The sequence below is a fragment of the Triticum urartu genome, chromosome 7A, assembly GCF_056163025.1.
Source record: "Triticum urartu cultivar PI428250 chromosome 7A, HENAU_Tu73, whole genome shotgun sequence".
Taxonomy (NCBI): Eukaryota; Viridiplantae; Streptophyta; class Magnoliopsida; order Poales; family Poaceae; genus Triticum; species Triticum urartu.
This window is the reverse complement of record NC_141879.1, coordinates 86,772,750-86,844,838: the sequence shown is the minus strand read 5'-3', so window position 1 is coordinate 86,844,838 and position 72,089 is coordinate 86,772,750. Positions and strand designations below refer to the sequence as shown.

General features: G+C 43.6%; 1 protein-coding gene and 1 pseudogene across 2 annotated transcripts; both read left to right on the top strand.

Annotated features, from left to right (window-relative positions):
* The first annotated feature begins 49,020 nt into the window (after positions 1-49,020).
* LOC125532384 (MADS-box transcription factor 23-like) lies at positions 49,021-60,992 on the top strand. The gene is made up of 7 exons (XM_087534795.1): positions 49,021-49,202; positions 49,308-49,389; positions 59,643-59,704; positions 59,968-60,067; positions 60,157-60,198; positions 60,330-60,413; positions 60,852-60,992. Exons 1-7 carry the CDS (start codon positions 49,021-49,023, stop codon positions 60,990-60,992), a joined length of 693 nt encoding a protein of 230 aa, XP_087390921.1.
* A 3,626-nt stretch (positions 60,993-64,618) lies between these two features.
* Positions 64,619-66,437, top strand: LOC147958093 (uncharacterized; annotated as a pseudogene). The gene is made up of 2 exons (XR_015611190.1): positions 64,619-65,241; positions 65,329-66,437. The product of XR_015611190.1 is annotated as an uncharacterized LOC147958093 (transcript).
* Positions 66,438-72,089: the final 5,652 nt, after the last annotated feature.

Sequence of the window (72,089 nt, the reverse complement as noted above, 5' to 3'; positions counted from 1 at the left end):
TGTCTTGCCGTGGGTATCTGTGGTGACAATGGGATACCACGTGATTCACTTGATGTATGTTTTGGTGATCAACTTGCGGGTTCCGCCCATGAACCTATGCATAGGGGTTGGTACACTTTTTCATCGTGATTATCCGGTAGAAACTTTGGGGCACTCTTTGAGGTCCTTTGTGTTGGTTGAATAGATGAATCTGAGATTGTGTGATGCATATCGTATAATCATACCCACGGATACTTGAGGTGACATTGGAGTATCTAGGTGACATTAGGGTTTTGGTTGATTTGTGTCTTAAGGTGTTATTCTAGAACGAACTCTAGGGCTGTTTGTGAAACTTATAGGAATAGCCCAACGGATTGATTGGAAAGAATAACTTTTAGGTGGTTTCGTACCCTACCATAATCTCTTCGTTCGTTCTCCGCTATTAGTGACTTTCGAGTGACTCTTTGTTGCATGTTGAGGGATAGTTATGTGATCCAATTATGTTAGTATTGTTGAGAGGACTTGCACTAGTGAAAGTATGAACCCTAGGCCTTGTTTCCTAGCATTGCAATACCATTTACGCTCACTTTTATCATTAGTTACCTTGCTGTTTTTATATTTTCATATTACAAATACCTTTATCTACTATCCATATACCACTTGTATCACCATCTCTTCGCCGAACTAGTGCACCTATACAATTTACCATTGTATTGGGTGTGTTGGGGACACAAGAGACTCTTTGTTATTTGGTTGCAGGGTTGCTTGAGAGAGACCATCTTCATCCTACGCCTCCTACGGATTAATAAACCTTAGGTCATCCACTTGAGGGAAATTTGCTACTGTCCTACAAACCTCTTCACTTGGAGGCCCAACAACGTCTACAAGAAGAAGGTCGTGTAGTAGACATCAAGCTCTTTTCTGGCGCAGTTGCCGGGGAGGTGAGTGCTTGAAGGTATATCTTTAGATCTTTCAATCGAGTCTTTTAGTTTCTTGTTTTTATCACTAGTTTAGTTTATAAAAGAAAACTGTAAAAAATGGAATTGAGTTTGTCTCATACGCTTCATCTTTTTAATATCTATCGTGAGAATAAGGATTCCGATAACTGTGCTCAAGTGCTAGAAGAAGAATGCATTAAAATGTTTGGCACTAAATATTTGAATTATGAGCATGATTGTAATGTTGTTAGTATGAATTCCTTGAATATCCATGATGCTAATGATATGCAAAGCCACAAGCTTGGGGAAACTATGTTTGATGAAGATGATATTTTTTGTCCCCCAAGTTTTAATGAGCAAATTTATTATGATGAAAGCATGCCTCCTATCTATGATGATTATTGTGATGACATGTATGCTTTAAATAATAATGATAACCATGAAACTTGTCATCTTGGTCTTAATTTTCAATCACCTGATAGTTATTTTGTTGAGTTTGCTCCCACTACTATTCATGAGAACAATTTTGCTTATGTGGAGAGTAGTATATTTTGCATGCTTGTACATCATGAAAAGAATGCTTTAGGTGCTGGTTATATTGTTGAATTCATTCATGATGCTACTAAAAATTATTATGAGGGAGGAACATATGCTTGTAGGAATTGTAATAATATCAAGTTTCCTCTCTATGTGCTTAAAGTTTTGAAGTTATGCTTATTTTACCTTCCTATGCAAGTTGATTCTTGTTCCCACAAGTTGTTTGCTCACAAAATCCCTATGCATAGGAAGTATGTTAGACTTAAATGTGCTAGTCATATTCTTCATGATGCTCTCTTTATGTTTCAATTCTTATCTTTTATGTGAGCATCATTGAAATCATCATGCCTAGCTAGGGGCGTTAAACGATAGCGCTTGTTGGGAGGCAACCCAAATTTATTTTAGTTCCTTACTTTTTTCTCCTGTTTAGTAATAAATAATTTATCTAGCCTCTTTTATGATTGAGTTTTTATGTTGTAATTAGTGTTTGTGCCAAGTAGAACCATTGCAAAGACTTGGGGAAATTTTTGTTGATCATGCTGTCAAAAACAGAAACTTTAGCGCTCACAAGAACTGCTGCCATTTTTATTTGGAGAGTGATATTTAGTTAATTATTTTTGCAGATGATTAATAGATAAATTCCTCAGGTCCAGCAATTTATTTGAGAATTCTATGAGTTCCATAAGTGTAAGTTTGATCCAGATTACTACAGACTGTTCTGTTTTTGACAGATTCTGTTTTTCATGTGTTGTTTACTTATTTTGATGAATCTATGGCTAGTAAAAGAGTTTATAAACCATAGAGAAGTTGGAATAAAGTAGGTTTAACACAAATATAAATAAAGAATGAGTTCATTACAGTACCTTGAAGTGGTGATTTATTTTCTTATACTAACGGAGCTCACGAGTTTTCTACTTTAAGTTTTGTGTTGTGAAGTTTTCAAGTTTTGGGTAAAGATAAGATGGACTATGGAATAAGGAGTGTCAAGAGCCTAATCTTAGGGATTCCCAAGGCACCCCAAGGTAATATTCAAGGACAACCAAAATCCTAAGCTTGGGGATGCCCCGGGAGGCATCCCCTCTTTCGTCTTCATTCATCGGTAACTTTACTTGGAGCTATATTTTTATTCGCCACATGATATGTGTTTTGCTTGGAGCGTCAATTTATTTTGTTAGGATTTTCTTGCTGTTATTTAGAACAATGTTTTGCATCTTTTATTTCAATAAAAGTGGCATTGATAGTCTTTACTATGCCTATGTTCCAAGTATACATGTTGTTGTTTGAAAACAGAAAGTTTTCCGCTGTTGCAATAATTCCCTAGAAAATTAAGCATGTGATAAAATGTTGAAACCTTTTGCATATTAAGCTCTTATAAATTTACTACAGTGGGAATTTTCTTTCATAATTTTTGGAGCTAGGGAAGTATGGGTGTTGCAGCATTCTTTATAGACTATCCTGTTTAGGCAGATTGCTGTTATGTTTGCATATGTTTGCTTCTTTAATAATTCTATTTGAGAATAGGACTATTAAATATGAAGATCATTTAGTATGCAATGTTGAATAATAATTTTAGTGATTTGCTATAGTAGAGTATGATAAGGTTTTTGCAATGGTTTATACTAACTTATCTCACGAGTCCTTGTTGAGTTTTGTGTGGATGAAGCTTTTGAAATTTAGGGAGACCTTGATATGAGAGGAATTAAGGAGACACAAAAGCTCAAGCTTGGGGATGCCCAAGGCACCCCATGATAATATTTCAAGAAGTCTCAAGCGTCTAAGCTTGGGGATGCCCCGGTTGGCATCCCACCTTTCTTCATCCACAACTATCGGTTAGTTTCGGTTGATCCTAAGTTTTTGCTTCTTCACATGATGTTTTCCATTCTTAGAATGTCATTTTATTTTGCTTTGCTTGCTGTTTGAATAAAATACTAAGATCTGAAATTATTAAATGTTAGAGAGTCTTCACATAGTTGCATAATTATTCGACTACTCATTGATCTTCACTTACATCTTTCGGAGTAGTTTTTTGTTTGCTCTAGTACTTCACTTATATCTTTTAGAGCACGGTGGCAAGAAATAGATGAACTCTCATGCTTCACTTAGATTATTTTGAGAGTCTTAAATAGCATGGTAATTTTCTTAAAATCCTAATATGCTAGGTATACAAGATTAGTAAAAACTTTCATATAGAGTATTGAATACTAAGAGAAGTTTGATGCTTGATGATTGTTTTGAGATATGGAGGTAATAATATCAAAGTCGTGCTAGTTGAGTAGTTGTGAATTTGAGAAATGCTTGTGTTGAAGTTTGCAAGTCCCGTAGCATGCACGTATGGTAAATGTTGTGTAACAAATTTGAAACATGAGGTGTTATTTGATTGTCCTCCTTATGAGTGGCGGTCGGGGACGAGCGATGGTCTTTTCCTACCAATCTATCCCCCTAGGAGCATGCGCGTAGTGCCGAGGTTTTTGATGACTTGTAGATTTTTGCAATAAGTATGTGAGTTCTTTATGACTAATGTTGAGTCCATGGATTATAAGCACTCTCACCCTTCCATCCTTTCTAGCCTCTTCGGTACCATGCATTGCCCTTTATCACATTGAGAGTTGGTGCAAACTTCGCTGGTGCATCCAAACCCCGTGATATGATACGCTCTGTCACACATAAACCTCCTTATATCTTCCTCAAAACAGCCACCATACCTACCTATTATGGCATTTCCATAGTCATTTCGAGATATATTGCCATGCAACTTTCCACCATTCCGTTTAATATGGCACGCATCATCATTGTCATATTGCTTTGCACGATCATGTAGTTGACATCGTATTTGTGGCAAAGCCACCGTTCATAATTCTTTCATACATGTCACTCATGAATCATTGCACATCTCGGTACACCGCCGGAGGTATTCATATAGAGTCATACTTTGTTCTAGTATCGAGTTGTAATCATTGAGTTGTAAATAAATAGAAGTGTGATGATCATCATTATTAGAGCATTGTCCCAAGTGAGGAATAAAAAAAGATAAAGGCCATAAAAAGAGAAGGCCCAAAAAAAGAGAAAGGCCATAAAAAAGAAAGGCCAAATAAAAAATGAGAGAAAAAGAGAGAAGGGACAATGCTACTATCCTTTGCCACACTTGTGCTTCAAAGTAGCACCATAATCTTCATGAAAGAGAGTCTCTTGTTTTGTCACTTTCATGTACTAGTGGGAGTTTTTCATTATAGAACTTGGCTTGTATATTCCAACAATGGGCCTCCTCAAGTGCCCTAGGTCTTCGTGAGCAAGCAAGTTGGATGCACACCTACTAGTTTCTTTTGTTGAGCTTTCATACATTTATAGGTCTAGTGCATCCGTTGCATGGCAATACCTACTCCTTGCATTAACATCAATCGATGGGCATCTCCATAGCCCATTGATTAGCCTCATTGATGTGAGACTTTATCCTTTTTGTCTTCTCCACATAATCCCCTCATTATATTCTATTCCACCCATAGTGCTATGTCCATGGCTCACGCTCATATATTGCGTGAAAGTTTATAGGTTTGAGATTACTAAAGTATGAAACAATTGCTTGGCTTGTCATCGGGGTTGTGCATGATGAGAGCATTCTTGTGTGACGAAAATGGAGCATGACTAAACTATATGATTTTGTAGGGATGAACTTTCTTTGGCCATGTTATTTTGAGAAGACATAATTGCTTAGTTAGTATGCTTGAAGTATTATCATTTTTATGTCAATATGAACTTTTGTCTTGGATCTTTCGGATCTGAATATTCATGCCACAATTAAGAAGAATTACATTGAAATTATGCCAAGTAGCACTCCGCATCAAAAATTCTGTTTTTACCATTTACCTACTCGAGGACGAGCAGGAATTAAGCTTGGGGATGCTGATACGTCTCCAACGTATCTATAATTTTTGATTGCTCCATGCTATATTACCTACTGTTTTGAATATTTATGGGCTTTATTATACACTTTTATATCATTTTTGGGACTAACCTATTAACCCAGAGCCCAGTGCCAGTTTTTGTTTTTACCCTGTTTTAGGGTTTCGAAGAAAAGAAAAATTAAACGGAGTCCAATTGACCTGAAACTTCACGGAACTCATTTTTGGAAGGAAAGAAGCCCAGAAGACTTGGAGTGCACGTCGGGGGCTCTACGAGGAGGTCACGAGGCAGGGGGCGCCCCCCCCCTGGGCGCACCCTCCACCCTTGTGGGCCCCTCGTGGCCCCCCTGACGTACTTCTTCCACCTATATATCTCCATATACCCTAAAAACATTCGTGGACACAATAGATCGGAGTTCCGCCGCCAGAAGCCTCCGTAGCCACCGAAAACCAATCTAGACCCGTTCCGGCACCCTGCTGGAGGGGGCAATCCTTCTCCGGTGGCCATCTTCATCATCCCGGTGCTCTCCATGATAAGGAGGGAGTAGTTCTCCCTCGGGGCTGAGGGTATGTACCAGTAGCTATGTGTTTGATCTCTCTCTCTCTCTCTCGTGTTCTTGAGGTGATACGATCTTGATGTATCGTGAGCTTTGCTATTATAGTTGGATCCTATGATGTTTTCACCCCCCCTCTACTCTCTTGTAATGAATTGAGTTTCCCCTTTGAAGTTATCTTATCGGATTGAGTCTTTAAAGATTTGAGAACACTTGATGTATGTCTTGCTGTGGGTATCTTTGGTGACAATGGGATACCACGTGATTCACTTGATGTATGTTTTGGTGATCAACTTGCGGGGTTCCACCCATGAACCTATGCATAGGGGTTGGCACACGTTTTCGTCGTGATTCTCTGGTAGAAACTTTGGGGCACTCTTTGAGGTCCTTTTTGTTGGTTGAATAGATGAATCTGAGATTGTGTGATGCATATCGTATAATCATACCCACGGATACTTGAGGTGACATTGGAGTATCTAGGTGACATTAGGGTTTTGGTTGATTTGTGTTTTAAGGTGTTATTCTAGTACGAACTCTAGGGCTGTTTGTGACACTTATAGGAATAGCCCAACGGATTGGTTGGAAAGAATAACTTTGAGGTGGTTTCGTACCCTACCATAGTCTCTTCGTTCGTTCTCCGCTATTAGTGACTTTCGAGTGACTCTTTGTTGCATGTTGAGGGATATTTATGTGATCCAATTATGTTATTATTGTTGAGAGTACTTGCACTAGTGAAACTATGAACCCTAGGCCTTGTTTCCTAGCATTGCAATACCGTTTACCCTCACTTTTATCATTAGTTACCTTGCTATTTTTATATTTTCAGATTACAAATACCTTTATCTACTATCCATATACCACTTGTATCACCATCTCTTCGCCGAACTAGTGCACCTATACAATTTACCATTGTATTGGGTGTGTTGGGGACACAAGAGACTCTTTGTTATTTGGTTGCAGGGTTGCTTGAGAGAGACCATCTTCATCCTACGCCTCCTACGGATTGATAAACCTTAGGTCATGCACTTGAGGGAAATTTGCTACTGTCCTACAAACCTCTGCAGTTGGAGGCCCAACAACGTCTACAAGAAGAAGGTTGTGTAGTAGACATCATTCGTCAGTGCGGATCTTCCGCGCCCTAACTTGGCGGAGGAAGATAGCTATGGCGGCGGCGGAGTGAAGATTTTCGCGGCCGGCGCTAGTACGGCGACGACGAGGTCGAGGCAGTGAAGCTCTTCCTCACCGGCGACGATGAAGTAGCGGGGGCGCAAGGGTTTGAGAAGCTCGAGCTCGAGAGAGGTCGAGCGGAGTAAAAGAAGTGAGGAAGGGGAGAGGGGTATTTATAGCCATGGTGAAAACCGTTTGGCCGAAGAATTTGGATGAACGTGCCCCTGACCCTTCTCATTCGCATGACATGTGTCACCCACATACTGAGAAGTGGAGATCTTGTTAGATCGTGGGTGAGTGGATAAGTATGTCGTGGGATGCGGAACGGTTTGAGCGGCAACGCCAAAAAATTGGATAAGATAAGTTAAAAGTTTCGTTCGTAATTTCTTCAGCTGACAAGGACACAGTGAAGATTTTGAACGAGTTTCAAATAGAACGCACATGAAGAATTTGTGAACATATTGGGTTGAGTATAGCATAGAGGGGGAAGGGTCCGATCACATTCACTTAGCAGAAAAACCAACTTGAAGAAGTAGCCATAAGTGAATTCTGTAGAGGACATAAACTCATGGTTCTTCAATGAAGAAAAACAACGAAAACAGTGAAGACAATGCAAAGTTGAAGAATTTGAACAACTGAGGAATTTCAACTTTTGGTGGTGGCGTGACCCACCGTATAAGAATGATGATTTCAGACACCGCGTACAATTATCATAGGGTTCTGAGAATCAAATTCTTCATTAATTTCTTCACACTTAGAGTGTTATTCTTCATTGATTGAAGAAAAACGTTTCTTCATGCGTTGCACATCTAAGTCATCAATTTTTGCATAAGTGTTAGGATGAGTGTCCTTTTCAAAGAACATTCGAAGATTCTAGGATATTTAGCTCACACCGCAACTTGCTAAATCTCTTCTCATCCATGGGCTTTGTGAAGATATCGGCTAGCTGTTCTTCAGTCTTCACATGCTCAATAGAAATGTCGCCCTTCAACACATGATCACGAAGAAAATGATGACGAATCTGAATGTGCTTAGTCTTCGAGTGCTGAACTGGGTTGTGAGTAATCTTGATGGCACTCTCATTGTCACAAAAGAGAGGCACATTATTCATGTTGATGCCGTAGTCCTTGAGAGTTTGCTTCATCCATAGCAAATGAGCACAGCAAGAACCAGCGGCAATATACTCAGCTTCAACAGTAGATAGTGATACGCAGTTCTGTTTCTTCGAGGACCAACAGACCAAAGATCGTCCGAGGAAATGACATGTACCAGATGTTAACTTGCGGTCCACACGATCACCAGCATAGTCAGAGTCAGAATATCCAATGAGATCAAAAGCCGAGCCCTTGGGGTACCATAATCCAAGTGTTGGTGTGTGAGCTAGATATCGAAGAATATGCTTCACAGCCTTATGGTGTGATTCCTTCGGTGTAGCTTGAAATCGGGCACACATGCCAACACTAAGCATTATATCTGGCCTAGATGCACATAAGTACAATAAAGAACCAATCATGGAGCGGTATACCTTATGATCGAAGTCAACAACATTTTCATCAGTGCATAGATGGCCATTTGTGGGCATAGGAATTTCGACGCCTTTGCAATCTTGCATGCCGAATTTCCTCAGTACATCCTTGAGGTATTTCTCCTGAGATATGAATATGCCATTGCGTTGTTGACGAATTTGAAGACCCAAGAAGAATTTTAACTCTCCCATCATAGACATTTGATATTCTTCACTCATCATGTAGGCAAATTCATCACTATAATGTTGGTCAGTACAGCCAAAGATAATATCATCAACATATACTTGGCACACAAACAATTCACCATCATAAGATTTAGTGAAAAGAGTAGGGTCGAGTGAACCGGGTTTGAAGCCTTTCTTCATGAAGAATTCCTTCAAGGTATCATACCATGCCCGTGGGGCCTGCTTGAGGCCATAGAGGGCCTTGTTGAGTCTGAAGACTTTGTCAGGATTCTTTGGATCTTCAAAACCTGGGGGTTGAGCAACATATACTTCTTCCTCAAGCTTACCATTAAGGAATGCACTTTTCACATCCATTTGATACAAAGTGATATCATGATGGTTAGCATAAGCAAGTAATATGTGAATAGCCTCAAGTCTAGCAACAGGTGCAAAAGTTTCATCGAAATCAATTCCTTCAACCTGTGTGTAGCCTTGAGCTATGAGCCGTGCCTTATTCCTCACCACAAGGCCATTTTCATCTTTCTTGTTGCGGTAGATCCACTTTGTGCCAATGATATTGTGCTTGCGAGGATCTGAACGTTTGACCAGTTCCCAGACATTGTTGAGCTCGAACTGATGTAATTCTTCTTGCATGGTCTGAATCCACTCAGGCTCCACAAATGCTTCATCTACCTTAGTGGGCTCTGTGATAGAGACAAAAGCATAGTGCCCACAAAAGTTAGATAAATGTGAAGCTTTTGAGTGTGTGAGAGGACCTGGCGCTTTGATGTCATTGATGATCTTTTCAACTTCCACTTCTTTTGCAATGCGAGGATGAGCTGGTTGTCATTGAGGAATTTGATCACCATTCTCTTCAGCACCATTTTCTTCAGTATTTTCTTCAGGTGCATTAGCTCGACGTTCTTCATGTTCTAGAATGAATTCTTCAGCAGATTCTTTAGTAGGAATGACATCCTCAGTAGCCTTGGACTTGATAGTTTCCTCAGGTGCTGGTTCATCTATCACAGTAGGTAGGTGCTCTCTTTGCAAGCCATTAGTTTCATCGAACCGCACATCTACAGTTTCAACAACCTTGTGAACAACGTTGTTGAAGACTCTGTAGGTGTGCAAGTCCTTTCTGTAACCGAGCATAAAACCTTCATGTGCTTTTGGTGCAAATTTTGAGTTGTGATGAGGATCTCTAATCCAACATTTAGTACCGAAGACTTTGAAATAACTTACATTGGGTTTCTTATCAGTGAGGAGTTCATAGGCAGACTTCTTGAAGAATTTGTGAAGATATACTCTATTGATGATGTGGCACAGAGTATCAATTGCCTCAATCCAGAAACGACGAGGCGTTTTGTATTCATCAAGCATAGTGCAAGCCATCTCAGGAAGAGTCCTGTTCTTGCACTCCACGATGCCGTTCAGCTAAGGAGTATAAGGAGCAGATAACTCATGAGTAATACCAAGTTCATCAAGATAGTCATCTAGACCAGAATTCTTGAACTCGGTTCCATTGTCACTTCTGATGTGCTTGATCTTCACACCAAAGTTGGTTGAAGCCCTCGAGGAAAATCGTTTGAAGACTTCCTGCACTTCATGTTTGTAAGTAACAATGTGTACCCATGTGTATCGAGAGTAATCATCAACAATAACAAAGCCATATAGAGATGCATCATTTGTAACAGCAAAATAATGATTAGGACCGAAGAGATCCATGTGAAGCAATTCAAATGGAAGAGTGGTGGTCATGATAGTCTTTGCCAGATGCTTAGCCTTTGTCATCTATATTCCCAGCTTCACAGGCTCCGCATAGGTGATCCTTGAGGAATTTGACTTTCTCGATGCCAATGACATGCTTCTTCTTTGCAAGCGTGTGCAAATTCCTCATGCCTGCATGACCAAGTCATCGATGCCAGAGCCAGCCTTCTGAAGCTTTTGCAAGTAGGCACACTGCTGGTTGTGGTCCTGTAGAGAAATCAACAATATACAGGTCTCCTCTCCTAAAGCCTTCGAAGACTTTGGAATTGTTAGCTTCCATAACCACAACACAATGGTACTTGCCGAAGACAACAACCATATCAAGATTGCAAAGCATTGAGACAGACATGAGGTTGTATCCTAAGGACTCGACAAGCATGACTTTGTCCATGTGTCGATCCTTTGTGATCGCAACCTTACCTAGACCCAATACCTGACTTTTGCCTTCATCGGCAAAGATGATATGCTTTAGATGCGACGGAGATAATGGAGCACCCATCAATAGATTCTTGTCACTAGTCATGTGATTTGTACATCCACTATCGAGGACCCACTCAGTGGCTTTGGGTTGATCATCCTGCAGATGAATTAGTGCAACTTACGAACTCATATACTTCATCAGTGAATAATATGACATCAATTCATCAGATCAATTTCATCAAGCAAAAGAACAGATAAAGCAGTATGAGGACGTGAGAAATGAAAGTTCATTTCTTCATGATTAGCATGCGTCATTTCAGGCATAGTCAGGTCTCCAGCAGATTCTTCAGACGATTACGTATGTCTGGAGACCTGACCCTATAGAAGAGATTAGTTCTTTTTCTTCACCACCCACATCTGAAGGGGTGGCAAAGAGTTCATCACTCTGCAAGCTCCATACAAGAAAGGTGGCATAGAAGCCAGTCCATTTCGTTTCACATAAGAGGAGTTAGGATAAGCATATGAATAAGCAGAGAAATTCTTCGAGGACTTATGAACATGATGATTAGAAGAATAATGCTCATATTCATAGCCCTTAGTTCTTCCCAGCGAAACAGAGTTGTTAGCACGATGATATTCATGTGAGGACTTTGATCCTTTTGAGGAATTTGGTCCATATGAAGAATTTGATCTGGGGTTCCTATTCTTCATAGGTGGTGTCCTGAGGACATTCACCTGAAGACTTTCAAGGCACCTTTTGGGAACCCAAATTTTCTTCATAAGGGGACCGTTCCTGCAGTTAGTGCCAACATATCTAGCAAATATTTCACCATTTTGATTTTTGAACAGTTTATAGTTGGAGTCAAATGACTCATCATCAGAACGAGGAGATTCACATGCAAATCCAAATAAGTTAGATGGATCAACTAGAGGTCCCTTTGCAGCAACCCATGAGGTTTTGGGGTACTGCTCAGGCTTCCAATATGTACCATCAGCATTGAGTTTCCTCTCAAAGGCAATACCCTCTTTCCTAGGGTTCCTGTTGAGGATCTGCTTTTTAAGCACATCACAAAGAGTCTGATGCCCTTTGAGGCTTTTGTACATGCCTGTCATGTACAATTCCTTCAGCCCTGCATCGTCAGTGATACTAGCAATGTCCTCAGATGAGGAATTAGTGATAGCAGAGTCATATGACGAATTTGAAACATTAGCAGCATTTGAACATTCAGGTGAAGAATTAGCAGATTCACGTTCAATGCACTTCAAGCATGGAGGAACAAAGTCTTCCTAAGAAGCGTTGATTTGTTGAGCAAGAAATGAATCCCGCTCCTTCTGAAGATCTTCATAACTCACTCTTAGCTTCTCAAGGTCTTGCTTTCTTTGAAGAAATTCATAAGAAAGCTTCTCATGATCAGATAAGAGAGTGTTATGATGACCTTGAAGGTTGTCAAACCTAGTCTGAAGTCTCTGAAGATTTTTTAGTCAAGGCTTTAGTGCGATCCATTTCTTCACCAAACATATCATCACTTTTGTCTAGCATGTTTTGAACCTTTTCAAAAGCCCTTTGTTGTTTTACAGCAATCTTAGCAAGTTTAGAATAGCTGGGCTTGAGGTTTTCATCAGATTCATTATCACTTGATTCAGAGGAGGTATATTTGAGTACCTTGGCACCCTTTGCCATGAAGCAATAGGTGGGAGCGTAGTCATCAATGCCTTCATCAGCCTTGTTGGTGAGGTCATTTTCTTCAGTGTTGAAGATAGACTTGCTGACGAATGCAGTAGCGAGGGCTAGGCTTGCCACACCGGACTCGGACTCCTCAGATGCCTCCTCTTCCTCATTTTCTTCACATTCAGCCTCAGAGTCCATTTCCTTGCCAATGAATGCCCGAGCCTTCTTGGAGCTTCTCTTCCTGTTAGATGAAGACTTTGAGGATTTTGATGATGAAGATTTTGTGGATTTCTTCTTTTTATTCGCATCATCAGAACTGTAATCCTTGTATTTCTTCTTCTTTGATTCCTTTTCCCACTAAGGACAATCTTGAATGTAATGTCCAGGTTTCTTGCATTTGTGACAGAGCCTCCTCTTGTAGTTACTGGATGAGGAATCATTGCTCGTTGAGGGTCTTCCAAAGCGACCACGTCTTGAGAACTTTTGAAACTTCTTCACGAGGAGTGCTAGGTCATGGCTTAGTTCTTCAGGATCCCCAAGGCTGCTACCAGAGTCTTCATCTTCGGACTCAGATACTGCCTTGGCCTACAGTGCACGTGATCTTCCATAGCTCAAACCATAGAGATCTCTTTTTTCAGCAAGTTGGAACTCATGAGTATTTAGCCTCTTGAGAATATCAGCGGGATCAAGTGACTTGTAATCAGCAAGTTCTTGTATCATCAATGCCAGAGTGTCAAATGAGGAATCAAGCGATCTCAGCAATTTCTTCACCACCACATGGTCGGTGATGTTAGTGGCACCAAGTGCTTGAAGCTCATTTGAGATGTCAGTGAGGTGATCGAAGGTTTGTTGAACATTTTCATTGTCGAGTCTTTTGAAGCGGTTGAAGAGATTGCGAAGAACATCAACTCAAGAGTCACGCTGTGTTGAGACTCTTTCATTCACTTTGGACAGTCTATCCCAGATAAGCTTAGCAGTTTCCAAAGAACTCACTCTTCCATACTGTCCTTTGCTCAGATGGCCACATATGATATTCTTTGCTTGAGAATCGAGTTGCTTGAATCTCTTCACATCAGCAGCATTCAGAGAAGGTGTGACTGAGGGAACACCATTTTCCACAACATACCAGAGATCATTATCAATTGCCTCAAGATGCAATCGCATCTTATTCTTCCAATAGGGGTAGTCCGTCCCATCGAAGGTAGGACACCCAGCAGAGACCTTGATCATACCTGTGGTTGACATAACTAAAACTCCAGGCGGTTAAACCAAAATCACAAAGAACAAGGGAGTACCTTGCTTTGATACCAATTGAAAGTGCGTTATCTCGACTAGAGGGGGGTGAATAGGCAATTTTTATGAATTCTTCACTGAGTAATTTGCATGTGAGGAAATTCCTTAGCGAAGAACTACTAGCAGTGGAATAATTACTCAAAAGTAAACATAACAGAGCACAAGCATAGTCATCATGATGAAATGAAGACAAGCACAGAGTACAGACAACGTAAGCACAGGATAACATAGGATGAAGACAAACAGACTGAAGAAATTGAATTGAGGAAATTGAGAAAATCTTCAGTCAAAGTCTTCAAACACAGATATGAACAAGCACACAACACAGTTATGTGGAAATGAAAGAGTTGAGGATTTAGAACCAGTAAGCTTGGTGAAGACAATGATTTGGTAGACCAGTTCCAACTGCTGTCTCAGTTGTACGTCTGCTTAGGGCGGCTAGGTATTTAAACCTGAGGACACACAGTCTCGGACACCCGGTCCTGAACACGCAGCTCGGGACACTCAGTCCTCACCGTATTTCCCTTGAGCTAAGGTCACACAGACCTCGCCCAATCACTCGTGGTAAGTCTTCAGGTGACTTCCGAAGCTTCACAAACTTGGTCACTCGGCGATCCACAATTCCTCTTGGATGCTCTAGACCATGACGCCTAACCGTCTGGAAGAAGCACAGTCTTCAAAGGTAACAAGCGTCGGATCCACGCAGGATCAATCTCTTCAGTGATGCTCAATCACTTGGGGTTTGTAGGTGTTTGGGTTTGGGTTGTCCTCACTTGATGATTTTCGCTCAAAGTCCTCAGAGGATGGGATGCTCTCAAATGACAAGTGTCAGTTTCTCTGGGAGTAGCCAACCAGCTAGTGGTTGTAGGGGGCGGCTATTTATAGCCTAGGTAGCAGCCCGACATGATAAGACATGAATGCCCTTCAATGATAAGACTGTTAGGTGGATAGATATTTTGGGACAGCTGGCGCATAGCACAACAACGGTCGGAATTTTGAGTGGCGAAATCCTCAGGGCTATCATGTTCCTCATTGTGTAGGTAATCCGCACTCGCGAATTCCTAACTCCTCAGTCACAACAAATTCCTCAGAGACCAGAAGAACTTCGTCTCTGTCACTGAAGAATATGACTGAACTGTATGAGATTTTCAATGACTTCACTCGAAGGGATTGGTAGGTGTAGGATTTGAGTTGAGCATCACATGGAAATTTTTCCTTAGTATTTCCTCGACCCCCTTTAACAGTACGGTGTTTCCTATGACTCAAGAAAAAGAAAATGAAACTACGAAAACAGAAGTCTTCACGCTTCATGTTCCTCGAATGAATACCTAGTCTTCAAGGTGACACCAATTTCTTCACTTTCAAAGTCTTCAGAAAGTCTTTAGAAATCCAAAGTCTTCAGTCGAAGAACTTCATTTTTAGGGGTCGACTTTCTCTGTAAATATCAAACTCCTCATAGACTTATAGACCTATGTACACTCACAAATGCATTAGTCCCTTAACCTATAAGTCTTCAATACACCAAAATCACTAAGGGGCACTAGATGCACTCACACATGCTCTTTCAGATGCACTTACAAAGACCCCAATGTTCTTTATCCTGTCCCTTGACCCCATGCAGAAGACCCTGAGAAGGAAAACTGATATGGGCATCCTTACACCACTGAGAAACATAACTACAAGAATTAGATCAAATTTTGTGCTGATGATGCAACCCTTTTTGTTAACTCGATAGAGAGGAGATTGTGCCGCTGCATCCCATCCTTTCCAAATTCGAAGAAACATCAACAGATGCACCCAACTTAGGGAAACTCTAGCATAGCCCGCATAATTGTGATCACCAAAAATGCAAACCGTACTATCGCAAAAACATTTGGATCTTGAGACGGACAAAGGTAAACTCAGAATCGCTATATTATGGCATCCAGATTTCATCTACCTCATGGGACTCAATTGTTAGTGGGACATCCTTTTCCCCCACTCTCTCCCTTCCATCCTCGCCGTGAGGTGGGGGACCACATGAAGTTTTGTTCGCGCCATGGTTTTTGCCGGATGGAGTGAGCTTCAAAAGTTGGCCCCAAGATGCCAAATATGGAGGCTGGAAGGCCAGATATGAAGGGTACTCCATAGTGCATGGCGACATCGATTCATATGGAGACTCCGCCAGAGCTGTGTTTTGCAGCATTCGTTCAATTATTATGGAGTTTGGATGTTTTTGATGATTCTGCTAGAGCCTGGAGGTGCTCTAACATTTAATTGCATGCAATGATGGCAATGATGTCATGCAGAATTTATGCGCTTAAACATGGAAAAATGCACCTTTTGTCCTCCCTTCGTTTCATTGCATCCAAATCAAGGTGTGCTCATGCCGTCCTGCTTCATAGAATATACCCATAGTGATGTTACATGATTTTGTTAGAACTGTGTCGAATATTATTGTATAAGGTAGGTTATAGTTGGACTCTGAGTCGTACGGTGTGTAAACATGATATGGAGTCGTGTTCAAGTAGGACTCTTGTATCCTAGACCTCTTATATAATGATGGGTAGACACACGATGTAACCTATGCCAACATAATAGCATAGGCGCGCAGGGGGAGCCAGCGCCCGGGTGGCCAGGTTGCGGTATTGTGACGGTTTCACCAGGAGGAGCGCCCACACTAGTAGAAAACAGGGCTTTGGTCCAGGCCGGGTCAGCCCATTAGTCCCGGTTCAGTCCAGAACCGGGACCAATGGGGGCATTGGACCCGGTTCGTGAGCCCACGGGGCCGGCCGGGCCACGTGGGCCATTGGTCCCGGTTCATCTGGACCTTTTGGTCCTGGTTGGTGGGACGAACTGGGACCAATGGGCCTCGCTCCTGGCCCACCACCATTGGTCCCGGTTGGTGGCTTGAACCGGGACCAAAGGCTCCCCTTTAGTCCCGGTTCATGCCACCAACCGGGACCAATGAGGTTCCTATATATACCCACTCGCGTAAGAGCAGAGCACATTGCTCTGTTTTTTTCTGGCCGAGGGGGAGAGGGCTTGGTGGTGCTCTACCTCACCTCCTATGCACACAAGGTGTTCGATGGAATGCCCGAGCCACACTACTTAAGCTTTCTCCTCTCCAAGCTCGACCTCCAAGCTCCATTTTCCTCAATATTTGTCTAGACTTAGCGGTCCGTCACGCCCCGTCCCCGTCTTCATCGCCGTCGATCACCCGCGCCGAGCTCATCGCCGGCACCACCGTGGTGAGCCTCTTGTTCTTATCTTCTTTCTGAAAGGAAAAATATTCTTACTTGTATGTTTACGTAGATACTTGTATTATTTTCTTACTTTTATTATTGCATCTTATATAGTGCGATGGTTTTGGTATCCGCCCCCGTCGGCCCTCGTCCTGTCTATGATTTGGATGTGGTATATATATTATCTTTATAACTATTGGTTCATTTATTGTTTATGAATATTATGGCGACCAACGTGACATAGATTTTATTTATGTAGGATGTATGTGAATCGGAAATGACAACCGACCCTATTGTCGAGAGGTTAAATTTAGTTGAAAAAGAAAACAATTTGTTGAAGGAAAAAATAAAAAAATTGAGGAGGAGAAGATGATATTGGAGTTGCATGTTGCGGATGTCGTCGATGATCACAAGATCAAGATGGATGCAATGCGCTTGAAGATTAGAAAGATTAGAAAATATGCCATTCATACCGAGGCTTGGTATCATTATGTCGTTGGATCAATTGTTACCTTGGTTGCGATTATGATCGCATTTGTTTTCGCATTGAAATGTTTTACATAGTTTCAATGTATGGTTTAATTAATTAGATGCTCTAGAGAGCTATATGTTGTTAGATGAGAACTATGTATGCACTTTGGTTTAATGTGATGATGAACTTCTATTAATTTGGACACTTAATTATATATAATGCACACAGATGAACCGGCAATGGATGTACGGTGACAGACACACCTCCGAGTACATTAAGGGCATGCATGAGTTTCTCGATGCGGCTGAGGTAAACAAGATGAATGGTTTTATGTGTTGTCCATGCACTGAATGTGGGAATACGAGGTCTTACTCTAACCGGAAAATCCTTCACTCCCACCTGCTTTACAAGGGTTTCATGCCACACTATAATGTTTGGACGAGGCACGGAGAAATAGGGGTTATGATGGAAGACGGCGAAGAAGAAGAGTACGATGACAACTATGTGCCCCCTGAATATGGTGATGCTGCAACGGGGGGAGCTGGTGAAGATCAAGAGGAACCAGACGATGTGCCCAATGATGCTGCAATGGGTGAAGCTACTGAAGATCAAGAGGAACCAGACGATGTGCCCGATGATGATGATCTCCGCCGGGTCATTATCGATGCAAGGACACAATAAGAAAGTCAAAAGGAGAAGCTGACACTACTAGGAAAAGGGCTATATATAGGATTGACACTAATGCCACACCAGGGAAGTAGTGCGCCACTATTATATACTAATGGCGCACTAGTTGGTGATGCACCATTAGTGTGGAAGACACTAATGGCGCACCAGAAAACAGGTGCGCCACTAGTGATAAATTGTTTTTATTATTATTTTTACATACATACTAATGGCGCATCCTATGTCTGGTACGCCATTACTAGTTCTAACTAGTAATGGCGCACCAGACAAGGAGTGCGCCAGTACTGAATTTTTTTTTATTCTTTTTTTTTTTGCAAAACTACTAATGGCGCACCGCTTCACTGTGCGCCATTAGTAGTTTAAACTACTAATGGCGCACCCTCTAAAAGTGCGCCATTAGTATATATTTTGATATCATGAATATTTTTAAATATCATGGGCACTTTTTGATATCATGAATATTTTTAAATTTCATGGGCACTTTTTGAATTCATGAATATTTTTTTCAAATTTGATGATATTTTTTCATATTCAATATGATAAAATATTGAATATTCATGAGGACACTCGATCTCGATCCCCCTCCATCTCGATCTCGATTCCCCCTCCATCTCGATCTCGATCCCACCCGCGCCTCCTCTCCCCTCTTCATTTTTAAAAAAATAATAATAAAAAAGTGTAGACTACAATTTTTGTTAAACAACAATTATTACTGTTTTTATAAAAAATATTACTGTTTCATATTCATAATCATTTTCTAAAAAATTATTACATGCAACAAAAAAATTACTTATGGCGCACCTCTGGCTGGTGCGCCATTAGTAAGATTTCCCCTAGCTAATTACCTCCCTCTCGCCAGATCCCCTTCATCCCTCTCCCTCGCCCCCTAGCTAATTCCCCCCGCTGCCCTGACCCACGCCGCCGCCGACGACCCCCCACACCCTCCGCCGCTCCACCGCCGCCGACGACCCACCGCACCCTCCCCCGCTCCACCGCCGCCAACGACCCACCGCACCCTCCCCCGCTCCACCGCCGCCGCCGACCCCCCGCACCCTCCCCCGCTCCACCGCCGCCGCCGACCCCCTGCACCCTCCCCCGGCCCGCTCCACCGCGGCCGCCGACACCCCGCACCCTCCCCCGCTTTTTGATAATATTTTCAAATAACAAATTTGATGATATTTTCAAATAACAAATTCGATGATATTTTCAATTAAAAAAAACAAATTTGATGATATTAAAAAAAACAAATTTGATGATATTTGATGATATATTTTGTTCTAGTCCTCATGAAAATAACAAATTTGATAAAAAACAAATTATTAGATGCAACAAGAAATAATGAAAAAAAGAAGTTACTAATGGCGCACCAGAGGAGGGTGCACCATTGCTATCAGAAAAAATAAAGTTACTAATGGCGCACCAGAGAATGGTGCGCCATTGCTATGAGTGTTTTTATGGCGCACCCCTCGACGGTGCGCCATCACTAACATTCCCCCCTCTATAGCTGGATACCCGTCCCTTCGCACGATACCTCCTTCCCTCTCCCTCGCCAGATCCCCTTCCATCCCTCGCCACACCCGCTCCGGCTCCCCCGCGCCGCCGCCCCCGCGCCCCCCAACCCGCGAAGCACGTGGCCGCCGGCCTCCCCACGACCAACCGAGGCGCCCAGGAGGACCGCCGTCGTCTTCCTCTTCGACTACGAGGACCTGGACAAGCTCGGACGCCCTCGAGCCACCCCTTCGATGCCGTCGCCGACCCCGACCCCTCCGGCGACTGGCCACGCCCGCCCAGGTACCTCTCCTCCTTCCTCCCTCTCCACCCTTCCTCCCCATTTCCTCCCTCCCTAGTTCTTCTTGCTATATGGATCAGAACATATGGAGCATTACTATTGCTATATGGAGCATTACTATTGTTCTTCTCTGAACCATTACCATTCCCTCCCTCCCTAGTTCTTCCTCCCCATTAATTTGCAGGATCAGAACAAGTTTGTAACAGGATGCTCTACAATGTTGATTAGGTGCATTACTATTGCTATATGGAGCATCTATTTACTATTGCTATATGCTCTAGTTTGTATCAATGTGATTGTAGTTTTTCTTGTCATCAAGTTTAGTTGATGTTTATTTAAATATAGCTTATATGATCAGCCACTCTATGTATGATTGTGGCTTGAAGGTTCTGGAAGAACGTTTTTCCTTCAAATTCTATTTGGTGGCATTGTCCTAGACTCCCTAGTTGTGTTGTTAATTGTGCTTCTATTAAAAGAATTGGGAGTTACTCACTGTACTAGAACTCTGTAGGTTGAATTTTGGTTAAATAATACTGACGTTATGAGAATGTAAGCACCTATTATTGCTACTGATATCATTGGCTCATTGCTGCCTTTGTGCAATGCAGAACTGTTAAGAGTGATTTGGAGGATTCAAGATTCTGTGAAGCTCTTTTGACATTTAAAACTCAGAACTGAAGGTACTTAATAAACTCAAAAGCATTGATGATAACTCTTGTTGCCTAGAAACAGAGGTAGTTTACATATTGCATTGCTGGTGTTTGTTTATGTTCAGAGTTTAAGCATGTGTAGTGTAGTGTAGTGTAGTGAGCTTGTTCTTGTGTAGTGAGGTCTGAACCATTGCACGATGTAGTGTAGTGTAGTGAGCTCTGAACCATGTTTAGTGTTGAGTACTTCAAGTTTACTGAACCTATTCATTTTTGTGGACTTAGTGAACATGATAAGACAAGCCAGATGCTCTATTTTTAATTAATAGTAATCCATGATCAGCGACAGTTTCTTTCACTAATTTTCAGTTAACAGCAATCCATGATTTTTTCTAGCTAAAACTATTCATGATTTTTTGTTGGGTGACCTATTAGATCTGGAATGGAAGCTCACATAAGTTGAGCTGATTTTTGTCCATATGAAAGCAGAGGACCATATGGTCTGTGGCCTTTTCATCCATATGAAAGTAGAGGCACATTGTGGTGCTAGTTTGCTGGGTTTTGTCTCCGACCATCATGTCGTGATGATTTTGCAGGTACCCCGAGAGGCCCTTGAGTTTGCTGGAATGTCGATTAACTTCCGTTCCAGAAAATTCGGGTACTCCATATGTCTTATTTTCAGCAAAGGTCATGCTGAAATTTTTCGTGAATTTTAGCATGACTTTGCTAAAAATCGGACATATGGGGTACTTGCTACTAATGCATGGGCCAGGGTATCTTAGTACTTAATTAAGTAGGATCAACTGCCCCGCCATTCTTGCTGCATTAAACCATAGGTGGCAATAGAGCTAAGTGATTAGGCCCAACTTAGAATTCTTGTTAGCATCGATAAACCCTAGATGATAAACCCAACATAGGTGGCAATAGAGCCAAGTGATTAGTGCCAAGTGATTAGGCCCAACCTAGGGTGCCTCGGTGTCGATGAGAACCTAAATGATGTACGCTTAGGCTTTTAGGGTGCCTCAGCATCGACAAAACCTAAATGATGAAAGCTTAGGCTTTTAGGGTGCCTCGGTGTCGACAAACCCTAAATGATGTAGTTTTGAATTATGAACGTAGGATATGTCGTCATCATCATCGGACGACGAGAGTCTCCCGACGGAGTGCGACTGGTGCCACGACGATCGAGGTCTGTGCGACATGCCTCACCTAGACGATGATCGGCGCTTCAGCATTAAGCTCGAGGAGACCTTCGAAGTTGAAACGGTACACAACGACGACAAGTGTTATTTTCATAATTAAGCATGACTCCAACTATTTCAACGTGTAATTTTCATCTTTTACAATTCGAGTATAGCTTATCCCATGCCATGCAAGACGCTATGTCTTGGAGAGGATGGATTTTGAAGACCATGAAATTTCTAAAACAAAGAAAATTCACCTAAGGACTCATCATGATGTGGACTTTGAAGTAAATCTATATAATTCTGAGTGCGTAACCCATTTTGGTTGCAAAAATTGGGAAGCATTTTGCAAGATGTATGGTTTTGATGAGGGTATGCTTGTCACCATGGATCTTGGTAATCCTGACATCAACCAAGACAATATGGACATTTGGGTCCTTGTTGATACGCCTCCAGTTCTACCGCTATGTGAGTTTCTCAAACATAGTTATTAGCTAATTTATATTGTTTATTTCAAAATAGTTGACAGCTTATTTCCATTGACAGCTTATTTTTATTGTTCAAAGAATGTGCGGGAGATGGTAGACAAAACCCACTACACCGATGGCTCCGAATTAACAACTTACAAGGAGAAAGATCATTTGGTCGGATTTTGTACTGACATTGAGAATTACAATATCTACAATCAAACTCCTCAACATTATGGTAAATACGTGCCACTAGTGCATGTGTTCAACTGCGGTAACTACCATGGAGATACCCTGGTAAGATTTTTACTATTACGACATCCGTGCATCTTTTGCATACTTCTAAAACTAGTACATCATTGCTAACTATGAAGTTATTACTATGTTTTTCAACAGATAATCCCAGAGAATTGTGTGCCTCATATGATGTATCTAAAAGGTAGGGTTAATGTTTTGAACATACAGCCAGGTCGTCCTACGAATCTCAACTGTCCATACGAGATTTCTAAAAGAAGTGGAGACATGAAAATCAAAGGATGGAAAAAATGTATGGACAGTCGTAAGGAACTTCTTGGAAGAAAAAGGAAGTGAAGCGCAAGAATTGGAGACAGGATGTTCTCCATTCTCCATAATGGAGAGTCAGCGTCTATATTGTTTTATGCTATTTTAGCTTAGATAGGGTATTTAGGTCCTGCCTAATACTAATGATCATGTGCTAAGAACAATTAAGTAGGATTGGTTCGAAGACTATCAAGATGATGATCGTATGACTTGTTATGAATAACGAGTAGAAGTTGTATGATGATGATTAGTAGGACTTGTTAGGATTAGTATTACTTCCGACAAACTCGATACTCGCGGTCTTGAGACTTGTAATGTTTTATCTTTGTTCGGTCTTTTGAATTCGGAGACTAATATGATGAATTGTATTCGGAGACTAATCTTCTATTGTATTCGATGAATCTGATGTTGATGTGTGCTGCTGTCTATATTCTGTCCAATAATATATTTTGTAACCTGTGCAAAAATCAGAAAATCAAAAAAAAAATAAAACCTAATATTCATACTAATGGCGCACCACACAAGACACTAATGGCGCAGTGTGATCATCACACTAGTGGTGCATTAACTGGTGGTGCGCCATTAGAATGCCAAAGCACATGGGTACATATGGCCCCCTGGGAGGCATTCTAATGGCACACTGCAGGCTATACTAATGGCGCACTACGTGGTGCGCCATTAGAACACCAGATACTAATGGCGCACCGGTGGTGCGCCATTAGAACTTAATTCTAATGGCGTGATGCCAGTGGCGCGCCGGTAGTGCGCCATTAGAAGGCAAATTCAGTGCGCCACTAGCATGCCTTTTCCTAGTAGTGTGAAGTTCGATCGCATGTTAGAGGATCACAAAAAAGGGTTGTACCCCAATTGCGAAGATGGCAACACAAAGCTTGGTACCGTACTGGAATTGCTGCAGTTGAAGGCAGAGAATGCTGTGGCTGACAAAGGATTTGAGAAGCTACTGAAAATATTGAAGAAGAAGCTTCCAAAGGATAACGAATTGCCCGACAGTACATACGCAGCAAAGAAGGTCGTATGCCCTCTAGGATTGGAGGTGGAGAAGATACATGCATGCCCTAATGACTGCATCCTCTACCGCGGTGCATACAAGGATCTGAACACATGCCCGGTATGCGGTGCATTGCGGTATAAGATCAGACGAGATGACCCTGGTGATGTTGACAGCGAGCCCCCCAGGAAGAGGGTTCCTGCGAAGGTGATGCGGTATGCTCCCATAATACCACGGTTGAAACGTCTGTTTAGAAACGAAGAGCATGCCAAGTTGATGCGATGGCACAGTGAGAACCGGAAGAAAGATGGGAAGTTGAGAGCACCCGCTGACGGGTCGAAGTGGAGAAAAATCGAGAGAAAGTACTGGGATGAGTTTGCAAAGGACCCAAGGAATGTATGGTTTGCTTTAAGCGCGGATGGCATTAATCCTTTCGGGGAGCAGAGCAGCAATCACAGCACCTGGCCCTTGACTGTATGTATGTATAACCTTCCTCCTTGGATGTGCATGAAGAGGAAGTTCATTATGATGCCAGTTCTCATCCAAGGCCCTAAGCAACCCGGCAACGACATTGATGTGTACCTAAGGCCATTAGTTGAAGAACTTTTACAACTGTGGAATGGAAACGGTGTACGTACGTGGGATGAGCACAAACAGGAGGAATTTAACCTAAAGGCGTTGCTGTTCGTGACCATCAACGATTGGCCCGCTCTCAGTAACCTTTCAGGACAGACAAACAAAGGATACCACGCATGCACGCACTGTTTAGATGGCACTGAAAGTATATACCTGGACAAATGCAGGAAGAATGTGTAACTGGGCCATCGTCGATTTCTTCCGACCAACCATCAATGTCGAAAGAACGGCAAGCATTTCAAAGGCGAGGCAGATCACCGGAAGAAGCCCGCCATGCGTACCGGTGATCACGTACTTGCTATGGTCAATGATTTACACATAATCTTTGGAAAGGGTCCCGACGGACTAGCTGTTCCGAATGACGCTGAGGGACACGCACCCATGTGGAAGAAGAAATCTATATTTTGGGACCTACCCTACTGGAAAGACCTAGAGGTCCGCTCTTCAATCGACGTGATGCACGTGACGAAGAACCTTTGCGTGAACCTGCTAGGCTTCTTGGGCATGTATGGGAAGACAAAAGATACACCTGAGGCACGGGAGGACCTGCCATGTTTGCACGAAAAAGACGGCATGCCTCCGAAGTAGTATAAAGGTCCTGCCAGCTACGCTCTTACGAAAGAAGAGAAAGAAATCTTCTTTGAATGCCTGCTCAGTATGAAGGTCACGACTGGCTTCTCGTCGAATATAAAGGGAATAATAAATATGCCAGAGAAAAAGTTTCAGAACCTAAAGTCTCATGACTGCCACGTGATTATGACGCAACTGCTTCCGGTTGCATTGAGGGGGCTTCTACCGGAAAACATCCGATTAGCCATTGTGAAGCTATGTGCATTCCTCAATGCAATCTCTCAGAAGGTGATCGATCCAGAAATCGTACCAAGGCTAAGGAGTGATGTGGCGCAATGTCTTGTCAGTTTCGAGCTGGTGTTCCCACCATCCTTCTTCAATATCATGACGCACGTCCTAGTTCATCTAGTCGACGAGATTGTCATCCTGGGGCCCGTATTTCTACACAATATGTTCCCCTTTGAGAGGTTCATGGGAGTCCTAAAGAAATATGTCTGTAACCGCGCTAGGCCAGAAGGAAGCATCTCCATGGGCCATCAAACAGAGGATGTTATCGGGTTTTGTGTTGACTTCATTCCTGGCCTTAAGAAGATAGGTCTCCCTAAATCGCGGTATGAGGGGATACTGATTGGAAAAGGCACTCTTGGAAGTGACTGAATAATATGCAGGGACGGATATTCTTGGTCTCAAGCACACTACACAGTTCTACAGAACTCTACCTTGGTGACCCCGTATGTCGATGAACACAAGAACAGTCTGCGCTCCAAACACCCGGAGCAGTGCGATGACTGGATTACATGTGAACACATCAGGACTTTCAGCAGTTGGTTGGAAACACGTCTCAGAGGTGACAACACTGTTTGTGATGAGTTGTACTTGTTGTCCAGGGGACCATCTTTGACTGTATTGACTTACAAAGGATACGAGATAAATGGGAATACATTTTACACGATCGCCCAAGATCAAAAGAGCACCAACCAAAACAGAGGTGTCCGCTTTGATGCAGCAACCGAGAGCGGAAAGGACACATATTATGGTTACATAGTGGACATATGGGAACTTGACTACGGACATGATTTTAAGGTCCCTTTGTTTAAGTGCAAATGGGTCAATCTGTCAGGCGGCGGGGTACAGGTAGACCCACAGTACGGAATGACAACAGTGGATCTGAAAAACCTTGGGTACACTGACGAACCGTTCGTCCTAGCCAATGATGTGGCACAGGTTATCTATGTGAAGGACATGTCTACCAAACCAAGAAAAAGAAAAGATAAGGAAGCGAATACATCATACGATGAGCCAAAGCGCCACATAGTTCTTTCAAGAAAAAGGGACATCCTGGGAGTGGACGGCAAGACAGACATGTCTGAAGATTATGAAAAGTTTCATGAAATTCCTCCCTTTAATGGCAAGGCTGACCCAAGCATCCTGATAAACGACGAAGATTATCCATGCTTACGGCGCAATAAACAAATGACACAAGCGAAGAAAAAGTGAAGACATTCTCCCGCAACTATTATGATGATACCATGCCAACTTTGTAACACACGAGTATGCTATGCCAACTTTTTCAGAGTTCATTTGAAAACTATGAATTTAGGTTGAATTTTCTCTATAGGTGCATCTATGTTCATTTTTTTAGTAAAGTTAATCACAAACTTGTGATTTACACAAATTTCAAAAAATTCAAATTTTAACTATTCAAATTTGGAAACTAATGGCACTAATAGAAAGTTTATAATTTTTCTAAAACTAATGGCACTAACAGAAAGTTTATAATTTTGCTGACCTAAAAGCAAAAAGAAATAAAAAATAAAGCAAAAAGAAATAAAAAATAAAGCAAAAAACAAAAGAAAATAAATAATGTAGAAAACAAAACAAAAAATCTGGAAAACAAAAAAATAGCAACAATAAGTATTGTTTTTGTAAATAGAAACAAAATAAAGTAAATAAAGCAACAAAGAAAACTAAAAAACTAAAAAAGTGTTTTCAAATTTGAAAACTAATGGCACTAACAGAAAGTTTATAACTTTTCTAAAACTAAAAGCAAAAAGAATAAAAAAAATAAAGAAAAAACAAAAGAAAATAAATAACGCAGAAAACAAAACAAAAAACTGGAAAAAATAGCAACAATAAGTATTTTGTTGTAAGTAGAAACAAAAAAAATAAAGCAACAAAGAAAACTAAAAAACTAAAGAAGTGTTTTCAAATTTGAAAACTAATGGCACTAACAGAAAGTTCATAATTTTTCTAAAACTAAAAGCAAAAAAGAATTAAAATATAAAGCAAAAAACAAAAGAAAATAAATAATGCAGAAAACAAAACAAAAATTGGAAAAATAGCAACAATAAGTATTTTGTTGTAAGTAGAAACAAAATAAAATAAATAAAGCAACAAAGAAAAAAAAGTGCCACCTACTGGGGCCCCACGGCTTGAATATGACTAGAAACCCTACCATGGGCCAGGATTCAAGCCCGCAGGAGGCCCATTAGGCCCACAGGCACACAGCGCAGGGTTAGGCCCGAAAGCCTGGATTTGAGAGGAGCTCGAGAGGGAAGGCACAGTAGCGCTTATAAACCTCTCTTGAACTCTCTCAGCTAGCGAGGTGGGACTAAAGTTTTGGCACGGGGCAGCACAAGGCCTTTGGTTTCGGTTGGTGCCAGCAACTAGGACTAAAGGGGGCATTGGTCACGGTTCGTGGCACAAACCGTGACCAATGCCCCCCTTTAGTCCCGGTTGGTGCTACCAACCAGGACCAAAGGCCGCTGCTTCCCGCCCTTTGGGCTGCTGAAAAGAGGCCTTTGGTCGCGGTTGGTGGCACCAACCAGGACTAAAGGGGGGCATTGGTCACGGTTTGTGCCACGAACCGTGACCAATGCCTTTGGTATATAACCAGGACTTGTGAAATTTTCTGATTTCCCTCGCCAGTTGCCCCCGACGACGCCGACCTCCTCGACGCCGCCAGGCTAACCCGACGCCGCTCGCCGCCCGCGCCCGTCGTCGCCGTCGCCCGCGCCAGTCGTCGCCGTCGCCCGCGCCCTCGCCGGCCGTCACCCGCGCCCGTTGTCGCCGTCGCCCGCGCCTCGCCCGCGCCCTCATCACCCGCGCCCGTCGTCGCCGTCGACCGTGCCCTCGCCCGCGCCCTCGTTGCCCGCGCCCTCGCCGGCCGTCCCCGGCCCCGACACGTCGCCGCCTCTGTGAGCACCGCGCGTCTGCCGCCCCCGCCGCCGCCGTGCATTTTTTAAATTATACATGTTTTTTTACATGTTTTTAGATTTTCATATATATATATGTATGTATGTATCTTTTAGATATATGTTTTTGTATGTATGTTCATATATGTTTTTTATGTATGTTCATATAGGTATATATGTATGTATTTTTTCAATTGTAATGATGTTTTAAAATACATATATGCAAAAGTTAGATTTTTTATTAGAAAAGTTTTATCTATATGTGTTCTTTGATTTAGTACATTTTAGGTTAGTTTCATTTTAAAAAAAGTTTTATATATTTAGGAAGAAGGAATAGAAGGAAGAAAATGTTTTATATATGAGGGTCGAGAGGGGGTCGACGGTCGAGAGGCGGTCGAGAGGGGGTCGTCGAACATGAGAGGAAGAAAAGGATAAAAAAGAAGAGGAAGAAGAAAAAAAGAGGATCTTCTCCTCTATTCTTTCTTCTCCTCTTTTTTTTTCTTCTTCCTCTTTTTTTTATCAGGAACGAGGGTCGTCGAGGGTCGCCGGACATGAGAGGAAGAAGAAGATAAAAAAAGAAGAGGAAAAAGGAAAAAAAGAGGAGAAGAAAGAATAGAGGAGTTCTTCTCCTCTATTCTTTCTTCTCCTCTTTTTTTTCTTCTTCTTCCTCTTTTTTATCGGGAACGACGGTCGTCGAGGGTCGCCGAGGGGTCGAGGGTCGAGAGGGGGTCGACGGTCGCCGAGGGGTCGAGGGTTGAGAGGGGTCTAGGGTCGCCGATGGGTCGAGGGTCGTCGAACATGAGAGGAAGAAGAGGATAAAAAAAGAAGAGGAAGAAGAAAAAAAATAGGAGAAGAAAGAATAGAGGAGTTCTTCTCCTCTATTCTTTCTTCTCCTCTTTTTTTTCTTCTTCTTCCTCTTTTTTTTATCGGGGACGAGGGTCATCGAGGGTCGCCGAGCGGTAGAGGAAACCCTAAATAGCAAGTATCGTCGGTGTGAGATACATGTGGCCGTCGGTGTCGGACAGTACATCCACGTCCCACAAGTGACGCGGGCTTCGACGCCCACGTCACTTCTGGGACGTGGATGTAGTGTCCGACACCGACGGCCACATGTATCTCACACCCACGATACTTGCTATTTAGGGTTTCCTCTACCGTTCGGCGACCCTTGACGACCCTCGTTTCTGATAAAAAAGAGGAAGAAGAAGAAAAAAAAGAGGAGAAGAAAGATGTCTTCTTCTCTTTTTTTTATTCTTCTTCCTCTTTATTTTATCGGGAACGAGGGTCGTCGAGGGTCAGGGTCGCCGAGCGGTAGAGGAAACCCTAAATAGCAAGTATCATCGATGTGAGATACATGTGGCCGTCGGTGTCGGACACTACATCCACGTCCCACAAGTGACGCACGTCACTTGTGGGACGTGGATGTAGTGTCCGACACCGATGGCCACATGTATCTCACACCCACGATACTTGCTATTTAGGGTTTCCTCTACCGCTCGGTGACCCTCGACGACCCTCATTCCCGATAAAAAAAAGAGGAAGAAGAAGAAAAAAAGAGGAGAAGAAAGAATAGAGGAGTTCTTACTCCTCTATTATTTATTCTCCTTTTTTTCTTCCTCTTCTTTTTTTATCCTTGAAGCGTTGTCGAGGCCACCGCAAACCCTAGAGAAGCAGCGTCGAGGCAACCCCAAACACTAGAGAAGCAGCGTCGAGGCCACTAATTAATATTAGTTCTACGTTTGCCACTAATATATCCATCTGTCATGTTTGAATAATAATTGCCATGTTGTAAATATTTGTAGAAACTATGGACACCGCCCAGGACGAAGTACAAGAAGAGTTGTTGGGGGACATAATCGCACGAGGAAGTGATGTCGTCTGCTCGTTGTTTCTCAACGACACCGATGGTTTGGAAGCAGCTGGCTATGATTATGATGGCTTCGGTGACCTAAAGCCGGTGCAAGAAGGAGACCGTGAGGACGGCTCCGGTGACCCACTGCCGGTGCAAGAAGGAGACTGTGATGACGTCTCCGGTGACCGAACCGAGTCCGGCCAGGTATATATATTAGTTAAGCTTCTGCTGACTAGCTAATTGATGCATTCATTGTTTTGGTATGTACACATATTAATTAAGTCTTTGTTCTTTTTTCTAGCCCTCCGGGTCGAGCACAACTTCGGTAAAGAGACGAGGCCCGAAGAAAAAGTTGAGCTCAGATGAAAGTTTGAGATCATAGCAATCGCGCCCGACGGCCAACCGATTGAACCCCTCCGGACAAAGAGCGCATTTGTTGCTCAGTGCGGGGTTTTGGTTAGGGACAAGATCCCGATCAGCATCCAGCAATGGTTAAAGCCGGCTATAGAAGACCCTGAGTTGTCTTATGTCAATGATATGCAGAAAAATGATCTTTGGACTGAGCTGAAGTCAAATTTCACCCTACCGCAAGAGGATGATTCGGAGAAGCCAGTTAAAGAGCAATTAATCAAGTCTTTTGCTCTTAAGAGGATGGCAGAATTATTCAGGAGGTGGAAGAAAGAGCTGAATAAGTTTGTCGAAAATAAAGAGACACCAGAATTCAAGGGCAGATATGAGAAGATCAGAGATCACTGGCCCGCATTTGTGGCCCACAATACATCAGAAAAGAGTAAGAAGATGTCGGTGACAAACAAGAAAAATGTTGTGAAGAAGAAGCATCACCATCGCACGGGGTCAGGTGGCTACCTCGTAGCCCGGCCTAAGTGGGCCAAGACTGAGAATGATCTGGCTGATAAAGGGATCGAACCAGAGACAATTAACTGGCCATACCGTTGCCGGACTTGGTTCTTCGGGGCTGGCAGAACCTTGGACCCTGTATCAGGGAAGTGCATTTGGACGAACGATCAAATAGACATACCAGTCAAGAAGCTTCAGCAGTATATCGAAGCAGCGCAGCAAGGGATGTTCGTTCCAGACAGAGAGAACGACAAGCTCACAATGGCCCTCGGGAATCCTGAGCACCCTGGACGGACACGAGGCACGCCAGGCTCCATTCCGTGGAAGGTTGGGTTTTCGGACGTAGGCAGTTACAAATGCCAGAAGAGGAGGAAAAAAGTGCAGCAGACCCAAATGCAGGCGCTGCAAGCAAGGGTACAAGCGATAGAGGAACGAGAAGCAAATCGCAGCAAACGAACTGTCGAAGCTTCCCCCGAAGCTACCCTGCCATCTCAGTGGAGAAGCAGCGTGGCTTCCACCGAGCTGCTTCAGCCGGAGCATGTCTTGACGGCTCCTGCCAGCTATCCCGTGGATGCTATCACGGAGTCTCAAAATTGCCACCTTATGACGCAATGGATTAATATGAAGGTCATGGCGGTTGTTGGCTCTGTTTTTCCTACTGAACCCGACACAACTTTTCACTACCAGCCGATTCCAGAATGATATGCTAGGGTGATGGTGGATGAAATAACGGAGGGATTTGAGGACCTCCAGCTTGACCACCCTACCGGTGAAGGGGAGACTCGGCTGGGTTCTGCTCTGAAGACTCCATGCCTATGGCGGAAGGAGCTCATCAACCTTCCGAACTAGATGCCTCCGCCTCCTCCTCCTCCTCCGGCGAGTCAGGGCACTCCGCCTCCTCCACCGCCTCCTCCTCCGGCGAGTGACGATCAGGGCACTCGGCCGGCTCCTTCTCCGGCGTGTGGCGGCACTCCGCCTCCTTCTCCGCCTGCGCCGGCGCGCCCGAGCAGCCAGCCTCCTCCTTCTCCGCCTCGTCAGCAAGGGCGGAAGAGACCTGCCGCCGCTCCGGCTGCTCCGGCGTGTCGTAGTCCTTCTCCTCCGCCTCGTAAGCAAGTAAAGAAGACAACCACTCCGTCTGCTCTGCCGGCGTCTAGCAGTACAGCCAGAGGCGGGAGGACATACAGATTCGGTCCTTCTCTGAAGACTCCAAAGAAGTTACCATATGAGAGGACCCCGGAGGAGAACACCGAGATCGCGCGAGAAGAAGTGAGGAACTTTTTTGAAGGGGTGAAAGAAAAGAAACATCCACCTCCGGAGGAGAAGGTAGATCCGGTGAAAGCGAAGCGCACTCTGGCTGCCCTGACAAAACCACCCAAGTCTCCGCCGAAAGGAAACTATGAGCGCATTATTGGAAAGGAATTTGCCGAAGCGGAGCGGTCGGGAAGTACTATCAGTGATCAAAGGCTGAAAGAACGACGAGCTGGGAAACAAATTGCACAGCTCGGCGAACAAGTGAAGCAATCGTGCCCCCCGCTCAAGGTGCCTAGCGACATCGTCGCTAATGATCCGAGGATGGTGCCCGGTTATAGCAATCTTGGAGATTACCTGCCCGACGATGTACATTATGATTTCATGGAGGTGCAGATACAAAGATACGAGTACGGGAAGCCTCTCGTCAAAGATGAAAGATCTCTATCAACGATGATGCGAAGATTGCATGATTGGTACTTGAAAATCTGCAGAGAGTCTGGGGGGAGGAGTACTTTGTATGTGAGAGTTAAAAAGAAGCATGACCTCGTTGGAATTGATCTTTTGCCTGTTCCATTTGAGGAGTTCTTTTAGTTTTTCAATCAATTGGCCCTCGATAAAGCAACGGTCACCTGCTATTGTCTGTAAGTAGTACTACTTCTGTCATTAAGTCTCTCTATATAGCTCAGCTCTTTCATTGCATGTATTTATAATTATCCTCACTATATTATGCAGATTGAAGATCGTCGAATTAAAGAAACGACAAATCGGTGATATTGGGTTCATTAACACAAATATCATAGATGTAACTCAGGTTAAATTTCATGCCGCAGATACCGAGGCCAACTTGCTATGATCATTGGTAATAAATGAAAACAAAGATATAATACTCTTTCCTTACAACTTCAAGTGAGTGTTACTGTCTTGTGCGTATTCGGTTTCCCTTATATATTAGTCAAGGTTATAGTAATGTAATTGATGAGTTATGCATGCGTGTGCAGTTTCCACTATATTCTCCTAGAGATTAAGCTTGAGCAGGGACTAGTAACCGTCTTAGACTCAAGACGAAAAGATCCCCAGGACTATGCGGACATGACTCAAATGTTCGAGAAGTAAGTTAAATCGATCATTATCCACCATATCAGCAACTTTGTTCATTTCCTGATATATCAAGTAATTGTTTTCTTTGTCTGGCAGGGTTTGGAAAAAATTCACCAAAAAAGCTCCGGGACTCCCGAAGAAGCTGCAATTTAGACACCCGAAAGTAAGTACTATAGTAGCATGTTCCGCGCATCTCCTATTGATTCAAGCGCTAGTTTCATCAATACCATTTGGCATTCTTGCTTATCAGTTTGATTGACCTCTATTTCTTGTAAAGTGGTTGTGGCGGGAATAAGGGAATGATTTATGTGGATACTACGTTTGCGAGTCCATCCGCCACACGACATGTGAGCGGGGCTACTCTGACGAACAATATGAAGTGCGTAAATAACAACATTCATAATTTTATTTTATTACCATCATTTGTGTTGAGTTTCATTCATTCATATATATATATATATATATGTATTGACCCCCTTCTTCAAATTAGATGTTTCGGAAGCGCGATGAACTCCTAGCACCAGCTCGCATGCGAGCAATTCAAGAGTAATTGGCGGCATTCTTTCTTGACCACGTGATCGCTGAAGACGGAGAATACTATATGGACCATGAGTCCGTATGTTAGGAGATTATATTTGTAAGAGATGATTATTGTATATATGTAGCCGGTAGTGTCGGATAGATATACGAGAACTTGTTGTTCGACCAATTTCTCAGAGAAGGAGAGGTGGTCGATATCACTTCTCTCTGTATGCATATATGTTCATGACGATCTTCTATTTCCTTCGTTTGCTTACTAGCTAGCTAGCGTGTCTAGTCCTCTCTATACGTATGTATAGTACGTAGCGTCGACCAAGCACGGACATAAGAGAGGACACTTCTCTCTATTAATTATAGCTAGCTAACACAATATATGAAACACCTAAATTAACCCCTCAAAACCCCCCAAACCCCCCCCCCTTTCAAAAAAAATAAAAACTCCAGCCACAGAAATGCTGACGCGTGGATGCCTATTGGTCCCGGTTGGTGCCACCAACCGGGACCAAAGGCCCTCCTGCCTGGGCTCCGCGCATAGGCCATGTGGAGGCCCATTTGTCCCGGTTCTGGATTGAACCGGGACTAAAGCGACAGGGCATTAGTACCGACCCTTTAGTCCCGGTTCAGGAACCGGGACAAAAGGCCCTTACGAGCCGAGACAACAGGCCCTTTTTCTGCTAGTGCCATAGTCAGGCCCTTGGGATGTAGCCATATCGGTGAACCTCATTAACAAATCTCGGTGTCGTCTCTCCTGTGGTTGATTGGTCCTTGTATGATCGATTATGCGCCTTGGATTTATTCTAACAATTGATATCAAAGCCCTGGTGCCCGAAATAAATTTCAGTGAACTCACGGGTGGTCATTCATGGTTGGTGGTGCTAGAAAATCTAATGTTAGTGGGCCCATTATGACCGATGTGTGAGGGGAATATTATTACGTTTAGTCTCACATATGTTATGGGAGGAGACATAACATGATTTATAAGAATGGAGGTGTCCCCTCCTAAAAGGCTAGTTTTTTTAGGAAGAGAGTCCAAGGCCTCTCGTAAGTCGATGTTTCTCTCTGCTTGCGCTATGCATGTGGGTCGGAAATGCTGTAGTTAGCGAACCCGGGATTGCATAACACGTACGAGGACCATGCATATCCCTAGTCCTCATCTACGCGTTATCTTATTTTTAAGCGAGAGAGATTGCTGATTTGTTTTGTGTGCTTGCTTTGTGACAGTCACATCGTTTAGCCAAGAAGATCGATACCGTGTTTCAATTTTCCACATCAAATGTGAAACCTGGGAAACAATATGTGGGCCTACCACCAGACCCGTGTCCTGACTTTGGATCTCAAGTTTGGGACGTATTGTACTATTTTACTAAGTTTTGTTTTTTACATTGCAGACTTGACCATCATAAAGTAACTAAAATTGTATAATCTATTGATCAAATTATTCATGGTGCATGTTCACTTTCACTAAAAGTTCACGAATTTTGCTAGCCAGGATGAGGTTGTCTGGTTACTCTTTAGAGCATCTCCAGCCGCGTCCTCAACAAGGCCCCCAGACGACTTTTCGGTCGCCGGTGTAAAAAAATCGGCCTAGTCGCGTCCCCAAGGGCCCAATTTTCATCGGTTCGGGCCGAAATTGGCGCCGGCGGATCCAACCCGAACCCGGCGTGTCGGGGGGCGCTCGGGGGCGCCGGGTGAATCGTTTTTGGCATGAAAGAGCCACGGGCCCTCCTTGCCAGCTACTCGTCTCGCTTCTCGCCGCTTCGTCGTCCTCATTGCCTGGTTTCCCGTGGCGAAACAATGCCAAAGCTGCCGCGCGCTGCCGCGCCGGTCAGTCTCCGCCATTGATGCCTCACGGGCGGCGCAGTGAACACGAGAAGACGCGCGTCCCCTCGCATGCCACGCGTAACGCGCCGGCCACGCGTACGCGCGGTGTCTCCGCCTATATAAAGTTGACCCCCAGCGTGCCGGTGGCACGCACAGAGTCTCCACCGCCGACGAGCCCTTTCTCCCCCGTTCCTCCCTCCCCTCTCGCCGTCTCCAGTTCAAAGAATGGCCGAACGCTTCCCAGGCGACGGCGCGGCGGCGAACGGCTTCGTCCGCCGCCACCTTCACGAGCACAAAGCTCGGCTCCTCTTCGAGGCCGAGTATCCGGTCCCACCGGACATGCGGGTGCCCGGGGCCTGGAGAATCAGCACCGGCGGGGTCCTGGTGCCACCACCGCCCACCGGGGCGGCGCGGCGTGCGGAGATCACGCGTATCCGCGCCTCCCTGCCGCGGGCGGCGAGGGAGGGGCCACGCTACGTCCCCGATAGCCCGCTCTGGGAGCCATACTTCCAGCGTCGCCAGCGGAGCAGCTCGAGGCCACCAACGGCGTCGTACCCTCCGGCAGGCTCAAACTCCGCGGGGCGGCGCCGATGGTGGGGCGTGCCCGGACGCACACTGGAGGCCGTCCTCGAGTACATCGAGGGTGGCAACATGCCGAGGCTGGAGTACCCCGACCCCCCGTCCTTCTCTCGCCGCCGTGGGAGCTTGTGGACGCCGAGGCGCATGGACCCCAGGGCGTCCTCCTCCTCGTCCGGTCGGTCGACCAGCTCCCCTGCCTGCACCCCGTCAAGCCGGAGCCCCAAGACACGCCTGTCAAGCCGGAGCCCCAGGACACGCCTGTCAGCCGGCGCACCCGCAGCTCTGGCGTCCGCATCGGCGACTCCACCCCCGCCTTTGGTCGCCTCATCCTCGTTGCGCCCAAGCCGGAGCCCGTTCTACCCCCGGAGTACGAGGAGATAGCCCGGCGCGGCTTCTCCGACGACGATGCCCTACGGTGGGCGCGCGACAACTACCTCCGCGGCGAGATGGTCCGGCAGCGCCGGGCCCTGGAGGAGATAGCTGCCCACAAACGTGGGCGCGAGGACGAGCACGGCGTCGTGGTCCTCGATAGCGACAACGACGAGGACGCCCCCGGACCGTCCAACCTGCCGCGCCAACCGGGGGAGGGTTGCAGCAGGGACGGCGGCCGCGGCGGAGGCGATGACGACGACAACGGCGGCGACTACACGCGGTTCTACCGCCTCCTCGACATGTAGAACTATAAGGGCGGCGGGCGGCGAGGGAGACGGCGAGGAGCAGACTAGTAGCGTTTTTTTGTAAAATATTTTAAATATGAATGAACTCGCCGAAGTTTGGTTTAATTTGCGTCGTGTTTGTGACAAAATTTAAGTTTTCAAAAAAACATGGGCGCCGCGACTGGGGGGCATCACGTCCCCAGCACATGGTTTAGCGCCGGTGCGCCCCCAGGGGCGATTTTAGGCACCTCCTGGGGGGCCAACGGCTGGAGATGCTCTTACCTTCAATACAGTGCAATTGAAATTCTTTTAGGGTTGTGTGGTTAGCAAACATTCGTCGAATTGATTATCATTCGATCAAACCACTTGAAGGAATGCACAAGAATCTATTAGCCCCAAAAGCTAAGTTAAGAAAAAAAAATCAGGTAAACTATATCACCTGTAAATCTAAGCTGCCAGAAACAATTATGATCTTATATACTGATCATAGGGATCTACCTTTATCAAAGAACTATGAACTTTGGTGATATATAATCAAGGTGCGAAACCCAAAAAAAAATGTGAGCTTACCGCGCGTTGATTTGATTGTAGTTTGGGACATAGTACTAAGTTTTGTATCTTTCCTGGAGATGAGACACCGTAAATTAATCAAAATTATATGCACTATTGACCAATTTATTCATGGTGCATATTTTATTTAACTAAATATTCATGAATTTTGTTGGTTACACATCCCCACAACAGTGCAATTGAAATTATTTCAGCATTTGTAGGCAACCAAAAGCCCCCTAATTGCCGTTGGGTCACATGCGGGCACAAACAGACCTATCTGTTTAGTACCTCAGTTTGAAACCATGCAGCCTTTTTAAAGTGCAATCCATACTTGATATTATTTTTGTTGTTTCAATTGCGTGGTAGTGGTAATATGAATCGGTTTGGACCTATCCAGGACACTGATTTTCTTTATGTACGATCAATTGATAATTTGGCAATGGATATTCTATATACCTTACAGATGAATGTGTACAAGGTAGCCCCTACCTTGCCTGCGTGGATCAAGGTAGCTTCCTCTTTGAGCTACCTCTGCAACCACACAACCACAGGAGAGCTGATGTGCTCATCACGCATGTGCGGAAGGATTTTCGAATCCATCGTATGACTAAAGATATTCTCCACTGGGAATTATCAATCCATACTCGACAAATAAAGTTTCTCAGTACATGTGACCCTACCTATACTATATCTATGGTTATGTTCAGTCAGAATAACAAGATGCACACATATCCTAATATGTGGTGTTTTCAGGCACTCGGTTGTTCTATTTCTGTCTAAACTTCTGTCCTTATCACTAGGTATATAGGTGTGCTAATTAATTTTGGGGAAAAATAATCAAGTGGCGAAAGTAACTCGAGTCGCTAGCTTGCACTCTATGAAGTCGTGAGAATTTGATGTGTTTGCCAGGGGCAGCTCTGGCACCTAATCTCAACAAACAAATCCACCGCAAGTTAAGGTATTACTTCATATGTATAACTTGTAATTTCTTTATAGAACACTGCATTGCTGTCAGTATTGATGGATTAGTTATTGGTCAAAACCTTAATGCTTAATGGCTCAAAATTGGCCTTATGTTTTGAGACGGATGGAGTTGCCCCACATATAGCTTGTTTTTTTTTTTTTGAAACGGAGGCAAAAGATTTGCCTCATCTATTAGTTAAGATAAGAAGAGAGTTTGTTACAGAAGTCACTCTTACACGGCATGAGTGATTACTCGCATAAAATAATAGCCCCTAATTTCTTTGCACCGGCAGTGACCCAAAGGTTTGCCTCGCAAATGATGAAGTTGAGCAAGATTGTTGGCGGAGCGCTCTTTCATCGAAAAACACAGGCATTCCTCTCATTCCAAGTGGTCCATGACACAAGCATGGTAAGAGAGGCCATAGCCTTCCTATTGGGGACTCCGGCACCGGTTATATTTGTCCACCACTCCTCTACCGAATCATGTAGCTGCCAAGTAGTAGTGTCCAAGTGGTGAAGGCCGAATTTCGCGATGACCGAGTTCCATAGCCGAATGGTGTATCGGCATTTGAAGAAGAGATGTGGTCCACTTTCTTGATCTCTCTTGCAGAGAGTGCAAAGCCCGCAGTTTGACCATCCCCGCTTTGCAAGCCTATCCACAGTCCAAATTCTATCTTGGATAGCCAACCAAGCAAAGAATTTAGCCTTTGGCGGCGCCCAAGCCTTCCAAATCATTTGATCCATGGGGGAGAGGACCAATCCTAGAAATTGGCCCTTGTAGGCGGAGGCCGCAGAGTAATGCCCGCTTGTCGTGTGCTTCCACACAATGGTGTCTTCGGCATGTTCAACAAGGTGGACATCAATTAAAAGCGCCCAAAGAGTGAAGAATTGCCGAAGGTGTTCAACTGATACGACCATGGAGGTGTTGATCTTGAGGATCCACGCATTATTTTTTAGAGCCTCGCGCACCTTCCAATTCTTTCTCGAGGAGGCCTCAAAAATGAGAGGAGCGACATCCTTGGGTTTGCATCCATGAAGCCAAGGAGAATCCCAAAAAGGTGTTTTAGCACCATTACCCATGGTGATGGTTGTGGATGCATAGAAGAAGTCAAGGTCCTCCTCGTCACATGGGTTTCCCAATCCCACCCACATCTTGTGAGGCGCCGTCCATTCAAACCATGGCCACCTCAAATGCAAGGCCCTCTCAAATTTGTCGGTGTTGAGGACCCCTAGACCACCATATTCACGCGGCCGATAGACAATCTCCCAATTCACCTTGCACTTGGCACCCGTCGTCTTGTCCGATCCGGACCAAAGGAAGGCTCGCTCGAGTTTGTTGATGCTTTGAAGAATGCTCGGCGGTACGACTAATGGCGTGATGAAGTAGATCGCTTGGGAGGTGATGACGGACTTGACAAGGGCAGTGCGTCCACTGGTGGTGATATTTTGTCCATCATAGGTAACCAGCTTGCCCGCAACCTTGTCCACAAGGAATTGCCAATCCACCAACTTAAGCTTCCAGACGGATAGAGGAAGGCCCAAATATCGACGCCCTTTTTGCCGGCAAGTTTTGAAGGATGTGCTCTAGATTGAGGTGATTGCATCGAATGGCCACAACAAAGCTCTTATGGAAATTGGTGCATAGCCCGTTAACCTCCCCGAATCCGTTTAAGATGGCTGAGAGGTTGTCAATATCATTTTTAATTGGGGCCATGAAAATGGCTGCATCATCTGTATAGAGTGAAGTTCTCACCATGACCCCTCTCCCCCGCACCTTGTGAAGTAGCCCTTTTCCGGTTGCCAACTCAAGCAGTTGTTGGAGTGCATCAATTACAATGACGAAAAGGAGCGGGGATAGGGGATCCCCTTGCCGAAGGCCCCGACCATGCTTGATGGGGTGGCCGGCCACACCATTCAGCAGGATCCTCGAGGATGATGTGCAAAGAAGAGCCGCAATCCAGTCTCAAAACTTGGGGCGAAGCCGCCGTAGGAGATCAAGGATGTATTCCCATCTGACTGAGTCGAAGGCCTTGCGGATGTCAAGCTTGAACAACAGAGACGGGGTCTTGCATTTGTGCAGTCTGCGGGCCAGGTTGCGAACACACAAAAAATTGTCGTGTATGCTTCTGTGCTTGATGAATGCGCTTTGGGCGTTGGAGACCAGCTTTTCCATGTGCGTAGCAAGACGGGTTGAGAGGATTTTTGCGATAATCTTAGCGATGGCATGGATGAGACTGATGGGCCTAAAGTCTGCAATCCCCTCGGCACCTTCTTTTTTGGGCAGAAGGACCACATTTGTAGAGTTGAGCCAGTGAAGATTTGCCGTATGGAGGGCATCAAAATGGTGTACCACCCTCATCATGTCCTGCTTCATGATGCCCCAACACTTTTTAAAGAAAGCACCAGTGAAACCGTCCGGGCCCGGTGCCTTATCACTTGGCATGCCATTGATAGCCTCCCGCATCTCCTCCTCGGTGATGGGCGAGTCAAGGCCGTGCAAGTCGTGCACCTCTAAGTTGAGCTCATCCCAATTGAAGTCTTTGTCGCTTGTGCTCCCTTTTTTCATCACGTCAGCAAAGTGATCCAGAATGAGCTTCTTTTTGGCGTCGTGCTCGGTGACCCAACCTTGGTCATGCTTTAGCCTATGGATATGATTCTTCCTCCTTCTACCATTAATCCGGCGATGAAAGAACTTGGTGTTTGCGTCGCCCTCCTTGAGGTTAGCAATTCTTGAACATTGCTTTTTCCGAGCTCTCTCGAGTGCGGCCAAGCTGATAACTCTCCTCTTCAGCCGGGCCCTAAGGTCCCTCTCATCAGGGGAGAGTTGCCGATTCTCTTGAGCAATGTCGAGGCGGAGAATCACCAAGAGAGCGGCATGAAGGTGAACTTTTTCCTTCGAGAAGAGGCCCCTACTCCACTCTGAGAGTCGGAGGGCCACCTTCTTGAGCTTATGGAATAAGACTTGATATGGCTCGGAGTGCTCGAGGGGCTCGTTCCATGCCTTATTTACCACTTCCATGAAACCGGGCATAGAGATCCAAAAGTTTTCAAACTTGAAAGTTCGCGGTCTCCGCGGTCCCTTGTCATCGGCGAGAAGGAGTGGACAATGATCGGACAGAGATGACGAGAGGGCGTGTAGCAAATGAGTGTTGAAAGTGGACAATGATCGGACATATAGCTTGTGATTTCTTTGCCGAATTTGTACAACCGGTGCTACTTGCACATGGGCAGGAATCAAATCAAATCGAATCAGCTACGACATAACCTGTGAAAGCTAATACAAGGCGTGACATTTACGGATTCCAAAACCTCGTACAGTGCACACAAGAAACATCCATTTGCAAGAAAAATATTGTTGCCCTTTCACAGGTTCCAGAGATGGCAGCAAATTGCATGATAAATTTAGTTAAGGAAATGACCGAGCTCATCGATCAGCATGCACTTTGCCTCCTTAATTTGCTACTAGTTGCATTAGTTAATCTGCAGGTTGCATATTTGGATGAGTAGCTAACTACGCTTGCCTTACTTCAGTTCGTTCACAGTCCTGCTCAGACACAACCATCTATTAATTGGACCACTGGAGCGAATATCTGCTAGCAGATAATTACCCCCGCAAAAAAAACTAGCAGATAATTAAGGAGTTGAGTGAATATATGCTTAATTAAGGAGATCGAAGAGCTATCATGATGAGGGGCAAGATTGTGATTAGGAGGACTGAGAACATGAGCAGAAGATAGGTCACCTTCTCCAAGAGGCGTAGTGGCTTGCTGAAGAAAGCACGTGAGCTGGCCATCCTCTGTAATGTCCAGGTCGGTGCCATGGTCTTCTCCTCCACTTGTCGCCTCTACGAGTATGCCAACTCCACCGCCGCCACCACCATGGGCACGGCCATGCCTTCCATCATTGAAAACTACCAATCTGCACAAGAGCAACATCAGCTGCTGAATCGAGTGTCACAAGTCATGGTATGCATGCATTCCTTGTAACCTTTTTTTACTCTTAATGTTCCAAAATACATGATGTTTTTTTACATGTAGACATGCAGTTTGCATGATGCAACTTTGACAGCTAATTCGTTTGTAAAGAAGTTGGTAAAATTACATAATTATAAAAGAAGTTTTCAGAAACAAATGTAATGATGTTATGCTCATATGTGTGACCCAGTAAATGTACATATTGGTAGTCAAATTAGAGAGGCTTGATTCTTACTGTATGCATATACTTTTAGCACTACACCATAAATCAAGAGTATTTGAATAGTACCACTTCTTATATTATTTTGGACAAAAGTTTCACACTCATTTGTAACAGTTTAAAAGTTTATGATAATAGAAAAAATGCATTTGTTTTTCTAGTATTGGCAAGGGGAAGTCTGGAAATTACAGAAGGAAATGCAGATGCTTCAAGAACATCATAGGTATAAGTTCTTAATTCAGTTCCTTCCATTGATACCTACCTATATAAATAAGTTTGAGTAAAGACTGGAAAATGCATTCAAGTCATCCCGTTATTGTTTGACTTTCAGGAATCTAATGGGGGAGAGATTATCAAACTTAGGAGTCAAAGACTTATGTTTAATTGAAAATCAGCTGGAGAAAAGCTTACACCATATTAGAGAAAAGAAGGTAGCTGAGCTCTCTCAGTTTATTCTTATTTATGCTAATCATTGTACCCTCTTCCATAATCACGACGCTAACATTGTTTTATAGGAATGACTATGTGTCTCCTGATACCTGTTTTAGGAATAAAGTTTCACCAACCATATTCTACAACTCAACGAGAAGGTTCGCCAATATTTCTATCACATGCGTGTGCAATTTTACTTAGATGCCGTTCTCATGTAAAGTTTACATCAATATATATTAAAAAAAGTTACATTTCATACGTGATAATTCAACAAAGCAACCTTGTAGGGATACATCTTTCATCAAGAGAATATTCGACTGTCCGGGGAAATAAAGCTTATCCATGAGCAAAACTTGGAATTAAAGAACAAGTAACTAAGTAACTTGATTATGTATTCAAAATCTTTGTGGGGGTTGAGATTAATGGTGCTGCTTGATATTGGTTTCAGCTTTGTGTATTGAATGGCTCTTCTAAGGGTGCAACATATTATCCTCCAAGTCAGACTATATATATGAAAAGTATTAAGGAGCACTACTTCTGCCAATTATATATAACATGGCAACCTCTTCTGGTACTTGAGTTCATAGTTTCATAAAGATGCAGAAGCTGGGAGTTGAACTTTTTTTTATAGTTGTATTGTCTTGATATGGTGCAAATAATAAATAAAATGAAGCTAATTAAACAGGCTTTTCATTTGCATGCGCGTGAGATATTGTGTTGGGTATTGATCCACGCCTTGATATGGAGTCTAGGCCGTGTCTTATTTCAAGTGTGGCTGGTCATCCTCTAGAATATAACTCCTGCATAGTTGTCTTGATCATCTATAGCTAGCTTGTTCAAAATGTTTTCACCATGTATGTATAGTCTTTAATTTTGGATTTATACCCATGAAGAACCTGAAGTATTTTTCAAGTGCTGAGGCAAATCTTTTGCCTCCGTTTTTCAAAATAAATAAATAAAGAGAAAAGTATACTTTTCATCCCTTAATTCTTGGCGAAGTCTAGATTTGATCCCTCAACTTCAAAATCGGACAACTTGCGCCCTTAACTACTGAAACCGGCCAAGATTCATCCCTGGTCATGGTTTTGACCGGTTTTGGTGCTGTCCCAACCCGGTTTTGACCGTGCCGACTCAAATTCGCATACCTTTTCCAAGTCTGTTCAATGTTTTCAAATTCGGGTATTTTTTTCAAATACGTGAACTTTTTAAAAAATTGTGTACTTTTCCAAATCTGCGTACTTTTTTCAAGTTCACGTACTTTTTTTAAATCCACGTACTTCTTTAAAGTTCCTGTGGTTTTTTTAAATTCATGTAATTTTTAAAAATTGACATACTTATTCCTATTCACGTATACTTTTTTGGGTTTGAAAATTTTATGTGAAATTGAAAACGTATGCGGATTTGAATATCTTTTACGCGAATTAGAAAAAAATGTGTGGATTTGAAAATTTATGTCAACTTGAAACAAGTATGTGGATTTCAAACAAAGTTCATGGATTGGAAAGGAACACGGATTTGAAAAAAAATACACAAACTTTAAAAAGTATGCGGATTTGAAACAAGTACGCGAATTTAAAAAACAGATGGATTTGAAAAAAAATACTTGGATTCGATAAAATTACACGGAGTTGAAAAAATACACTGATTTGAGAAAATTACGCAAATTAAAAAAATCATGGATTTGAAAAAGTACACAAATTTCAAAATAGTTCACAGATTTGAAAAAGGCATGTTTATTTTTAAAAAAATTACACGACCTTGAAAAACTATGTGGATTTGAAAAGCGTATGTGAATTTTAAAAAGTTCATGGATATGAAAAAATTACGCGAATTTTAGTCGGCACCGGTCAAAACCGGGGTCAGTCAGCACCAAAACCGGTCAAAATCGAGACCAGGGACAAACCTTGTCCGGTTTCGTTAGTTGGGGGTGCAAGTTGTCCGGTTTCGGAGTTGAGGGACCAAATTTAAACTTCACCAAGAGTTGAGAGACGAAAAGTATACTTCTCTCATAAATAAATAACTGATCAGCTAACTGGAGACTGGAATCTCTGCTGAGCTCTTATGTTTGCTGAGTCTGCTATTCGGCAAACTGGTTGTTTGCCCTGATCACGTGGAGTAGAACTCGGCAAACACAAATGAACTCCGTAAAGACCTATTTCGCAGTAGTTTGACATGGGAAAATAAAGATGCTCTAATTAATTTGTTTGACTGGAGAAGCAAGAAAGCAGCAGGGAATCGGTGCCTCCAGCTTTGTCCACTCATCCCAAAACACCTGAAGGTACATACAGCTGAGTTGATGCAAGAGCAAAAAGGAAGAATCAAACCAGATCAGATCAGAGTGGTTGCATCGTTAAGGACTACATACTAAAGATCAAGTGGTGCCATGACTCAGAGAACCAAATCTGGAAGGAAATCATCTTTACTCTAATCTAATGCATTACTGGCTCTAATCGAGATTGGAACGCCGTCACTCACGTGGACTGCACATTTTTTGCATCGTGCTCCGTGGCCACTTTACTTACTAACCTTAAAACTGTCCTTTTTTGGATGAGGCAAGTGGAAAGCTAGCTAGTACATAAGTGTGCTCATCAATCTAGCAACCTTAAACAACATGGTACTACTAGCAAACCTTTTATAACTTGGATGTTACCTTTAGCACCCAAATGCAAATGTTCCTGCCACACCCACCTCAATAAGTACGGCTACAATTATTATATGTTAAAAATCACAACCAACAAACTTTTCCAAGGTATCTGCAATACAAACTTCAAACAATATTGTAATTACCATAAGAAAGAAATTGATTGAAAAGAAACTGAAATTCAGGAATTTAGTCGCAAATAGAGGTTTCGCTAGCATGGTTGAGTTGTACCAAAGACGCAACCGGGTTTATTGGTTGTGGTAGATCTATGACTTCTTAATCTGTAAGATTTGGAATCTTACACGTTAGTGCATCGGACGTGCGATATTGGCATCAAAAGTCGTACCTCGATTGTCGAAAAAAAATCATGCCATTTGTCGCCTTCCATATCGATCATGTTTATATACAATTGGACAGTCGTACCATAATATAAGTACATGGTTATGAAGAAAGTATACTACCCACATGTTACATGGTAACATGCCGAGATACAATTTGATGGCCCCACCAAGATATGAGCACACAATTTTATTTTATTTTGCGGGCATGAGCACACAACTTGTAATAAATTAAGTGTACCACTCACAAGTTACATGGTAACGTGTCGAGATTCAATTGGATAGCTCTACCTAGATATAAGCACACAGTTCTGAAGAAATTGTACGACTCACATATACATTGCAAGATAAGAGTATCTCCAGCCGCGCCCCCAACAGGCTCTCCCCAGGCGTTTTTCCCGCGCCGGCGCCCAAAAATTGGCCCAGTCGCGCTCACAGGAGCCCGTTTTTCGCCGGCTTGGGACAAAATTGGCGCCAGCGTACCCAGGCAGAACCGGCGCGCTGGGGGGCGTCCGGGGGCGCCGGGGCGAGACGATTTGGCGCGAAAGCGGATGGGCCCGCCGAGTCAGCGACATGCCGCTTCGTCGCCCTCATCGCATCGGTTCCCACAGGAATCAATGCGAAGGCTGCCGCGCCGTCCAGCCTCCATTGATGCCTCATGGGCGGCGCAGTGAACGTGCCGGGACGCGCGTCCAACCACGCGTCGTCTGGCATGCAGCCCGACGCCGCCCAGCTACGGCTATAAAAGGCGACCTCCCCGCCGGTGGACGCCACAGCTCTCATTTTGCCCCCTCTCCGGTGCAGAAAGCAGCACTCTCTCCCCTCTCCCCGCCGACAAGAAAGATGGCCGAGAGGTACCCAGGCGATGGCGCGGCGGCGAACGGCTTCGGCCGCCGCCACCTCCAAGAGGCGGAGGCACGACTGCTGTACAAGGCGGAGTACCCGGCGCCCCCGGGCATGCGGGTGTCGGGGACGTGGAGGCTGAGCGTCGGCGGCGTCCCGGTGGCACCGGTACCCGAAGGGGCGGCGCGGCGCGGCGAGATCGCTTGCATTCGCTCATCCCTGACGAAGGAAAAGCGGAACGAGTCGCGCTACGCCGCCGACAGTCACGCCCTCTGGACGATGTACTTTGAGCGCCGCCGCGAGGAGCAGATCGCCTCCACCAACGGCATCATCCCGCGGGGCCGCCACAACGCCTACGAGCGGCGTGACTGGTGGGGCATTCCGGGCCGCACCCTCGAGGCCGTCCTCGACCACATCGAGACCGGCAACGTGCCGCGCCTCGAGTACCCGCAGCGGCCATCCTTCTCTCGCCGCTGTGGTAGCTCCTGGACGCCGCGGCGGATGGAGTCGAGGTCGTCCTCGTCGTCGGGCTCCGGCTCGCCGGCCGTGCTCCGCCCCGTCAAACCCGAGCCGAAGGAGATGCCGCTCCGGCGCCCTCTTCATCAACGAGGCCGCCCGATCCCCCCGCGTGGATCCTACCGCCTGGTCTGGCCAAAGCCGGAGCCTGGGCTGCTCCCGATGATGCCGGAGCACGTCGAGATGGCGGTCCCCGACGACGAGTTCGCCCTCAAGTGGGCGAAGGAGGACTACATCCGGGAGCAGGTACACCGCCCTCGCCGGGCGTATGAGGAGCTCCAGGCCCGTCGCCGCGGTCGCGAGGAAGGTGGCGTCACCGTCCTCGACAGCGACGAGGAGGGCGAGGCCGGGCCGTCCAGCGCACCAGCGCGCCTCGGCGACCCGGGTCAAGGCTGCAACAGGGACCGCGCTGGCCCAAGCCAGCCGCGCGACGACGACGGCGGCGGCGGTGGCGACTACACCCGCTTCTACAGGCTCCTCGGCATGTAGACGGCGGCGACGACGACGGCGGTGGCAGCTAGGCGTAGTTTAGGCGTTGTTAAGGCGTAGTTTGCATGTGCTTTGTGTTTTTTGTATAAATTTCAATGAAGTTTCGCCGAGTTCGTGTAAAAAACGCTGAGTTTTCATATATTTTGTACGGACGTCGCTGAACCCGGAGCGGCTTATGGGCCGACGACTAGGAGCTAGGTCGCCCCTAGGGGCCAATCTAGCACCGGCTCGCCCCCAGGCGGCTCTTTTTCGTCGTACTGGGAGGCCGAACGGCTGGGGATGCTCTAAGAACACACCGTTTTACGCCTAAATACTACTTTGGTTTGAAAAGTGTAAGACGTATGAGCACACGGTTTTGAAGAAACCAGAAACCACTTGCCTCCTAAACACTAAATGGAGCAGGTTCTACCACTCCAACGGTCCAACCTCAATTAGAAACAAATCTACAACTTTGAATGGGTACCACGCGACTGCTAGACTATTTCAATGGTTCGAACAAAAAGAGGCTGGCTTGGTTGCTGACGCCATATTGTACGGCACAATTTATGGCTACACGTCAGAAGCCAATAGGCTATCCTCGTACCCAAAGTTTATACTATGAACAGTCGAACGATATATATATTATGGACGTCCTTGTGGCAGCCACCGAGGAAAATAGTATGTAGTGGGCCATTCATTAACTTAATTTATACAATTAAAATGGTATTTAGTGAGTTGTTTAAGCCTAGGTTAGTGTTGTCATCACATGGGGCCTCTAGATCCCTTTTGGTTTGCAGACCATTAGAAGCAAGCCCAACAATACAAAGATAGCTAGCTGGATCAGGCAGCAGCTGGGGGGGAAGCTTCAACTAGCTAGATTAGACTTGTCGATTGTCACCCAGATAGTAGAGAAGAAACTATTAGCAGACTCTAGTTTAGCTCCATTTCGACCGGTTCTTAATTACTTTCGTCAATTGGCCGGCCAGCCGGCAGAAGAGAGGTCTAGAGAAGAAGAAGAAGAAGAAGAAGAAGAAGAAGAAGAAGAAGAAGAAGAAGAAGAAGAAGAAGATGGGGAGGGGAAAGATTGCGATTGAGAGGATCGACAACACAACGAACCGGCAGGTGACCTTCTCCAAGCGCCGCGGAGGGCTGATGAAGAAGGCCCGGGAGCTTGCCATCCTCTGTGACGCCGATCTCGCGCTCATCATCTTCTCCAGCACGGGTCGCCTCTATGACTTCGCGAGCTCCAGGTATGTTCGTTAGACAATTTGTTCCTGCTACCTCCCAATACTCTATCAGTTACTTAATTTCATCCTCTTATAATTTGGATGTGTTTTATTTTTTGTCTTCGTCAGCGGAATGGAGGCAATACTAGAGCGGTACCAGGAGGCGAAAGAGGAACACCGCGGGGTGTTGAACCCAACATCTGAGGCAAAGGTATGTAACTATGTATGCACAGTAGCTTTTCCATGCCACACATGTATTTACCAAAGAAAGGAAAGTGGTGAAACAAATAGCAATCAAGCTTGGATGATGATCTAGCAATATATGGTCTCTTATTATCCGTGTTTGAGTGGAATTTTGTCTTTTATTTCGTAATGTCTCAAACTATGCAATAAAAATGATTGCATGCACCAAGAGAGGCGTGATTCTTGACCATGGTTCAGCCGAACCTATGGTCGACGCCGTACGATTCAACATCCTGCTACATGTGGATCCGCGTCATGCATTGTTTAACATGCAAACAGCTCCCATCATGCATTTTTTAATCAACCATGCACGGATTCTTATGAAAAGTGCCCAGAGATCAATGGTGTCGAGCGTAGGTTCAGTTGAACCATGGTTCCGTATAACATTTTCGATGCACCAATCGGTGCAGAACCTGGAGGTATTCCTCCTTTTCAGAAAAATAGCAATCAAGCTAGCAAAAGATGTATATATAGTCATTTCCGTGCACTAATTAACTGAAGTGGCAAATCATTAATTCAGTTGAACAGTTAACACCTACCTGTTAGTAGTTGTCGTAGCATTAGTGACTCCTAACGAATCTGAATCTCTAATCAAAGATTGTAACACAAACAAATTAGGGGATCACCATCTTTATTGATTAATCTAGTAGGTTAGGGTCTTGGTCAGGTGAATGATGCACATTTTTCCTGATGTTTTCTTGGTCGCGTGAATGATTGAATGATGCCAAATGGTAAGTGTGTCACATCTTTGCAGCTTCAACCTATGTAGGCCTTCATGGCCATCATTGGAAATGCTCGGGCCCAGAAATTTATAATGGCTAGAGGATGGGCCGAATATGATATACAACTAATGATATTGGCATATGATAGAGTAGCTAATGAAAACGCAGAATCACTAAATGCTCCTTTGTGGCTATCATATGCCAATATCATTAGTTTTATGTGAGGGTGGTGGTGTATTTAGTAAACCGTGGCTATCACATGACTATCTAGATATCCACTCAATTTCTCTTCTAAATATCCCCTCATGGCTATCACATGACTCATCCATGGCCTGATGGCTTGTAACTTCATGCGTGTTTTCTTCTCTCAAGTGTGACCCAAGCTACCCCCTCCGTCTAGGTGCATTAGGCATCTTAGAAGGTGCACCGCAACCTATGCGCAAAGAGATTCGGTTAGGAGAAAAATTGAATCGCAAAGAAAGCCAATCACATCATTCCTTTCTCAACTAAAAATATGCTATTAATTAGGAGACTTCTTCAAATCCAAATAGCGTGCCATAGAAATTGCATGCATTGGCCCTCCAATTAATAGATGGGGTCTAATTAATATGCATGCAACTAGTACTACCGTTTTGTGCTTTTGGGATTATTTGTTTTTCGTTATATGTCTAATGCACCGAGATGGAGGGAGTACCTAAGATTGGGATATCTGATGCATGAAACTACAAATTGTTCCTACAAATATATATATATATATATATATATATATATATATATAATATGGTAGAAAAATACCGACCACTGGAAAACCTCTAAACATACTATTTTTAGCTAGATTGTCCAATTCTGTCGGTAGGCTTTGCCACATTTTGTTCCATTCTTCATTTCACGAAATATATGTATTACTCTTCCCCATGTAGATTTTTTTGGCTAATCTCAGTTTTTGCTAAACCCTCTGCATCCTAAGATGCATATGGACAACCTTATTACATCGCCTCATTACAAAGATATCAAACTTTTATCTTGTTGCCAAAAGTAGGAAGATAAAAAAACATGTCCCAACAAAAACGAATTTGCCAAACAAGATTACTATAAACATCCATAAGCCTGCTGCTGGGACACTGCGCCAAACATGACATAAACTCCCTAGTGGTTCACTCTAGCTTATTTGGGAAAGATCCATCGACTTTCTATGTTGCACCTTCTGCAATAACACATATGGCCACGACCAGAGAGTATCACCTGCATACAAGAATGAACTTCCTTTTTGTTACACATGGCATCATTCTGCATGATCAGATAGACCAAAACATCGTTGTTGGCCTGACCAAAATGAGGCATCCTAATATGTATAATCTCCTGTTGGGATCTAGGTCTAAGAACTAGAGGGAGAACAATGCTACTCCAATATTTAGGAATGAAAGTTTTAGGACAAGACAATGATGAGTAGAGAACTAAAAGTACTTAGGGATTCTCCAATGCCGACCCCTAAAACGGAACCTGTATTCATCCGCGGACCGGTCCGGACTAGTCTGCGGACACTGGTTTGGGAGCCGGCCATCCAACCATGTCCCCTAACTGTCCGCCCCTGTTTTTTCTAAGACCGCAACAATCAAAATAATTATAGAAAATAGCACCTTTCATCCATAAATAACATGCAAATATGTCTAGTACAACAATAGTTCAAATCTAAATATTACATTTCAGACCAAATGTTGAACAAGTTCTTCGAATTCATCGATTCCAAATCCAACGATACTAGAGTCTGAACCGGCGCATGTTATCCCACACGTACTGCCCTTGAGCTTCATCCAATAATGTATGTGTGTGAATGGCCTGCCCTCGGTCATGTAGTACATCACGACATCGCGTGCAAGCAATACAACGTGTAGAGAAACATTGAGTGTATGAATGAAGTAACCAATATATAGAGAAACATGAAGCAAAACTTATGATTTCCATGGTTGATGAGCCCGATGGCCACATTGTCCCCACGCATGCAACTGCACCGCAGAACTTCATGACGGAGTTGCAAATGGTGTACCATTAATGTGATATTGACCTCATGTTGCGTTCATGGATGATGTGCATCTCATAATGAGCAAAGTTCTTTCTTGCATGAGACAAAGTGTGCACTAACTGCCAAAAGATCGAGCCCCTTAAGTTCCTGCCAACAAAGTCCGCAAATATGGCCAACCACGCATCGCGCAACAACTCATCCTCGATCACTGAGTATCCTGCCGTCATGTTTATACTCTTGAAAACTACAAGAAGTTCAACAAAAAAGAATAACAACTTTTGACCGAACACCTACCGCGCATGGTATCCACCATGGAAGTAGTCGACAGGGGGGAGGAGGTTACCTGGCCGCGGAGGGATCTTGGGTTGATGGCAACGTACTCCAATGAGAGAAAGCACCTTGGTGGGGGCTACGGGCGTCCTACGATTCCTGGACGGCGTCTAGAGAGGTACAAAGGCGGCTACAGACGAAGGATGCAGATGGAAAGCAAGGGAGAGTAGGAGCGGCGCGGAAGAAAAGTGGACTGGGGGTGTCAGAGTCCTACTTGTCAGCGCTCCAGACTCCAGCCAATCCCCGCCCCCCGGTTTGCCTCTGGTTTGCAGGAAACGTTTGGACCGGTCCACAGACCGATTGGGTACCATATTGGATGGCAAAATGGGTCCGGACAATTCGATCCGCAAGCATGCGGGTGGTTTGAGGGTCAACGTTGGAGATTCCCTTAGAAAGAAACTAAACAAGAGTATTGAGAAGCGAAAATAATAACTTTCAAGTAAGTAGGAGGTAGGGTAAAGGGAATGCAAAAACTCATGAAACGGGATGTTTTTCCTATGGTTTGGATGGCTGGCAAGATCTTATGTCCACATTGATGGAGGCTTTAAACCAATGGTTCTAGGATCACAAAGGATCTTGATTGCATTGCCCACAAAGCGCAATAAACCTATTTCATCATGGCTTGCACTAAGAAGCCCCGCTAAGGGAAGATCTTCACCAAGTGGACAATCTTAGAGCCCATACAAACTCTTGAGTCTTTCATGTATATAGAACTTGATAGAATCTTAAGTGAACCCTAACTTTATAGGATGCACCCACAATCCAAGAGTAACAAGCAAAGCAAAGTCACTTGATGAAAACTCCTTGCATGATCTTTAATCAAAGCCTATCTCAATAATACAAAGGATCACCTCTCTCACAAGGATAGGATTGCGGTTAAAGAGAAAAACTTAAGTAGGGATTCAAGAATGGAGTTCTTGGCCTTCAAAGAATCAATAAGTGAACATGCAATCACCCCACACTTCTTCTCTTCTCTTCTTGCCTTGGACCTCTCTTCCTCTATGGTGGGGATGGATGAAGTGGAGTCGAGTGGAGTGGGGCCGGTGGAGTGGCTTGCAAAGGGAGGAACGATTGAGTGGAATGAATAAGGGTAGAATGGAATAGTTGCGGCCACGAATGGGTGTTAGAGGATTTTTTTAGAGAGGATCCAAAATCGTATTGTTAATCCAAGTCTACAAAATGCCGGCCAATGATAACCCTACTAAAATCCACATGTGGCAGCTCCAATAACCACAGAAGCATTGTCATTTGTATGGGAAAGATCCTAAATATTCAGGGGTTAGAACCAAAAGCTTCATATCCTTGAGGTACCCATCCTCCCAAAACCAAATTGATTGACCACTTCCACATTAAGCGATCAAAATTGAAAAAAAAAATATTCTTAACCTTTAGGAGGTCCTTTCAAAAGTGGGAGCCTATTGGTTTGACTATAACCACTAAGAGTGATTTTGCCCCCAAATACTTAGTACTATGTAAGAGAAACTACCACACTTTACCATTGCTTATACTTAAACAATCATGTACTAAGATGACACATAGTGTTGACTTCTAGATCATGAATCACAGGGCTACACCCATCGTTAGGGATACATAAAATATATCACCATGCTAAATGGTACAAACCCTTATGTTGATTCGACCAACAAATGAATTGAGACCGATAGTACCCTAGCCTCTCTCGAACCCTTCGGGGATCTCCGAAAAAAAAAAATCATAAGGATGGGGAGGCTACTCGTCACAAAATTAATCAAGACTAGGCAACCCCAAGAGGAAAGATTCTTGGACTACCCAACACTAAGATACTCCTAAAGGCGTCTTCAATGACCTTATAGTCTTACTACAATGCTTGCGGTAATTTGTTAGAGTACCAAGGCATTTTAAGGGGAAAGAACTCATCGACCCTGAAACCAAAAGGTTGCTATTAATCAAGTCTACGCTCCTTGGATTTTCCATTATAACACACCCTTCTGTTGTGGAAGTTAATCTTCAACCCAAAGATCAAAGAGCTTCCCATTATACGAGAGAGAGAGGGGGGTGGGATATGCAAATTAGGGTTAGTGTTGGTGGTTTTTTATGTGCTACAAGAAAATGGGCTTTGAGTGTTTTTTCGTTGGGTCAATTTTACCACTGAAGGGACCTAGTGTAAAGAGAAAAACAGATCAGTGCCACTATCAAACTTGGATATTTGAGTCCTCCCACTCAAAATTCACTATTTAGGCCTTGGCCACTAATGCTTGTGAAAAAATTAGTTGCATACCCCTGCGCGTCATCTACGTGAGTTGTCGTCATGTCGCCGTCTTGTTTAACCATTTCCTCCTCTGTGGTCCCACCACCTGTCGTGTGAACTGCACCGAGAACTAGACGTGTTTGAATGCAGACTCCTATGTGGGGCCCATGGTTGATGGGATGGCACAGTAGCGCTCGATAGTGGCACGTCATTGAACATTCTCCTATTCACACGCCACGACGTCTTGCATCAAATTTCGACGACTGAATGTTGATTCTGCCACGACGCCCCTCGATTTGTCGTCCACCTATAACTACTACCCTTCCCTAGCGTTCGCCACAGTACTCACCTTCCCCACAAAACTGCTTGACCTAGCCCTCGCATTGTCCGCCATGGTGCCGCTCATCCCTAGCCGGAGGAGGGCGCCTCGCCGCCCGACATCGAGGAGGATGCCTTGCCAACCCTCACCACCCGCACAATGGTCTTAGCTGAGGAGCCCTCCTTCCACACAGGACCACACATGCTCGAGCTCCGGCAACCCATACTAGATCGGAGTAGTTTATTAAACAAGCTTGGATTCCTTTCGCAACTATCTATATTGTATCACTTGCTCAATTGGTGCTTGTCCATGATTTGGAGGAGGGGAATGACGTGAGAGAGAAGAAGGGGGTCTGCAGGTCACCGGTACGTGAATGCCACTATATGACAAGATGCTACATGGGGTGAGTTCGGTGAGGTGGTGCCACTGAGAGGGTGTTTGTTTCTAGGGACTTATTGGTTTAGGGACTTAAAAAAGTCCTTATAAGTCTCATCTAAACCAAACAGGAGGGACTTATAGGGACTTAAAGTGGGCATTTGAGACTTATGAAATAAGACTCTCAAGGAGGGACTTATAGGGACTTATAGTTGTAATATGGTCTTTTAGTCCATGTTAAGTCCCGGGATCCAAACAGGTAGGGACTTATTAAGGACTTGAGACTTATAAGTTGAGACTAAAAAAAGTCTTAGGACTTATGAACCAAACATGGCCTGAACTCAATGATATGTATGGCGGAGGACTCACCTATCTGATAAATTGCTTTTCTCTAAAAAATCTAAAACTCCTTCGTATATCTTGGCACTCGGTTATTTTCCACATATATCTTTTTGTAGTATTGTTTACTTCATATATGTTGATGTGTAAAAGTTTCACAAAATTTAGGATAATTTTACTATATATTATACTCCACCCATTTTTATATACAAGACCACAAACTCAGATTGCAGGTACCAATGTAAAATTTAATGTGTGCTTTGCAAGTTGGTTTTTTTTCGTTTACTGGGATCATTAATACACTGCATGCATGCAAAGAAACTAAGTGGAGAAAGTAGCTGACTGTCAATATGAATGTATGCATGCAAGTATTAAACATGTTGTTAGTACGATAAAATATCATTAATTGTGTCTCGACTACTGTTTGTGGCCTTGTATAGATGCAAAATGTATATTCCATAGTGACCTTGTATAAATAAATGAAGGGAGTGCATTAAATGAATTTTTTTGCACTTACTGAAAGTGATCCCATTTTGAATTATATGTGCATCAAATAAGCTCCAAAATGTAGTAAAAATATAGTTAAGGAAATACATGCAATTTGCAGTCATGTGGTGGAAATGGATGAAATATTCAACTTTATGTTATGGTAAATCTAGCCGAAATTTTGCATCATTTCAGAGAATTGCTAGATATCTTAATGAACTTAAAAAATACGAAAACTTGGTATGATACCCTGATATAGTCGCATGACCTTGTGATAAAATTTTGATAAGAATACACAAAATAAAGAATAAAATAGTAGGGTTTTTCACAAAATGAACTATCTCCGAAGAAGTTTCGTAACATTCATCCAAAATCTCCCACTTTTTACCACCCAAACCAATTTCAGTGACCATTTGAGCTCTTTATTACTTGAATTTTTTTCTACAACTTGCTTTAACATCCATAATGACAAATGTAAATTAGAATCAAAATTTTTTACATAATAATATTTTTAGCATTATCTTTCAAGGTTAAAATGAAAGAATATCTAGTTGTTGTCCAAAATTACTAAAAATTGGCAAGGAATCTTAATATTAGTATGATATATTATGATAAAATTCTGAGAGAATACACATAAGATAAATAAGGATTCTTCACCATGTGAACTATCTCACATAACATCCAATGCAAATTCCAGACAGCCCTTTCGAAGTGACCATTTGAGATCATTTTCACTTCAAAATTTGTGTACACTTTGCTTTCATATTTGTAATAACGAATGTGAATGAAAATCAACATTTATTATGGAATTATCTACATTTAGCCTTTTCTACACAAAATTTAGAAGAAACCTAAAAAATAAAAATAAAAGTTGTCAAAAGATAGTCAAACTTGGCAGAGTGTTGTAATATTGGTACATGGGGTTTTCATTAAATCTCACATGATTTATGGAAGTTGGAAAAGCCACTTGCTTAGAAATGACAGTTTTGGCCTACTTATGTCACTGTTTTGCAAAACTGCCAGAAAAACAAGTTTCTTCAAAGCAGCTTAAAATATTTTAATAATTCCAAAAACACATACTAGAAGACCCGGGAAAGTATCGACTTAGTTGGCCCAGTAGTTTTAAAATGTGAGCGGATTTTGTTAATCTGGGCCAAAATTTGACAATAAAAAATATTACATATTTAATTTATCGAAGTCACAATACAAATATCTTCTTACAAACTAATACATCACATTTTTATATTACAGGTCACATAACTACAAAAACATCAGACTACATAAACATATAAATACATTTTCCAAACTTGAAACCTACCTGACCCAGCTGGTGCATCTCTTCTCCTCCTCCATTCGAAGCAGGACCTTTATTGAAGTTGACAATGCGCATCTATATCTCATATGCCGCATACACGTCCTTGGCAGCATACTCCACCTGCTTGTCGGGCAGTGACATATCCACCAATTGCTGGTGCTCCTTCTCCCCGAAGCCTTTCTTCGTGTTGGCGTAGTACTTGTCCATGATGGCGGCGGTGCCGTATGGCACCCTCCGCTCCGTTTGGATGTCGACAAAGTTTTGGACCCACAGGCAGCTGCAGTCAAGCATTTCCTTTTCTCCCTCAATGCTGGAGCCAACGAAAACATACTTCTCATTGTGCAAGAAGTGGTAGAGCGAGCCTATCGCTTGGACTGATAGCCCTATAGACTTGGTACACCAGACAATGTTCACGGATGCATAACTGAATGACAGAGGCCTTCTACGTGGAATGAGACCATGTGTACTCCACGTCAATGCCAACGATCTTCTCCGATCGTTGTCGAGCCACCGCTCGAGCTTGTCCATGCAGTTCTCCCCAATGCGTGGATGACGACGTTATGCCCTGGGAAATAGAGCTTGCGCTGGTCGGATGCCATGGCTGAAACGGTTTCCGTACTTTCTATGTAGGTTGAGAGAGGGAGAAGAGACTATAAAAACTGAAGTTCGAGGTTGCCAAAGGCCACGAGAGTGCAGGTAACTTCCCATCGGATTAGCCGCTGATACTAGACAGTGTAAATGGCCTACGAAAACAAGCAACCCCCAAGCAGTTTCTCTCCCGCACTCGGCTCTGATCAATCATCATGCAAATAGAGGGACAAAACTATGAGGCGGGAAGAAATGGGGCTCTATGCCCCGGAATATATGTGTACCTGCCATGCTGCAGGTGGGCCTCCACATAGGCAAGATTGGTCAAACGGTCCCCTCTTCATTGCACTTGACGTGGCGAAGTTGTGGGTCCCACAAAAAAAGTTGTGGGTCCCACATCAGCAGGACCTGTCAAACGAGTCCCCTCCTCAGTATTACTGGGCCTAAATTAGAGTGAAAAAAATGGAAATTATGGTCTCAACTGTGGACCATCACATCGGCCGAAATGGTCAACCGATTCTCCTCCTCAATATTAGTGGGCCCACACCAGAGTGGCGAAATGAAAATTCTGGCCTCAATGGTTGGCCCCACACCGGACAGAACGGTCAATAGAATCTCCTCGTCGTTGCGGTTGACGTGACCAAGTGGTGGGTCCTAAATGAAGGGAACGGCCCAAACAATACGCCGTCGTAACGATAACTCACTAAGGCGGCGCACAAGGGTATGTAACTAATTTCTTCACAATCCCTAGTGGCACAAATCAAAATATGGAAGTTTGAGTAGCAGGAGTTGAATATACAACTTGAGCAGTGCCACAGGCCGAGTTTTCTGTAGTGTGAACTATCGGCGGTGAGTTTTATACCACATATGGGCCCTTGTTTTAAGTTTGTCACTCGTCTCAGTCGTCACCTATAACAATTTATCATTGAGGGGGTCATTAGTGGTGAGTTTTGAGTTGAATTTTCTATATGTTCCCTTACGGGCTCGTCCATCAGCTACAAAAAATCATCAACGGGCCCATCAGTGGTGACCTTTTCAGGTGAATTTTCTTCTCTTATGGGCCACAAGGTGTCCATCAATGGAGTTGGTTCAACGAAGGGTCAGCTAGATGGTACCCCACGCATTGCTCCGGGAATCAGTTGCAATATATTTCAGTGAGATTTAATTGTGTGGAATATAGATATTTAGATTAATAATGTGTGAACCCAATTTAAAAATACATATGACTTACTATATTTGATTCTATATAGTTGTAAAATATTTGTTGACTATAAGTAGAATAATAAAATGAAAAATATTTTACCATGCATGGTTGCATGTGGTGGTGGGTGTTTTCTCATGCATGCTTGTATGTTGAGATAAATAAGTAATGGGATCACTCTTAGGTATATACGATGTGCACTAGTAGACCACACAAGGAAGCACACTTATGGATCTCCTTATTAATCTAGTGTGCTTATAGTTAGTATATATCTTATTTCATTTCTATTTGTTGGGCAGCTATGGCAGAGGGAGGTTACAACCTTGAGGCAGCAAGTGCAGAACTTACAACATAATAATAGGTAATATTAATGTTCTTTAGTTTGTATAACACATGCATTGAAATAAAATGCCAATTAGTATAGCTATCAATAAATTGTTGTTTGAGTGGTTTCATATGCAAATTAATTTAACGAAAATAGTGCCATGCATGTTAAGATCTCTCACTTGAACACTATGCTGGTGAAAACCCATGTATTTAGTTGTAATGAATGGAGAAGCTAGCTAGCCTAGGTAGCTACTAGCTAGTTATACTGTTAAACCATGTGCCCTGATATGATGTTAGGCAACTGTTGGGAGAGGAGCTATCAGGTACCACTGTTCGAGATATCCAGTTTCTGGTGAACCAAGTTGAGATGAGTTTGCATTCCGTAAGAAAGAGGAAGGTACCTTTTCTTTGCCCTTCCCTTCCCTTTTTCATTTTTCATTTTTTTTGTTTCATACATATTACTTTATTTACAATTGATTTCTTTAGGAGCAAATTATGGCTGCAGAGATCCACGAACTCAACCAAAAGGTTCGCTACATCTTCTTCATGTTCTTGCTTATGCTGCTGTTGGTGTTAAAATAGCTCAGTTAGCGTCAATTACTGTATATGTGTTTGTTATTAACAGCTGAGGTATGATGAGATGGAATTTGCTTTTCTAGGGATTTCTTATTCAGAAGGAAAATATAGAGCTTGGCAAGAAGTTGAGCATTGCTCATGAGCACAACATAGAGCTGCAGAAGAAGGTAAGAAATGCTAGTAGCTTATATATCCTAGCTTGTCATCTGAAAGTCCATGAAAATAATCATCGATGAACCACATGCTATAACATATGCATTACCAAGTCATTGAAAGACATGACCGCATATATATGATTTGAAAAAGAAGAGACAAAGGATCAGTATAAAACCCACACACATTTTCTCGGGTGGATTTTATTCAAGGGTCACATCCTATACAGTGTATTAGCGTGTCTAATACAGATTCAAGTAAAAATATAAATCTTTCACAAAAAAGTCATAATGTGTTGGAACTGGCTGCAACCACATAATATTTTAAAAAAGTGTTGGAACTGGTTGCGAGAGCCCTGGCTATTATAACATTGATCATATTAGCTTCAGTTATTTTATTGCAACCATCGAATGAAGCTGATACTTGACAAACTATTAATGTGTGTTAATTAGCTTTCTAGGGCCATGGAATCGAGTGAGCAGCAAGCCAGCGGAAGCAGCTCAAAAGCTGCTGCTGGGTTATTGTTGTCGACTAGAGTACGTGAACCAAATATCGACCTTGAGTTGCGCCAGCACGAGCATGAGGATGAATAACATCTACTATCTCGTCCACTGCGTGCAGTAAGTACTATAATTCATGTGTCAGTTAAATTATTGAGAAGATCCATGTGGTCAATTGCATGCCAAACAAGTCACAGTTAATTATATTTCTAAATTCATGTTTATTGTTTTGCACCAGACAACGTCAACAGTATTTTCAGTCCATGTGTGGACGATCGAAGCTCTTTCGTGTGCAATTTGAAGCAGAGACCTTCTTAGAACCTTTTTTTTGGTGTTGTCACAGACATTGTTATATAGCAGCAGCAGATGTAGTTTGTATGTGAGTCTAATTACTTGATATTAACAAGGATGCAAGAGAAGATCAAGTATATTATGAGCGAACATGTAAACTTAATTATGTTTTTGGTTACTTGTATATGTTGATCACAATTCAGAACCTAATTAATGAGCTTTTTTTTTGTTTTGCGTGGAACCTAATTAATGAGTTGAATATGGAGCGACTAAGTTTGTGTTGTGAGTCAGATTATCGTCCGTTTACAGAAATTTGCACTACTTTGGAGGTCACGGTGTATTATGTGTTTAGGAATGGATGAGATTATCCCCATTTCCATGCGCTCCAGATTATTAGCCACCGGCGCTATAGCCAACCCTACCCTATCATCTTCCCATAAGCCCTTCTTTTACTCTGATGGTATTGCAGATCACAACCGATGCAAAGAAAATGAATACATTTTCATATTGTAATAAAAAGGCAAGTGTAATAAATAGAAAATTCGATCATGTCACAAGACTTATTATTTCCATTTCTACTCTATGAGATCTTACTGAGTCTGTTCATGGTTGAGGCATGATCATAGAAAATATTCTCCTCAAGTAAACAAGACTATCCTTCCTAGGTATGGGACTTACATGTTGACATGGTAAAAGAACCACCTCAACGTGTGGGCATGCATAGAAAATGACTCATACATTTCCGTTATATTATGATTACTTACATCCAATAACTATTTTGTAACTATACAATAAATCATATGTACTGTATTTTAGTTTTAGTTCCCATATTCATGTTCCACACAAATCAATTTCAAAAATACTATATTGCAACCAATACATACCCATAACACCCAGCAACACCCCCCCCCCCCACCCCCCCCCCCACCCCGCGTAAAAACAATACGTACCCATAACAATGCACAGGGTATGATCCAGTTTGAGGAGTGATTGCGCCAATATACAATTGATCGATGCCCTAGATTCTTAATGCTAAAAGATATTCAGTGAAGGCTTTTTTAGCGTGCTCTTAACTGGAATAGACTAATTGGTTTAACATATTTTATTTTTTGTAAAATCAAGATACCTTCTAAATGCCAAAGTTTTTATTTGATTGGTTCTGAAAGATAGTATTTTAACCAAGGGTGTGGTTAGAAAAAGAGAATGTGAGGTGATGATCTTTGTCTCTTTTGTGGGCTATGTGGAAGCATATACCACCATTTTCTTTAATTTCCCGATAGAATATATCTAGAATGTGGCTTGACGGGTGGCTACTTTTAGCACACCCCCCGCCCTGGTTGTATCGTTTGCCACGACCCACGAGAGGCATTCTGTTTGAATTTCCTAAACGAACTTCTGTGTGGTTTCTTCAATAGAAATCAGGGTACATCCCCTTGTTAGAAAACATCACTACTCCATGAATTATATCTTAATTATCTCATATATCTTCCAATGTAGTGCTTCACCATCTACCCCTAGCCCTGCCTTTTTTTTGCTCGGCCTTCCACCATCACCATGGCTAGGTGCCGCGCGACAATCTTTCCACCCTTGGTCATCATGGCGGGGCCACCATGCCAGCCATCGCAGCCATGAGCTGCTAGTCATCCGGGGATGTAATGAAGGGCTCAAGAGATCTAGCCAAATGTAGGATTTACGATGTCAGACTTAGCCATACGATCTCCCATAACTTGTCTAAAGTAGTTCGATAAATTATAGTCATGTGTTGGCATGCTTAAGAAAATCTTGCCACACTCACTTCGCTAAAAAAACAGTGTTCTTTCCTTTATGTCTTTGTGTTAGAGCCACATTAGATTCTCTTGCACGAGCTTTTGATAGGGCCCATCTCGAAAGTCCTATTCTAGCAGTTGCGTCCCCGCTTGATGCGTGCGTTGACTTTATGTGAGAGCGCAAACTCAGGACCTTCTCTCCAGCGCCTTAAGCACTAGCTAGCATAACGAGTTTGAAAATATATCATGAATTTGAAAAAGTTGAACAATTTGAAAGTCATTCATGAATTTCAAAAATTGTTCATTAATTGTAAAATAAAAAGAAAAATAGAAAACAAACAAAATGAAAAAAATGAAAAGGCGAACAAAACCGATAGAAAACCCATAAAGGTGTAAAAAGAAATAAAGGAAAAAACGAACCCAAAATATCTAGAATCTTTTCAAAACCGGAACTAGCAGAAGGGTTAGAATGGTTGGCTCAATGGCGGAACGCGCGGGAGCGATGGGTACAAAGATTGAAGTAATCAATGGCTTGATGCTAAGGATAGTCATAGTGGAGAGTAACTTAATGTAGTATCAATGCATATGACACTAGTCTATAACTCTATATTACTGCCTTTATAGTGCAAAAATATCATAGAAGTGTTATTATAGATGGTTGCATTCATCAGGTTGTAGACCATTTTGCCTTGGACTATGTTATGTTACCATAAATATCTCTCTCCTCATTAACTATTTGCCACATAAGAAAACATGCCTTGATGTGCATCATGTTACTAGCTCAGTTACTCCCACTAACCTAAGCGTTGAATAGAAAATGCCAGCTACCACGTTATCCGTGCCTCAACTTTGGACGAGCGCGCGAGCTGTCATGTCGTTGGGCCTAGCCCATGTGTTGAGTGCTTCATCGGGCTCTCATGAGGCGGCATATAGAAGCGCTCAAAATAAACTTGGGAGCCCCTACGTGACGCTCTCCGTGTCAAACTAATCATGTTCCGCACATGCACCCTCCAACTAGGTCGGCTCATCTCGCATATAGTGACCCGGTTCTTGTAGCGAGCTGGCAACTGTAGCGGCTCTGGTTATGGTTGTGGCCTTTTTTTTTTTTGCTTTCATTTGGTATTTGAAGTAAACAAAAAATATATATATTTGGAAAGTTTGATTTGTTGAAAACACAAACATTTTTTAAAACAATGAACATTATCGAAAACACAGACATTTTTTTAAATGAACTTTTTTTGGAAACACGAATACTTTTTTGAATTTGTGAACATACTTTTAAAGCATGGATATTTTTTTAAAAATGTAAACATTTTCCAAAATTTCAATTTAATAAAACCATAGACTTAAAAAGTGAACGTTTTCAATATTTTGACCAACTTTTTCACACAAACTTCTTTTCAAATTTACGTTTTTTTATAAACAGGTACATTTTATTAAAAAGTGACAGTTTTCCAAATTGGCGAATAGTTTTTCAAAATTCAATTTTTTGATTTTTAAAAAAAAGTCTAAATGAAAAGAAAAACCCGAAATAAGCCTGTAAAGAAGAAAAAGAAAAACAATATAAACGGCCCGGCCAGCCGTTCGCGAGGAGCGTTGAAGCCTTACACGAGCTTCCGATAAGAGTCCGTCTCCAAAGTCCGACCCGGCCCACTAGCTGCATCCACCGCTCCAAACCCTGGCTGATCCCCTTTCTCTTCTCTGGCTCCGGCCAACGCCGCCACCAGCCCCGGCGTCCCCTCCACCATCTGTTTGCGCCAACGCACATTCCTCACCTCTCTCTCCCACATGGAGCCGATCAAACCCACGCCCACCCTAACAAGCAAGATCTGCATCCAACACGAACCCGCCGACGGCGGAGATGCCGCGAGCGAACCATCGGCGGCCTCCCTTTCCACCTCACGGAGAGGATCCTCCGCTGCATCAGCCCGCTCGAGTCAGTGCGCCTCGCCACCGTCTGCAGGTCCTGGGCGGCGACCATCTCCGAGCGGCTAGCGACACCAACCCCGCACCTGTTCGCGCTGGAGGTCCTCGACGACAAGCACCCCCGCGGGGCGATCTTCCCCGTGCCGGTCGGTGACAACGAGGAGGACTCACAGGCGCCGGCGATCCCGGCCCGGCTGCCGGCCATGGGCAGGCACGCGGAATGTTTCGAGCTGTGTGGCGCCTCTTCCAGCGGCAACCTCTCCTTCGTGAACGGCAGCCTTGTCCTCCTCGTAAACCCCGTCACCGGCGCGTCCCGGAGCGTTGAGATTTCGGCGAGCATCTGTCAGACTGGACCTAACGTGAGTGAAATGTTGCAGGAGGTCGATTGATTTTTTGTTCTGCTACACTTGCATCCTGTCGATCTGACTGAGAACTGTGTCCACTAGCTTTGCACCGGCACCGAGGCATTCTTCATTACAGAGTTCCATAGGGGCGTCTCTCTCTGGTGGTGGTGCGCAGAGGAGTGGAGCGAGCGGAAGCTGCTTCTGCCTGAAGGGTTCAAAATCTACCATGCCATTGCTCTGTCGGCCTACAGCAACGGTGTCCTGTATGCGCTGGAGTTCTCCGGTTTGGTGTACGCCATGGATACCCGCTTGCCGCTGCCTTGGGGCCTGACGAGGCTCAGTGCGCCGAGCATTCTCGAGCAGTACTCCCCGAGCATTCTCGAGCAGTACTCCCCGACGGGGCGCCATTCTCGAGCAGTACTCCCCGAGGAACTGCATCTACTTTGTGGGTGATCTCGACGAGTCCTCATTCAGCACTTGGGGCGTCTACTCAATGGAGGAGCGGAAGGTGCTGTTTCAGCGCCCCGTCGGTGGTTCGCCGGGGAAGTACAAAGCTGCCCGGTGGTTCTTCCCTGGTGTTGTGATGCCACTTGCGCGACAATGTACAAACTTGGGACAAAGGAGAAAAATCAATGGCCTTTAGGTATAATCTGGTTCATCATATTATGAGAATGCAGTAGCAGTTCTTTAAATGTTACCACGGACTGCTCCTTTTATGCTGATAGAAGGAGAGGAGGATGGCGAGCAACTGTGTGAAATGGAGACGGCAAGGTATTGCTATGATGTGGTAGTAAGGCCTCCAAGGGCTACTATGCAGCCGATGTGATGGTCTCTATGGCATACCTGAAGGATGCGGTTCAGTTTGGCATGGCTCAAATTATTCTAGGATCTGATTCTCAGAAACTGTACAAAGCGCTGTTCGTGAAATTTCAGACAATCTGATGAAGTTTATGGATTGTATTACAGTTCTGCATGCGCTCACTAGGTTTGACGCTCCTTTGGGTTTCTCAGATGTATTAGTGGGGATTTCTCTTAGTTTGTGTGTGCCATGGTGAGCGAAGTTTATGTTGCATCGTCGATGAGTTAGAATACCTCTGAATGCAGTAGAATTTATTGTGTCAGTGGTGTCCTTCAATTTTGTCATGCATTGAACTTGTAGATGGAACTATTTTGCTTAATAAAGGGCGCCATCCAATGTTTTTCTTTCGAAAGTATACGCCTAGGCGTACCATAGATTTATAGAAGGCACAACGCAAAGCAAGCTACAATGCAAAAGCGCCTATCCTAGAAAGATACACAGAGCCGCGTCTCGACCAACGCCGAGAACCTCCGAGACCACCAACTGCCGCCGTATATCTGGGGCAGCAACGAGCATGAGAAGGACTCACTGGTTCATAGGCCATCATCGATCCCTGCTACATAGACATGAAGGATTCTTGCAATAAGGACAAGCGTACCTGACACTCGGTCTGGATAGAGAAACTTGACAAAGCTCACGTCGTGTACGCGGCCGAGAAGGCGTACACGAGCTACGAGACGTACAGCCGGATCGTTGACATGAGAAAGTGCCTCCTTCCCCAAAACTGCTATTCTGAATGCAGTAGAATTTATTATGTCTGTGGGGTCCTTCAATTTTGTCATACATTGAACTTGTAGAGGGAACTGTTTTGTTTGACAAAGGGCGCCATCCAATGTTTTTTTCCGAGAGTATACGCCTAGGCGTATCAAAAATTTATAGAAGGCAGAATAATAGTTACAAGAAAGCTATCACTCAATGCAGACAACGAGTGTAGCACGAACAACACACACCAAATACAAACACCACACAAAGCGAGCTACAACGCAAAAGCACCTACCATAGAGAGATACATAGTCGCGTCTCGACCAACGCCGAGAACCTTCGAGACCACCAACTGCCGCAGATCCGGGGCAGCAACGAGCATGAAAAGGACTCACTGGTTCACCTCGCTGAGGCCATCATTGATCCCGACAACAGAGACATGAAGGATTCTTGCAATAAGGACAAGCGTACCTGGCACTCAGCCTGGATGGAGAAACTCGACAAAGCTCACGTCGTGTACGCGGTCAAAGAGGCGTACACGAGCTACGAGATGTACAGGCGGATCGTTGACATGAGGAAATGTCTCCTTCCCCAAAACTGCTACTCTAAATGCAGTAGAATTTATTGTGTCTTTGGTGTCCCTCAATTTTGTCATGCATTGAACTTGTAGATGGAACTGTTTTGCTTGACAAAGAGCGCCATCCAATGTTTTTTTTCGAGAGTAAATGCCTAGGCGTACAATAGATTTATAGAAGGCAGAATAATAGTTACAAGAAAGCTACCACTCGATCCAAACAACAGGTGTAGCACAAACAACACACACCAAGTACAAACACCACGCAAAGCGAGCTACAACGCAAAAGCGTCTATCCTAGAGACACTACTAGGGAAACGCTTATACTCGGGAGCTTAGTAGTAGCGTTTTTTATAAGAAAGCGCTGCTGCTAAAGAACGGTAGCGCTTGTCACCGAAAAGCGCTGCTAATATCCATCTAGCAGTAGCGCTTTTGTTATAAAAAACGCTACTACTATAGTTGCCAGCAATAGCGCCGTCCTCTGTTGAGCGCTACTGCTAAATAGCAGTAGCGGTTGTTTCTAAAGAGCGCTACTACTACGCTCATCTTATCCACCCCGCGCGCGTCCCTCACTTTCCCTCACATACTCACTCGCCGCACGTCGCCTGTTGTCGCCGCCGTCGCCCGCCATCGCCGCCCACTCCCCCAAGGTATCTGCCGCCCTCCCTCCCTCCTTCTCTCGCCGCCCTCCCCTCCCTCCCTCCTCCTCCTCTCACCGCCCTCCTCTCTCCCTCCTCCCACGGCCCTCGTCTCTCCTCCCTCTTCGCCGGCGGACCCCTCCGATCCTCCTCCTCCCTCTCCGGCGGCCCCCTCCTCCTTCCTCCTCCCTCTCCTGCTCTCTCCTCCTCCTCCCTCCTCCCTCCTCCTTCCCCTCCTCCTCCCTCCTCCTCCTGGCCTCCTCCCACCTCCTCCTCCTCCTTCCTCCTCCTCCTGGCCTCCTCCCCCTTTCTGTAAATAGGTTTTAGTTTTTGTTAAATGTAGGTTTTTGTTTTTAGTAAATGTAGGTTTTAGTATATTTTGTTTTTAGAAAATTTGAATAAGTAATTTGAAAAGAATAAGTAAATGTAGGTATTTTGAATAGAATAGGAAATTTTTAGAAATTTTGAATAAGTAAATTTGAATAGAATAAAATATGAAGTTGAAAAAAATAAGTAAATGTAGGTCTTTTGAATAGAATAGGAAATTTTTAGAAAATTTGAATAATTAAGTTTGAATAGAATAGGAAACTATAAGTAAATTTGAATAGAATAATTTAATGTAGCTTATGGAGTTTCACTAAGTCCTAAGATGACGATCATAATGTTTTTGTTTATACTTTGTTTTTGCAGAAATCAAGGAGCCCTTGCATCATCCCCGCAGTCGTCCCCGTCACCGACCCCCTCCGACCTCGATCGAGGTGAGACCAGCCACCCCATGTTGTTAATTTAATTTAGGTATTTTAGGTGTTTAATCTTAGAATAATGTAGTATGAACCCTAGTTATGATCGAATCATGTTCATAATGTAGGTTTTTAATTAGGTGTAGTTAATAGAATTTTTAGGTGTTTTAGGTGTCACATTTGTTGTTATTTTTTTAGTTAAAGCAATTATCCCTGCATCGACGTCGACGATGCCTATCCCGCATCCTTGTCGTCGACTCGGCGGAGGAGGCCTGCTTGATCAGAGGGGCCATGTCCGGGACTGGGCTCCGCCGGGCTGGTACTAGGAGGCGCTACCTACCGGGGGCGCAGCTTGGTGAGGAGCCAGCCCGTCATTGACCCGAACCTTTTTTGGTGGCGGTCGCGTGGGCCAGTGATGGTGCAGGGGCTTGAGGACCCCGTGGAGGTGGTACTTCATCGTGTCAGCGAGGAGGACGCGCACGTCCGTCGGTACATGGTTGCGTTGGAGCGCAGGTTCTCCAATACCTGGCAGGTTCTCCAGGGATCTCACTGGAGCTATGATCTTTTGATGGTTCCTTCTCTTTGGGTGTCCACCGCCCGCACTAATACCTGTCGTTCGCTAGGGTTTTAGCCGTATTAGTGATCACTATTCGAGATGTATTAGTGATAATATTCAACGATGTACGGACGAAAGAGATGATTTAGTTTTGCTTATTGAATGAATGCTAATTTGAATACTAATTTATTTTATGATTTGGTTTTGCTTATTGAATGCTCAAATTGGAAAACTACTCCATCAAGTTTGAATGCTCAAATAGTGGCCTATCTTGTGTTGCTCAAATAGGATATGTGCTTGCCCAAGTGACCGGCCATGTTTGCAGGTTACACCTCCTATAGTGGCCTATGTTTTGCTGGAGTGTTGATTAATTTCCGTTCCGGCAAATTTCAGGCGCTCGATATGTCCTTTTTAGCAAAAGGTCGTGCCGGATTTTTTCCGTGAATTCTAGCATGACTTGTGCTAGAATATGTAGGAAATATCGAGTGGCCTGGATTTTCTAGAAAAATAATTAAATGACATTTCGGGTTGACTTTAAGTCTGTCAAGGCTCCATCACCGAAGGTCGAAAAATCAGCGAGGGAGTGTATCCACCATATATGAGAGAGGACGAAGAAGCCCGACTATTGTCGTGGGGTTTGTTTCTCCTTCTTCTCCGGGTGCTAGACCTTTGTTATGCACTAGGGGAAGGAGGAGTAACGACCATCACTGACGGTCGCAAATGTCAGAGAGGAATCACTGAGTGAGAGTCTCCACCACATATGAGAGGACGAAAAATCCTGACTGTTGTCATGGGGGTCGCTTCTCCTTCGTTCCCGTGTGCTAGACATTTTGGTGTAATGCACTCGGGGACGAAAGGATGAGCGATCATCACCAACGATTGTCGAATGTATACACCACGCGAGCTGAGAGTTTTCAAGAAAAAGACTCGGCAGACCGATAGTCAACCCGTGATGAATAATAATGATCTAATTTAGTTTTTGTAGTACATATATTGAATTGTACAAGTTTAATCTTTGAATTATGAACCTAGGAAATGTCGTTATCAGACGAAGAAAGTCTCCCGGGGGAGTGCGACTAGTGCAACGACGACCGGGGTCTGCGCGACAGGCCTCGCCTGGACGAAGGTCGACGCTTCAGCATTAAGCTCCAAGAGACATTCGATGTTGAAATGGTACACAACGACGACAAGTGTTTTTTTCGTAATTAAGCATGACTTCAACTATTTCAATGTGTAATTTTCATCTTTTACAATTCGAGTAGCTTATCCCATGCCATGCAAGACGCTATGTCTTGGAGAGGATGGATTTTGAAGACCATAAAAATTCCGAAACAAAGAAAATTCACCTAAGGACCCATCATGGTATGAATTTTGAAGTAAATCTATACAATTCTGAGAGTGTAACCCATTTTGGTTGCACAAATTGGGAAGCACTTTGTAAGATGTATGGTTTTTATGAGGGTATGCTTGTCACCATGGATCTTGGTGATCCTGACATCGACCAAGACAATATGGACATTTGAGTCCTTGTTGATACGCTTACAATTCTACCGCTATGTGAGTTTCTCAAACATAGTTATTAACTAATTTATATTGTTTATTTCAAAATAGTTGACAGCTTATTTCCATTGACAACTTATTTTCATTCTTCAAACAATGTGCAAAAGATGGTAGATAGAACCTACTACACCGATGGCTCTGAGTTAACTTATCAGGAGAAAAATCATCTGGTCGCATTTTGTACTGATCTTGAGAATTACAATATCTATTATAAAAAAATCCTCCACATTATGGTCAATACGTGCCACTAGTGCACGTGTTGAACTACTGTAACATCCATGGAGATGCCATGGTAAGATTTTTTTACTATTACGACTTCCGTGCATCTTTTGCATAATTTTTTGTAAAACTTAACTACATTGCTAACTACGAAGTTATTACTATGTCTTTCAACAGAAAATCCCGAAGGATTGTGTGCCTCATTTGATGTATCAGAATGGTCGCCTTGATGTTTTGAACATACAGCTAGGTCATCCTACGAATCACACCTGTCCATATTGGATTTCTAAAACCAGTGAAGACATGAAAATCAAAGAATGGAAAAAATGTATGGACGGTCGTAAGGAGGTACTTGGAAGCAACATTGTGCGAAAGGCAATAATTGGAGACAGGATAATCTCCATTCTCCATAATGGAGAGTCAGGGCCTATCTTGTTTTATGCTATTTTACCTAAGAGAAGGTAGTAGGTCCTAGTTAATAATAATCATGATCATGTGCTAAGAACAACTAAGTAGGATTGGTTAGATGACTATGATGATGATGTGGTATCGAGTAGAAGTTGTATGATCGATGATGATGATTATGACTTGTTATTATGATACCAATGATGAGTTATTTATTATTATGATCGATGATGCATGATGCTAAGTTGTTATATGAGCATGATGAGTTATTGTATATATCAGTAGGTGAAATGAACATGGATTAGATTCAAGTGGAGGCAACATGTGGTCCACATCGAAAGTACTACTAATCCAAACTAGATCAAGTTTGGATTAGAGTAGTACTTTCGACATGCACCACATGTTGCCTCCACTCGAATCTACTCCACGTTCATTTCACCCACTGTTATATAATAACTAATCATGGTCATAAAATCATATGACGAAAGTACTATATATAAAACCACACAACAAAAATAAGTTGTATTTTTAAAAATATAGGAAAAGTTAGTAGCAGTGCTTTTCAGAAGAAACGCTACTGCTACCAGTAGCGCTGACCCAACGAAAGCGC

Bases quoted from the DNA above. Each gene is read 5' to 3' on its own strand.
- LOC125532384 (XM_087534795.1), top strand. From the start codon at position 49,021: ATGGGGAGGGGAAAGATTGCGATTGAGAGGATCGACAACACAACGAAC. The intron at 49,203-49,307 runs GTATGTTCGTTA...TGTCTTCGTCAG, and splicing joins TATGACTTCGCGAGCTCCAG to CGGAATGGAGGCAATACTAG. The intron at 60,068-60,156 runs GTACCTTTTCTT...TGATTTCTTTAG, and splicing joins ATTCCGTAAGAAAGAGGAAG to GAGCAAATTATGGCTGCAGA.